The sequence below is a fragment of the Triturus cristatus genome, chromosome 1_2 (assembly GCF_964204655.1).
Source record: "Triturus cristatus chromosome 1_2, aTriCri1.1, whole genome shotgun sequence".
NCBI classification, from domain to species: Eukaryota; Metazoa; Chordata; class Amphibia; order Caudata; family Salamandridae; genus Triturus; species Triturus cristatus.
The window spans coordinates 394,217,208-394,289,296 of NC_140580.1; positions in this window are offsets into that span (position 1 = coordinate 394,217,208).

The window sequence follows — 72,089 nt, forward strand, 5'->3', positions numbered from 1 at the left end:
AAGGACAGGAAGAGGAAGTTGTAGTGTCTGTGGAACTTAATCCCTCTCATAAAAATGTTTTCCAGACAAATAACAGCTTCTCCCTGCTCCAAACCTACAGCTCAATGACAGCCTGAGGAGTTTTTTGTGCAGAAATGCACAAAAAAGCGTTTTCGAGAAGGGTCTATGTTGCTCGCGAGATATTGTTTGCCAGATTGCAAAAGCTGCGTGTTCGGGATCGCGAACTGTACAAAAAGGCTTTCTCGCGTGCGCGAACACGCATATTGCGAGCGCAAAAATGACGAAAACTGTAAGTCCGCGTTGTCGCGCTGTGCAGAGTTACCGAAAGTTCGCGAGCTGAATCCCTTGCCTTACATGCAGGCCAAAATAGCCCAATTTGTTTAGCACACACCCAAAAAATGCTATTGCACCCCAAACACACCTTTTGCAACAAAATCCAAAGCCATCCATGGAGTAAAGGAAAATCACCAGACAACACCAACTGTACATGTAAAATCACGCACCACAGCTTGGAGGCTGACTACCTCTGGGCCTAGTGGAAGACTACTAGGCCACAAGCTTGGAACCGGATGGCAAAAGCAAGCACACTGCTTGGATGGCTTCACAAAATGGCCGCCACACACCCACAACAACCACAAGAAATGGGAGACAGTCAATGGACGCCTATGGCAAAGGCACAATGCATGCCTTCCTAAAATGGCCGTTCGCGAGCTGAATCCCTTGCCTTACATGCAGGCCAAAATAGCCCAATTTGTTTAGCACACACCCAAAAAATGCTATTGCACCCCAAACACACCTTTTGCAACAAAATCCAAAGCCATCCATGGAGTAAAGGAAAATCACCAGACAACACCAACTGTACATGTAAAATCACGCACCACAGCTTGGAGGCTGACTACCTCTGGGCCTAGTGGAAGACTACTAGGCCACAAGCTTGGAACCGGATGGCAAAAGCAAGCACACTGCTTGGATGGCTTCACAAAATGGCCGCCACACACCCACAACAACCACAAGAAATGGGAGACAGTCAATGGACGCCTATGGCAAAGGCACAATGCATGCCTTCCTAAAATGGCCGCCACACACATGCTCAGCCCCCCCACCACAATAACACACAAAAAGTGATTGGAAAGGACAGGAAGAGGAAGTTGTAGTGTCTGTGGAACTTAATCCCTCTCATAAAAATGTTTTCCAGACAAATAACAGCTTCTCCCTGCTCCAAACCTACAGCTCAATGACAGCCTGAGGAGTTTTTTGTGCAGAAATGCACAAAAAAGCGTTTTCGAGAAGGGTCTATGTTGCTCGCGAGATATTGTTTGCCAGATTGCAAAAGCTGCGTGTTCGGGATCGCGAACTGTACAAAAAGGCTTTCTCGCGTGCGCGAACACGCATATTGCGAGCGCAAAAATGACGAAAACTGTAAGTCCGCGTTGTCGCGCTGTGCAGAGTTACCGAAAGTTCGCGAGCTGAATCCCTTGCCTTACATGCAGGCCAAAATAGCCCAATTTGTTTAGCACACACCCAAAAAATGCTATTGCACCCCAAACACACCTTTTGCAACAAAATCCAAAGCCATCCATGGAGTAAAGGAAAATCACCAGACAACACCAACTGTACATGTAAAATCACGCACCACAGCTTGGAGGCTGACTACCTCTTGGCCTAGTGGAAGACTACTAGGCCACAAGCTTGGAACCGGATGGCAAAAGCAAGCACACTGCTTGGATGGCTTCACAAAATGGCCGCCACACACCCACAACAACCACAAGAAATGGGAGACAGTCAATGGACGCCTATGGCAAAGGCACAATGCATGCCTTCCTAAAATGGCCGTTCGCGAGCTGAATCCCTTGCCTTACATGCAGGCCAAAATAGCCCAATTTGTTTAGCACACACCCAAAAAATGCTATTGCACCCCAAACACACCTTTTGCAACAAAATCCAAAGCCATCCATGGAGTAAAGGAAAATCACCAGACAACACCAACTGTACATGTAAAATCACGCACCACAGCTTGGAGGCTGACTACCTCTGGGCCTAGTGGAAGACTACTAGGCCACAAGCTTGGAACCGGATGGCAAAAGCAAGCACACTGCTTGGATGGCTTCACAAAATGGCCGCCACACACCCACAACAACCACAAGAAATGGGAGACAGTCAATGGACGCCTATGGCAAAGGCACAATGCATGCCTTCCTAAAATGGCCGCCACACACATGCTCAGCCCCCCCACCACAATAACACACAAAAAGTGATTGGAAAGGACAGGAAGAGGAAGTTGTAGTGTCTGTGGAACTTAATCCCTCTCATAAAAATGTTTTCCAGACAAATAACAGCTTCTCCCTGCTCCAAACCTACAGCTCAATGACAGCCTGAGGAGTTTTTTGTGCAGAAATGCACAAAAAAGCGTTTTCGAGAAGGGTCTATGTTGCTCGCGAGATATTGTTTGCCAGATTGCAAAAGCTGCGTGTTCGGGATCGCGAACTGTACAAAAAGGCTTTCTCGCGTGCGCGAACACGCATATTGCGAGCGCAAAAATGACGAAAACTGTAAGTCCGCGTTGTCGCGCTGTGCAGAGTTACCGAAAGTTCGCGAGCTGAATCCCTTGCCTTACATGCAGGCCAAAATAGCCCAATTTGTTTAGCACACACCCAAAAAATGCTATTGCACCCCAAACACACCTTTTGCAACAAAATCCAAAGCCATCCATGGAGTAAAGGAAAATCACCAGACAACACCAACTGTACATGTAAAATCACGCACCACAGCTTGGAGGCTGACTACCTCTGGGCCTAGTGGAAGACTACTAGGCCACAAGCTTGGAACCGGATGGCAAAAGCAAGCACACTGCTTGGATGGCTTCACAAAATGGCCGCCACACACCCACAACAACCACAAGAAATGGGAGACAGTCAATGGACGCCTATGGCAAAGGCACAATGCATGCCTTCCTAAAATGGCCGTTCGCGAGCTGAATCCCTTGCCTTACATGCAGGCCAAAATAGCCCAATTTGTTTAGCACACACCCAAAAAATGCTATTGCACCCCAAACACACCTTTTGCAACAAAATCCAAAGCCATCCATGGAGTAAAGGAAAATCACCAGACAACACCAACTGTACATGTAAAATCATGCACCACAGCTTGGAGGCTGACTACCTCTGGGCCTAGTGGAAGACTACTAGGCCACAAGCTTGGAACCGGATGGCAAAAGCAAGCACACTGCTTGGATGGCTTCACAAAATGGCCGCCACACACCCACAACAACCACAAGAAATGGGAGACAGTCAATGGACGCCTATGGCAAAGGCACAATGCATGCCTTCCTAAAATGGCCGCCACACACATGCTCAGCCCCCCCACCACAATAACACACAAAAAGTGATTGGAAAGGACAGGAAGAGGAAGTTGTAGTGTCTGTGGAACTTAATCCCTCTCATAAAAATGTTTTCCAGACAAATAACAGCTTCTCCCTGCTCCAAACCTACAGCTCAATGACAGCCTGAGGAGTTTTTTGTGCAGAAATGCACAAAAAAGCGTTTTCGAGAAGGGTCTATGTTGCTCGCGAGATATTGTTTGCCAGATTGCAAAAGCTGCGTGTTCGGGATCGCGAACTGTACAAAAAGGCTTTCTCGCGTGCGCGAACACGCATATTGCGAGCGCAAAAATGACGAAAACTGTAAGTCCGCGTTGTCGCGCTGTGCAGAGTTACCGAAAGTTCGCGAGCTGAATCCCTTGCCTTACATGCAGGCCAAAATAGCCCAATTTGTTTAGCACACACCCAAAAAATGCTATTGCACCCCAAACACACCTTTTGCAACAAAATCCAAAGCCATCCATGGAGTAAAGGAAAATCACCAGACAACACCAACTGTACATGTAAAATCACGCACCACAGCTTGGAGGCTGACTACCTCTGGGCCTAGTGGAAGACTACTAGGCCACAAGCACACACATCCAACAAAGGTAAATCACACACACACACCAACAGTGAAATACACCACAGCCACGTTTAGCATTTCAATCCTATGCCATCCATGCCCTACATGATGTAGAAATTCTACAGACACCACAAAACATGGACCCATGGGTACCCTACTGGCTGAAATTGCAGAGAAAAACAACTAGGCCCATATTGAAAGTAGTACAGGCCACCCACCACAACAATAATTTTTAAAAACAATAAAAATCCCAGAAAAATGTAGGTACAAACAAGCCCCAATGAAACAAACACACCAATTCTCCAACTTACTTGTCGTAAATTAAATCTCAAATCAAAAATTCCTCAAATAAATCCAAAAAAATGGTATGATGCAGCAGACAGACACAAAAAGTGATCCTTCCAGCTCCAAATCCAAATGAAAGTGAACAACACATGCACAAAGCACGTGGGAGGAGCCTGCTGGACAGGAACAGGAAGTTGTAGTGTCAGGGGCACTTCCTTCCTCTTGAAAAAAAAGTGTTAAAAAAATTAAAGGACTCTTTCTTACACAAAGACTACAGCAAGATCACAATCTGAGGAGTTTTCTGAGCAAAATGATCATTTTAGAGAAGGTTTTATGAAGCTCGCGAGATATTCTTTGCCAGATTGCAGTTTTTCCATGTTCGGGATCGCGATCTTACCAAAACAGCCGCCGGAAGTCAGTTCGCGCGCACCAATGACGTGTTCGGGGTCGCACACTCTCGCGGGCTTGGGCAGCCATAGTACAAATCTCGTGGCGCTCGCAAACAGACAGAAAAGCAAGTTGGCGATCGCAGAATCAAGGTAAGACATTACCGCGCGCGCGAGAATGAATATTGAGCGCGCGAGGAAGCAAATTTACTACGCTACGCGCTAGATTGCGTAGCAATCTGCAACTTCGCGCTCTGCGCGAAGCGCGAAGTTACCAAAACTTCGCAAGCTCCGCGAACGGAGCGTAGTTCAACGCCCAGGCTTAGTAGTAAGTACCACTAATTGTTGGGTTTGTGGTCTTATGCCTCATACGACAGATAAAGGTATGCCATATTTGGTTTTGCCTTTTTCTTTTAATGGGTCTGTGTGGGCTTTTCAGACCATGTTTATCTATGCAAATGAGGTACGCCCCTTACGTTCCCTTAAAGATAACTCGAGCAATAGTGCCTTAATAAGGGGAATAGTAGCTATGATGCGAGATATTGATGCATATAATGCTATCCCTAAGGATGAGGTGCAGGCTTACGTTGGTTGGAACGTGACTGGATATAGTACAAGTTTGACAGAGAAGGAGAGACGAAAAAGGTCTCCCCCTATTTGGATTGTACCCCCCCGAGGCCACTTTTGTTTTCAAGGTAATGGTCGGAATCCGAAAGCTCAGCTAGGTAAGAGTGTGTGTGCTCAAACCTATGTCTATTCATCTCGGACTTCTCCACCGTTTGTGCCAGCTAAAGGCACATATTTTGTTTGTCATGACAGAGCCTACACATGGTTGCCACCTGATTTTTCAGGAACGTGTTATGTGGCGTTTCTACTTCCCCCTACATACACTACTGCTTCAGACTATCATAGAACGAGATATGGTAGAGGTGTCTTCAATAAGGAAGATACCGCAGCACACGAAGTAGGAGATTTCTTCAAGGGCTTCTTGCCCTTTTGGGGTCCTATGATCAATAGTAGGCATATTCGACAGCTTGTCCGCGTTGTTGAAGCTACTATTAATGAGACAGCAGGTGCTCTTAGTAATGTTACAGCTGAGCTTCAAGCGGACCGCCTTATGACATACCAGATAATGCCCCTACAGTGTACCAAGCCATCTCTAGGTTATATAACATCTCTGAGTCTATCCATGTAGACGAAGGAGACTGGTCATTGACGGGATGGTTTTGGGGACTGCTGTCCAAATGGGGATGGAAGATTTTGACATTCCTTGGTATGGTTTTAACCATCCTTTTCTCTTGTTGTCTTTGCATCCAGTGTGGTCCCGCCATTTGTAGTCTTTGTGCTACTATGTGTGTTCGGAGACCTGTCCCGAGAGAAGTAGAGAATAATAAGATGATGCTACAGCAACACCTTGATGACCTGATGAATATCGACATAGACCTAGATTCAGATTAACATGAGTCTTAGGTTATTGCCTACGTAATGGCAAAAGGAGGGTCTGAGGTTCTGTAATTCTCGAGTCTGACTCCATTTTGTTCTGTACCACCATTTTGTGTTGCCCTCACGTAGGCCTGTGAAGGTAGCCTGGTGAATAAAGTGACCTGGTCTTCTTAGTTCATGTATACATTAACTAGGTTTCTTTTTGACTCTGAAATGAACTGTAAGAAACTGACCTCTGCACCTGAAACTGACCCAGCAAAGCCAATTTCCCTGATCGATCTTTGTCTGAGATTGCCAATCAATGTTCAGGACATCGTTAACTTTTAGTTTCCTTGCACATGCCTTATCTTGTTCAGCATCTGTTACCGTTTCTTTTTTTATGTTTCTTCATTGCATGGGTTATGCTTTCAATTATAGGTTTGTCCGGCTTGTGGAGATTGAATTTGGGACATTCCTAATAATTAACTTTTGGGTTGGGATACTGTAAATTGAGTTTTTGTTATGTGACACTTTGTTTGAAAATGGACCTTATTGGCTAGAATTTTGTGCAGTGGGTGTACGTTTATAGTGTGAATATTGGGTATAAAAGGAGACATCTCGCCTTAGTAAAATGAGCAGTATGCCTGAGAATTTACACCGTGATGTATTTCTAGGATCACTGTTACTAGCTGCAGCTAATAAACTTGGTCTCTGATGCCATCCAGAAGTATTCCGTGTCTCTGTATACCAAGACAGGTGAACTCGAAGATCTTAGGCGTGCCCCTGACGCCGCTGGGTTAAACCCCGGTTCTTCAACACTGTGGAGCGACAACTCCCTCTTACAGAGGCTGGGTCCAACGGAGTGATGTTAAGCTTTACCACATCCCAGTTTCGATTGCTGCATCCACATGGTCACTCCTCTCTCGATTGGTCTCATCCTTTAATCCCTGGCCTCACAGAGCAATCTTTGGCCTTACAGATAAACAGCAAGGAGCGCCCAATCAGCATGCCCACCCTGCTCTTCATATATTGACTTAGTCTTATTCAATACCAGTGTGGAGCTCTGCATCAGCGCGGCCACTCGCTCCCGATTTGCTTTTGTATATTTACTAGAGTAGCAACAGGTGTCACTGCATCAGCCCGTTTATTTGTTCCCACCCTAGTCCTATACTCACCATAGTCCAAGTCACCCTTTCCCCTTCCTGGCCCAGGGTGGCTGGCTGTTACAGCACTTTGAGGTGCTTGTGTGGACTGTCGGCCCTCCCCCCTTTTTGATGAACCCCAGCTGCACAGGGCCAGGAACGCAGACCGGGACATCAAGTGTGAGTGTTAAGCGCTGTGGTGTTGTGCTCCGTGGGCTGTGCCATCTTGGTCATTTTACCTGTTTTCTTGAGAGTGTTGTTATACAATGTCAGCCAGTCTCCCCCCCTTGCCTTCTGTGGCACCCTCTTCACTGACAACAGTAAAGCCCCCAGTACCCGGTTCTAGTTCCTCGGTGTCCAGGACATTTTTTGCAGCCTAGGGAGAAAATAGACTGTCCTAGAAGGTGCTTTTGGAGGGCCAGAAGGGGACACCCAAGGGGCTGTCACAGCCTTCACCAGCCCCTAGCCAGCAGCCCCCGCTTGTGGTGGCAATTCTGCCTTTAGCGTCATCCCAGCTTGTAGACCAGGCTATCATGGGGCAGACATCTAAGGCGGATACCTCTGCTGTTTCAATTGACAATCCCAGCAGATGGAATGCTTGGGGGCCCTTCACTAACCTCTCCCTGGGCCCCTTCTGCGAAGATTGTGTCTGCGATAGCAGACTTACAAAAACAGGTCGACGCCATTACTAGTGCACATAGTGGGGCAGTAAAATATCCCAATGCAGGAAAGTACAACACGCGGGACTCATAGGCTACGAAGGATCCTTCCACCCCGGCACCAGGTAAAGGAATTGATGGGTTGTTGGTGAAGGAGTCCTCAGGAACTGTTAAAGGCAGGGGTGGGCAGAACACTTTACTCTCCAAGACGGGTAAGACATCTCATGTTCCTTCAGAGGTTAAGAAGAAAATATAGAGGGGTGATTTTGTTGATATTTTCTCTCTTATTCAGCTAAAAAAAGGGATTGTGGGTCAAAAGAAAGGGATGGGAAGAATGCCTCCTCAAAAAAAAAGAAACTCATGGTTGATTAATAACTGGTTATTTTTACATGGTTGTCATGTTGGAAAAGAAACCTGAGGTTGCAACTGCCATGATATTTTACACAAAGAAGATACTCAAACCTCGCTGTGTATGGGGTATGGCCTGGCTGGATGATGATCTGGACTTCAGGTGGGCAATTGTGGAGGATCCTGACATTGGTTGGGTCCAGACAGAAATCAATGTGTCACTAGAAAGTGTGAACAAACCCACCATTAAGCAGCCTTTTCATCACCGACAGGCTTTGAGCAGCGAGAAAGGGTCTGGTTGGGCATTCAACAGAGAGTTGTGCACTCGCCCTACGATATCTTGTAAATTCAAACATGCGTGTCTGTGGACACCCCTCACACCCTGAGTTTAAGTGCATTAAGAAATCCAAAGAGAAAGAAAAGGATAATTCTATGTCACCAAGCCAGTAACCCCATCACCTACACCGGTACAGATCAGCAAGTTGCTCCCTTGGCTCAATTTAAACCCCAATAAGACAGTAATACAGTTATTGTTTTTTGGATTTTCCACTAGCTTCCAAATTCCGGCTGAAGGACCCCTTCACATTCCACATTGTAAGAATTTACTGTCATCTCACCCTCATCAAGCAGTAATATCAAGGAAGCTAAATAAGGAGAACTCATGCGCAGGTGGGACACGGACTCGGACATACTGCCGTTGATGTCGGTCATGCCGGTCCCCCATACAGTGGGCGAAGAGTGGGGCGCCGCGCACAGGAAGTGACATGTGCAGCTCCCGCCCTTAGTCTACTGCGGATTGGTTGTTGGGGACATGACCCGGAGGCGCAATCAAGCGCTTCCAGGTCAACATGGGCAAATGTGTCCGTAAAGCCAGTTTGAACCGACTCCCCGGCCACTTAGAGAATAAAAGGGGCCGTGGAGCGGTGAACGGCCTCTTTCATCGCCGCTCCACAGCCTTAGCAGCACACAATGGTCTCCAGTGTGGAGACCTTTTACTCAGGTGTTTTTCAGGGTAGGGGAGCTGGTGGCAAACAATAAGGACTGGCAAGGGGGCTTCAATTCAGCTACGTGAGGGTGCAGAGGGAATCCCTATTCATCTCTACTCCCAAGTCTAACACCGATCAGGATGGTAGGGTAATGAAGTTATACTTCAAAGGGCACAGGGGAGTGTTTGCTGCCCAATTACCAATCTGGAGGCGTTCTTGGCACACAGGCCACCGGGTGCAGGGGGTCCATTGCTAATGCACAATGATGGAACCCTGCTCACTATGTATCAATTCAGTAGGGTCATGAGTGTGGCCCTCAAGATGGCCGGTCTGGACTCAGTCAGTTTTGGGACCCTCTCTTTTCGGATAGGAGCTGCCACCGAGGCAACGGCCAGGAGGTTTTCAGGGAGCACGGTGCAGAGGATTGGTAGGTGGTCCTCAGAGTGTTACAAGCGCTATGTGCGTCTGCATATGCTCTAAAATGTTGGCTTCATGTTACTGACGGTGATTTCTCTTTCTCATTTGGCTTGCAGTTTCCACATCCTGTTCTGCAGGGGGAAGCTTGTAGCGGTTCATCGTTTTTCAGCGCCTGTTGCAGCCCAAGTACCCGCCTGGGGGCACAGGGAAGTGGACATGTGGATTATTGGTCACTCACATGTGAGAAGGTTGAGTCCATTTTTCTTTTCAGGGAACTACGCACACAGAACACGTCAGGCCGGTTTCAATATCTCCTTCCACCGCCGGGGAGGTCTGCGCCTTGTCCAGCTAAGGGATATGGTGGTAAGCTTGCTAGACAAGACTTGTGTACACCCTGCAGTGTTTATCTTGCATCTAGGGGGTAATGACCTGGTACACATGGGTAGGAAAGGCGTAATGGAAGCCCTGATTGGGGGTGAGTCAGTGTGGGCTCTGAACTACTCAGTTAAAAGAATCAACAACCGAGTTTACAAGCTATTCCGATCCCCAAAGCTTCAGACTATTGCGCATGGGTGCATCCGGGAGAAACGTTTTTTCCTACAGGATGGCGTACATCTCTCCAAGCTAGGTAGCGAGATATTTCTGGAGAATTTACTTGCCAGGTTAGAAGGAACATGGAGCAAGGCATGACCTTCTACAGGCAGGGGGGCCAGATAGTCGGGCAACTATGCTGGCCTGTGGCGGTAAGGTCATGATTGGTGGGAACCTTTTACGGTCCTTACCAGGCATCACCATTGTCAAATGGGGATGACTGAGGGGGGGACAGATGGCCTTTCATGGAACTCCAGGAGCAGTTACAGCCGGTAGGCTGGAAGGGTGCGGGGGAGGCTTTTGGGCTGACCCCTGCACATGCGCAAGGGCGCAAGAAAACTGGGCATAACAGCACAACCCCTTATGGAGATAATTTTGAGGGCGTAGGGGGTGCCCGGGGTGAGATAACCTTCTGGCAAACTAGGCCTCCTGCATAAGGTCACTCCGGTAGGAGGGTGAGACCTAGCATGATTTTGGACCAGTCATTGACCTTGCCTTAGGCTCAAACAGGGATACGCAGGAAAAAATGTTGTTGATCACTTAGGTTATGACAGGAATGGCTTTGTATTAGAAACATGTTAAGGATAGCCAAATGACATACTGTACATATCAATGTAATGGCCATCACTTTCTGCGTATTTTTTAAAATGGTGTAAATATGAAATTATTGTTTTGTTATTGTTTTGAATAAAATACGGCCGGTGTTTACGACCCTTAATCCAAGCCATGGTGTGTTGTCTCCATTGTTGCCTTGGGGGAAATGGTGGAGGATCGGGTCTGCTCTAGGGGGGCACAAAGGATGAGGCAAAAGGGGGTTGTCTGTCCCTGGGAGGGGGACTCAGCAGTACCTGGCCATATTGGACAGGATTGTTGGACCTTCATTTTAAAGCCCCGTTTGGAGGGTTTCATTTGCTCACACTAGGCATGGTTCCTAGGAAAGAGTCTGTGCAGTTTAGGCTGATACATAACCTCTCAGTTCCAAAAGGCTATTCCCTCAACGATGCTATCAATCCTGATTCCTGCCTGGTGAAAGGGAGGGTTACGGATCTGGTGGCCCTGGTCACCCTTGTGGTGGAAAGGTTAACCCCAGATTGCTTTTTAACAGGGAGGGATCCTCCATCTCATTCTTCTTAGAGCAGCACTGAGGGTGAAGACATCAATGTGGATTCTGAGAAAGAATATTCACACCGGCTTGGGCATGGGTGCATGGTTCATCAGTGTAGGGCATTGGGGTGTAGTCCCTGGTCACACTTATTGTAGCTCCTGAGACACAGCCTGGTGTTGGAGGGGAAGGACCAAGGATGCAGACAAGGTTACAGTGAGTGGGGACCGCCCCTTGAGATGCAGGTGTTTGCACCTGTGTAGTCCTGGGATGAAGGGCTGCCTGGACCTTAGTATTGGAGTGTTGTTCGTGGAGGCCCCAATTTTAAATAACTGTATATATCCTGCTGCTGCATTATGTACTTCTTTACTTAACTGTTACATATCTTTGAATGTTGGCCTGTGGCTATTTTCTCTTGCTGTGCTCTAATATATGACTCACTGACAATATATGATTCTGAATAATTCTTCTCCTGTTTAGATGGTACTGTAATAAACACTGCCCTTCTTTCCAAAGCAATTAGTTGACTTGTCATTGATTCATTTGGGTTTGAGGGGGTTCGGTCGGGTCTGAAGTCTTCGGGTCCTATGTGTTTGTAATGTTAATTGGGCCTAGTTATGCTGGTATGCAGTAATAATGCTTTAGTTCATGATATTCTAACATCATGAGAATGAGTTCCCAAACTTTTAGGGTCGAATACGTTGATGTTCATTTTTTCAGTGCTCTTCCCACTGTTTTAGAGCGTTATGGTTTTTTGGTGTCCGGATCCAACTGCCTGTTTTTATCATAGCCGAGTATTTCAATATACATATTGAGTATGATCTTTTTTCCTGGCCATTTGCTCTGAATATATACTGTTTAAAATATTTGATGGTCAGTAAAATGGAGCATTTATGTGCAGTAATTTATTGGGGGTATTTATAAAGTGCAAACCTGGCACTGGGAGGCAACAGAGGTTGGACATAGCAATAATTTACATATCCCACTTGAGGGAAAAGGACATGTAGGTATGTTTGCAAAGAAAAAGTTAGGACATTATAAGTGCTAAATGTAGATAACTCCACAATATATCAGGAGCAAGTGGGTAAGAGATGTCCCGGAAAAAGGTCAGAAGGTAGTCCAGAGGTGCTTTAGGAGGCTTATCCTTAATAGTGCAAAAGATGCAGATGGTCATATGTGCAAAGGGCGGTCATTCCAAAAACTTGGACCATAAATCGAGAAAGTCTGTAGACATCGTTTCAACAGTGTATTTGTTTTAGAAAAAATAACCGATGTCAGCTATTTGTGCTAAGAATTTTTTTCGCATTTACCAACAGCGAAGTACAGAGACATATTAATTACTCCCTTTATGCTGAAATCGTAGCATAAGACAAATACGCTTTAGCTAGTGTCACAAGACCCATATTCATTGTACATAAAAAGAGAGCATGCTTTTCTGAAACATTTCAAATAATTACCTTGTCGGATTTGACGCATACCTGACTCCAGCCTCACATTTAAGTCACTATTACGCTGCTTAAAATACATGGTTTTGCTGCTAGATTGTTCAGCAGCCAATCATTATGACACACTTCCTTTGAACAAAACAAGGCTTAACTGTTTCTAATGCTGCAGATAAACGCCGGGTTACTTTGACGTACTTGACGGCTCTTAAAAAGACTCAGCTTAATTAGTTTTTGTTGTTGTTCTTGGCATGGGAAGTCTCCTGTGTGTTACCTGCAGACAACGCCTGTGGGAAAAATTGGGAGGACGTTATGAGCGATGTTTTTCTTTGCATTGGGGCAGTTCACTTTATATACGTTGCTAGGGAGTAAGATGTAGTTTCGTGGCTACCTTACCTAGGTAATGTATAGAGCTTCGATGTCCCTTGCCTCAGTTAGGCTCGAGCTATTTTAAATGTCAAAAAAGCACGCCAGCATTTCAGTGTTAACACGTAATGAATCTACGTATGCGTCCCGTCCGCTCGCACTTACGTTATCCTATAGTTGCAATTTATCAACATTGGGGCTTATTTACAAGCCCCTTGCGCCACGTTTGCGTCACTTTTCCCATGTTAAAAATGACGCAAAAGTGGCGCAAGGGCCTTGTAAATAAGCCCCATAGAGTTTTGGCTACAAGGTCAGCACGTAGCTTTTAGCATGGCGGCTGTCACGTCATCCGATTGTGTCCCATTGCATTGGAAGTCTCTCTGCAGAAGCCAGCATTAATCTGGTGCTGCGCGCTCTTTCTCTGAACTAAACTGAAAGCAGGCGCTGCTCGTCTCCCTCAGCTTTGGTGCCCTCCCTTTGTTTTCTCAGCACATCCCCGAGTATGGTGCAAATGAGGCTTGTTTAAGGGACTCCCTTTGATGAGCAAGATCAAACAGAATCGGGATCCCAGGTCTTAAGCGGACCTCAGCACGGATGGCGTTTTTTTCTACAAACGCTCAGTTTGCTTGGCTTTTAGCAGGTCATCACGTACATTGTGCTCAGCAAATTCGTCCCGTTGGATGTCAGGTAATCCGCACTGAAGCGCCTGCTTCTTCACAAATCCATTCACACTACAATGGCCTCTGTTTGGTTTTCTTTGCCGTGCCATTTCAGAAGCAAACACAGGCGGGGGCGTTCTGACGTAATTAAAGGGGGGTGATAATGGGGCAAGATGATTAAAGCGCGAAAATGGACTATCTGTGAAATTCACTAACGCCCTACACATCTGGCGCAGCCTGTGGGAAACCAACTCTCTTAGCTCCCCCTAGTGGAACTTTAATTATGTGCTAACCTGCACGGGGTTTCGTTTGTACCTCTAAGAATGGCAGGTTTCCAACTGCTCTTCCACGCCTTTCAGGAAATGACAAATTTGGGTAAACGTCGGAATTGAGTGAAAGCAATGTATCTGAAATGCCGCCCAAAGCTTAACACGCTTGCAAACGGCTATAATTGGAAAAACTCTACCCGTCAATAAAATATAATCTGCGACGACGTTCGGGACAGGGAATACAGGAACGAACCACCTATTAGCTGTCGAAGGGCACATTTTCTATGAAAACGAAAGCAGAATGGAATTGGGTAAGAAGGGTTGGCCTATCTAAAAATGTTGGTCAAGGAGCGACCATCATTGACTCCCCTGGCTGTAATGTGTTAACTTCATGAATATGCCCTTTGTGGCGCAGTTTCTGTGTTTTAATATTTTATTCAAATTGTGTGAGCCAAAAGATAGTTCAGGTTGAAAAACAGCCAGCGCACATGAGGGCAATCACCAGGAAGAAGGAGAAGAATATACAATAGGTCCTTTTCACAAAAACCTGAGCTGTATGCAATGCGTAGGTGTGGAATTTAAGTAAGGCTTACTTACACTTCTATTCACAAAGGAGAAAAGGCATGTGTATGCCTGCACTTCTAAAATTGTGGAACGTCCGCTACGACGGCAAAATTGCATACAATAATATTGGTAGTAAGAAAGTGGGAGTTCCCAATGGGTGTTTCCATAACGAGAAACCATTACAAAAATGTGGGCGTGTCTAAGGATTTCAAAAGAGAGGGCAGAAAGTGGCAGATCAAAGAGCTGCACTCAGTAAATTAGCCCATTTGAGTGCTGAATCACAAAACTTGGTCTAACTCCCAGATCTCACGTGGCTCAGGTTGGTAGGTAGACGAGACAGCAGCAGAAACAGGTATTAGATGCACCTCAGAGCGGCTGTAAAGATGGGAGTGTAGATAACTTTACATAACATCAGAAGGTAGAATGCACACCTAACATTTCGTGTCCATTATACTATACTCAAGGCAATTTAGAAGCATGCCATCCTGGAACGCGCTCCGTCCATGCGCGTTAAGCGCGCCAACGGGAGCCTCGTCAGGAACCCCAACCCAGGATGCTCAGCCAACGCTGTATGTGAATCATCCATTGAAGTTCAGACCTTTTCTTTCATATTTCAACTTTGTTTATTCCAGAGGTAATCACAAGTAATGCAACATTTCTGTTCTTCCATTACATCTTATCATAAGTTCCACGAGTCCCATTCCGGCCTTACTCTCAGACACGGAGAGGTACATGTAGATAATTTTGTCAGTGTGTATTTCAACGCAGTAATGTCCTAGAAGGAACACATTTCTCAGTGCAAAGGAATTCGATTGTCTTTTAGTGTGCAGGCAAATCTGTGTCAATGTACCTGCAGAGACAATCACTGCCCACCGCTTATGCTTGTCGTGCTCCACACAAATGTCGCACAAGTGAAAGATAGAAGAGCAGCAAAAACTCCTCTGAAGATTTTTCCAAAATATCAGAACCAGATCTTCCTGATACGACCATATTTCTCAGGAGATGATAGGCTATTCAAGTCGAGGGTCAGACTTCTTTGCATGGTAGATGATATAGCTTCCATTCACTATGAAAAGCGCGAAATATAATGAAGCGCGCACTTAGGACGCGGCCCCCCGGGAACCCGGTCACGCCCCCCCCCCTCCCCCTTGGTGGTCATCGAGGGAGTGAACGAGTCGGCAGCGGGAACTACTTCGTGACGTCACTTCCGGCCGGAGCCGGCAACACCGAAGAGGAGGAGTGGGCGTGGGCCTATTTAGGGCAACCTGCCCTGGTCCTCGCCCTCTCTTCCTTACTGCGCCGACCCCGATAGGCAGGGGTCTCCTTGAATCTCCCACCCACCCGTCCCTAAAGGTAGAGATTGGGGAGGTGTTGGATGTGGAATAGAGAGGGGCGGTAACAAGGCCACATAAATTGCCTTTACAATGTTAAGGGGAGTCCTCCTGCATACTCCTTAGGCCAGCACTGAGGGGGAGAGACGGTAAGCTCACCCCAGAGAGAATGGAGACACCGGCTGGGGGCAAGGGCGCCAGTTTACAAAATAGGGCATGGGGCATCCGCCCCTGGTTATTCCCTACGAGCCCCGATGGACAGCCTGGTGGTGGAGGGGTGGGCCCCTTAAGGTGGCGGACATGGACCAGATAGCAGGGGCTCACCCCTCAAGGACGCAGGTGGGTTGCGCCTTGCGTGGTTCTCAGTTGGTTGGGGGACGCGAGCCAGAAGGTCCCTTAGGGCTGGTGCAATAGACAATGTTCTTTGTGTAAAGAAATTGAGTTCTGTCCGACTTGCGGATGGATCATGAAGTTATGGGCAAGGCAAATGTAAATATTGCTTAGCGATTGAATTTGATAAATCCATATCTAATCAAATTGCATGAATTATATATTGTCATGTTTGTGTGATATGTAATAAACATGGCCTTTTTTACCCACAGCTCTGGTCGTCAAGTATTGATTTGTGGGTTGAATGGGGGCGGGGCCGGGAGACATCCTGGGGGGTACGAGTCCTATGCACAGGGGCATGGGAGACACTGAGAGGGCTAGCTCAGAATTCCAAGCCCACTCCAAAGCCACTGCCCATTTCAAGGTTCTTGCTGAACTGGGCTTGCTGACAACCAGCATCACAACGTGCATCTTGCTTGATAGCCATTTTCCATGCCTTCTCTAAGATCTTCGATGCCGTCTTACCATTGTCCTTGTAGGACGGGCAGATTGGTGCAACATTTCTATTCTGTGGCAATTTCCTCTTGTGTTTGGTGCTCACATGATTCACAAAAGTCATGTTGCAGGCACCAAGATCCATAGAGCATCTGTTTTGCCATCATCACCGTTGGGATGGGAATAAGCTCTGCATTGTAAACGGGTGCAAACCTCTGCCTTGGATGACCCAAGTGCATGTAAAACTGGTATCTTGTATTGCCATAGCTGACATGCTAGGGTAGCTTATGCTATATAGCCTTTTCCTGTCCATGGTAATTTCAAGATCCAGAACTTGTTCTGTAACCTGCAGGGGTGCACCCAGTGTGCCCTTCATGATGAAATGGGATACTGTCCATGTCCTTACTTGCTGACATGCTGTGGTGCTTGCATCATACTGATTTTTGTGGCTTGATTTACTGAACAGAAATTTTTCTGGTTCAAGTAGACAGAGGTGCTAACCGCCCCCATTCATGTAAACTCTGCTGGTTTGTAGTACCCAAACGCTTGCGTCCATCCCATGTGCATGTGAGAGTAGTATGGGTGTAACATCAGGTTCTACTGCTTCTGTTCTATGTAACTATCGCAGAGCTACTGGTTTGTATGATTCTTGTTGAACTGAACTTTTTCAGAGGGCTTAGTCTCCCTGTCGCCATCCTTTACATTTATAATATGGTCCTGAGGGTGGTGTATTTAAATTTGATCACTAACTTGTGAGTTGGTTGCCAATTATTGGTCCTCATTGGGTGGCCAATGGTTCCACACCCTAGATCTCACCCCTCACTACGAGCAAGAAGGTCTATTGTAGGTCCAATGCCTCTGTGGGTAAATGTAGAATCTGAGTAGTGCGACTAAGTTTAAGTTTAAAAAAAATAGTATTTGGGCCTAGGACAAACTTTCACTGCAACAGAACATGGTCGCAAGCCAAATGGTTATGTCTAGTGAGTTGAAGAGATAGGATGCCATAAAATAGCTTTCACTGCCCAGTCCAAAAAGTAAACAATTCTATGGTTAGGCTGAAGGATTGATGGAGTACTGACGGAGTCGAGGTCAAGGCAACTTGTAGCCGCAAAGGAGTGAGCGCATTAATAGGGATGCACATTGCGATTGCTTTGGCTTAGATTGCAGTGTTTTAAATGTCTGTGAGATGCTATGTGAAGTTGAAAAAGTTGTGCACCATATCGCTTAATGCCTAGATGTTGAAGTTGTTAACTGGTCCGTTTGTGGCCTAGGATCCTGAGATAAACAGAATATGCTAGTGTAGAACACACTGAGTGTAGTTGTCTGCTGTTTTGTGGTATTGGTCGTGAGACGTCGTCAACAACATCTTATGGATAGAGACTTTCCTTTTGTATGTTAGTGGTAAATGGTTGGTATAGTTAATCTCAAGTACACAAGGGAATAACTATATCAATAAGAGTGAGATTCCGCTGACAAGGGTCTCATTTGAAGTGAATGAGAAAAAGAGGCATAGAAATAAAATAAAAATGTGTATTACCTTTTGACTGAGACATCTTTTCCCTTAGTAGAGCAGACAGACTTAGTTGTTGAAATTGCTTGCATATTGTCGTGTATTTGCTTAGAAGAACACGCTTGAAAAAATGTTAAGGAGAGTGAACTGCTGCATGGAGCAAGATTTCGATCACAGATTGTCGTGCTGTGATTGGTCGGTTGGTGGGAAGGCTCGCTGAGAACTACGTCATAAAGAGTCGAGCTCTTATTGGTTGTGATTGTTGAAGTAGGGTATTGTGGGAGAATTTAATTTCCTGTTTTTTACGGAAACCATTTGTGAATACAAAATAGAATTAAAAAATGAAATTTTTCAAAGCTTTACGAAAACTAATACAGGGAGATGTGCCCATAACTTTTAGAGTAGGAGATGCCATACCATCTGATGATACACCAGGATATATTGCAATGATGGATAAAGGATTATATCCATGTATTTGTCTCAAACAATGACACTCAATTACGGAAAAGGACAAGCTTTTACAGTTTCCTTTTTATGGGACATTTAATTTGAGGATTATTGAGAATTTAAGGAGAAAGTTATAGGAAATGAAATCACCTCCTTGACCTGCTCAATTTGAAGCATTAAATATCTGGGAAAACATAGCTCATCAGAAAGAGAAAGAAAAGAATCAGAGGAGATGTAGGAAAGCAATAAATCTGTACTCGGAAGCTAGAGGGGATGCACAACAGAAAGCCTGGGAGCTGATGTTATCACGGGAACAAGAATGTATCCTTTGATTACAGTAGATGGAGAAGCTGGGGGAAAATGAAAAGAAAAAAGGAAGCGCATAGAGACAGAAAAAAGTGATGCTGAAATAGAAGGTGAAAGTAGCGATATAGATGATGATTTCCTGAATGATTCATTGATGAATCTTCCACCACCATACAATAAATCACAGAGTGAGGGGTTGACAAATAGAAATCCACTTGAAGTTTCAAATTTTCCAATGGAACCTGAAAAATCTAAGGAGACTATACTTATTTCGACTATAAGGGGGGAGACAGGTTTAACAGCTCCTTTGAACCCATTTGATTTGAACACACCATATTCTTCGACTGTTCCCGTTACTATTGGACCTCTTTAAAATCTGGGTCTCAAGGAAATATTGGCCATACTTTGACTGCACCTACTGGAATGAATACTGTATGTGCTAACCCAATAGATTTGACAACAAGATCATTGCTTCAGATGCCTATAGTTCAGCTACGCGTAACTCAGCAAAATGACATAAAAACTCAACGGAGTTCCGCAAGTGGTGGAGTGCAGTGCGAACTGCCGTTCACGCTGGTCTTCCTACAGCTCGGCTAGAAATTCTACCCGAGCTGCAGCTCGCACTTGCAAACTTCCCGTTGGCAGCACGAGCGGGGAAAACACTCCGCTGCACTATGCAGAGCGGAGTTTTCTGCACTCCGCGTGCTCCACGGAGCGCAGAGTGCAGAAAACTCCATGAACTGAGCGGAGTTCACCGCCCAGGCCTACTATGGTTCAGACTCGAAGCAATACTAAAGGTAGTAAGAGTACAGGTTCCACTTTATATCAGAGACAATTTGACCCCACTAGCAGAATGATTCATAGTTTGCCATCTTTTTAAGTCCCCATAACAGGTGAGCCTCCTGAAATAAGTTACATTACTTCTGGAATTAATGTGCCCATGGAAAATCCAGTTTCTGGTACATCTTTTATGAAACCTGAAACAAGTAAAGATATGACTAATGGAAATTTGCATTTAAATACTCCAGGAGAACAATCGGGATTTACTCCACAAGAATTCGATGATTGGCCTAAAGGGTTCAGTACCCCAAATAACAATAAAAGTCCTGAAACTGTTCAAGTCGTGGAGAGGGAAAGAATATTAGATGAGGTCAAACTAAAGGTAGAGTTAGAAGAAATGATTTTGGGAACTCTTAGTCCATCTCAATTAGTTATCTACCAAGAGTAGGAACTATTATTTCTTTGGCAAGATATTACCAGCAAGATAGTCAAACTCATGAAAAACGAATTGAATTGGCTCAGAAATATGAAAATGATATTCAGAAATCAAAGGTTCTGCATAAAACATATAGATTAGATTTTAGCAACAGAGATTTTGATAACACGAGGTGAAGAGTCTCACAAGAGTATACGGAAAGCCCCTCAATTTTTAATCAGATTCTCAAAAAGATTCTTGAGTCTCAGAAAATGCCAAATCATTTTTTGCTAGTGCAGTATATTGATGACGTATTTGTGGTGTCAAATACCAAAGAAGTTTGCAAGACTGATACTATTGCACTTTTGAATCATGTAGCTGAAAATGGACATAAAGGGCCTGATTTCGATGTCGGTGGGACTGCCACCAACAGGGTGTCGGTGGCGGTTCACCGACATACAGACCTTTGGTCTGACCACCACATTATGATGCAGATGGTTGGACTGAAACCATCAGGGGGGAATGATCACCGCCTCTGACAGAATCTACGATCCCGTTGGGGCAGCGGTCAGAATCGTATCCCTTGAATGGCGGTGGTGCTGAGGCAGGCACTGCCGTCGGGATTACAATGTCCCTTTCTGACAGCCTTTTCATGGTGGTCCGACCACCATGAAAAGGCTGTCTCAAACATACTTTTGGGGCCTCAAATAGGGGCCCCATTCCTCGTGGGCCATTGCAAAGTGGCCCTGTGCCCCATACACATCCATGCACTGTGTGCCATTTACAATGGTGCATGGCACACGGTGCACTGATGTACACATAGGGGCAGATTTATATCAGACTTGCGCCACTTTTATGCCGCCATTGCGTCACTTTTGTGACGCAGCGGCGGCGTAAACCCTGCGCCATGTTGTGCCCCATTTACATCGTGACGCATCTATGGAGATGTGTCACGGTGTAAAGCCCTGCGCCACATGAAACCTTTGTCAGGTTTCATGTGGGCGTTTCTACTCGGGGGGGGGCGTTCCGTCGCAGTAACGCCCCTGAAAAGTGACTCAGTGAAATCTATAAGATTTCACTGAGGCACTTTCCCAACGCTGATGCGTCAAAACCCTGCGCCTGCTTGAAGCAGGCGTAAGGCTTGACGCACCATGTTAGGGATAGGAAAGGTTGGAACAGTGCTGGAGTTGCGTCGCGCTTACGACGCAACTTCAGCACTGCGCCAACCTTACGCCGGCAGATGCGTCACGTATCAGCTTGTCCTTGCGCCACGATGCACCACATTGTAAATGCGGCGCATCTGCGGTGTTGCAAGGGCAAACTTGCGTGACACATCTTCCCTGGCACATCCATGCTGATTTGCAGGGATGCGCCAGGGAACATAAATCTGCCACATAGTGCTTTTTTACACTGCAATTTTTGTTGCGGGCCTTTTCCTGGGACGCAGCACAAGCTGCAGTGTTAAAAAGCACTTTCCGACCACCAGCACGACTGTCTTGTCGTAATTGGGCGGTCAGACCGCCGCCTGCTTGTCGGGCGGTCTCCTGACTGCTGTGATAGCGAGCGGCGGTCCAACTGCCCGCTATCAAAATAAGGCCCAAAGTGTCTACAATTAAGTTACAATTTTGCCAAACTAAAGTCCTGTACTTGAACATCCCATTGAAAAAGGAGCAAGAAAAGTGTCACTAGAAAGAATCTCTGCAATTCTTAACATGAGTCCAACTACTTAAAAAGTAGTCCACATATTCTTAGGAATGGTGGGCTACTGTTGACAATGGATTCCAAACTTTTCCTTAACAGCAAAACCTCTCCCGAGGCTGACACACAAAGGCATGAGGTTTGAAGTTTAGTTTATTTGCATAAGTTAATTAAAACCATTGCATGCCAATAAAATCATAAGACCAAGCTGAGAGAAATACTTACATCTACAATTACATGTAAAAGCCAAGTACTCTGGGATCTGTTTAAAAGTTTAGATTGAAACAATACATTTGGTTCTAACATTAACATTGATTATAGGTGGTATTGCAACGATTCATCACTGTGAACACATACCCCATTGGAGACCCATCGGCATTCAGTTACTTGTCTCTGCCCCTTTACCCGCAAGCACTTGGCCATTTGTCCTTTTCACTGTTAACATGCGTGTGCTTTATGCAGTTTGGGCTTTGTACCATCCTAAGGTCTGTAGCAAGGTGTATAGGTGTTTAAAGGAGCTGCAGATTGTTATTTTCTTAGAACGCATAGCAGTAGGAAATGTACTAGTGCCATAATAAAGTCTTTGAGGGCGAACGTAAATGAAATGCAATTGAGGGATCCCCTTGCAGATGTTCTTAACTCGGGAATGGGTACCAGTTTTATGAAGTTGCTCTAGGCTCCTGTTGCAAGCTCCCTTTTATAATACTGAATGAACTAAGGAGATCAATGCTGTCGATGAGTTTTTTTGATCTCTCTGTATCTTTGTGATAAAGTCCTATATCAGTTTCTGGGTTTTGTAGGGGCGTTCAGAGGGTCCAGGACAAGGCTGAAGCGCAACCCTGATTCTTTGTACAAATCCCCCACAACAGGCCAAGGTGGAGGCATCTGTGTATGAAAAGCATATAGCCGAAACCTCTAAGCAAGTGCGTGCTCAATTTCTCAGTAATAGTTCCCTGAGTAATGTTCTCCTTTCACAGGCTATGGTAGGGCAACAGCACAGGAGGTGCAACCATGATTCGTATTTGTAGTTGCATAATCTGCAAGCTCCTCCATTTTCCTAGTTAGCCACGCTCGGTTGAAGTCCGGAATTTGTAAAGCCAGCAATCACATGCAGATGATCTTTCTTTGAGTTTTGCAGTTAAGGGAGGCAGAAATATTAGGCTGAGGCTTCGCTACCAGATACGAAGAGTTTAATGAGGCAAAGATAGAGGTTGATTTTAATGAGGCCTGATCTTTCTGAAATGAAGCCTGTTGCACTTGTCTGTTTATAATCTTTTTCCAAGTTGTGTAGGAGATGGAAGACAGTACTAATGTTGATGGATTTATCTCTCTGGTCGCTAGAGCTCTCTTAAGCTAAATGTTCCATGGGGAGCCCTTTTGATCAAAAGTATGTCCAAGGCAGGCCTTTAAAGAATTTTCCGGAGCCTTTAAGATACAGATGTAATATTTAAGACAATCAGCCACAATGTTAAGAGCTTGTTGTACCAGTCCAAATTCCAATCTGAGTCTTGCCCTAAAATAGGTATTTCGGTAACAGGAAGATTTTTTTGTAGCCCACACACTGAGCTTGCTCCAGAATTTCAGAGCAGGCTCTGGGAAAATCTTGGTGCCTATATCTGAGCGCTGGGAGGAGAGCTGCTTGAATTACTTTCTTTATTCCTTCTGCAGACTGGCATTTTAGGTTGTTATTAAGCCTTATTAAGCCATAAGTGATTGCAGTGGATTTCTTTTTCAGAGCATCTTTATGAGCAGATGATTCAGTGGAATCTGTGAACCACACCCCCAGATAATTATATTTGGTGGCCGACGTGATGGTGGTGGGGCCCATAGTGCATGAGATTTATTTTTTATTTTTATGACGACCAACTACAAGTATTTTCGTCTTGTCTGGGTTGATGATAAGAGAATTTGTGACACTGTATTCCTGTAGTCCAATCAATGCTTGTTAGATCCCCACTTTGGTGTGCTCCATATTGACTATATCGTCCATGTATTGGAGGGTGTGAAGGGGTCTGTGGCTTAGATGGGGTGGAGCAAGGCAACTGGTGGCCAGGGCTTTTACCAGGTCAGCTGTGAGTAGATTGAAAAGTAGGGGTGCCAGCACGCAGCCTTGTTTCAGTCCCCCAGTGGGCCGTATTTTAGCTGATAATTATGTCATGCCTGTTTTCACTCGGACTCAGGTTTCAGAGTAGAGGGAAATTATGGCATTTAAAAGTGGAGATGGACTACCCCAGTTTGCTAGTTTCTTCCACAGGGTCTGCCTATTAACTTTGTCAAATGCCGCAGTGAAGTCAATAAAACATCAGAAAAGTGGTGGTCGCTTGTTCTGTATGGATAGATAGCAGAGGGCGGATAATGCTTTGATGTTGTCATTGGTGGCCGCACCCCCGCGAAAGCCTGTTTGAAAGAAGGGGCATAGCTCTTTTTCTTCTGCCCAGCTTTTCAGATTTTTCAGTACGTTTAGGACATATGCCTTTGCCTCTAGATCAAGCAGAGCTATTAGGCAATAATTACTTGGCTTTCGGGGCTCGCCCTTTTTCAAACTCAGGCATAGTGTTGAGCCTCTCAAGCTTCGGATATTTGGCCCATTGAAAAGGGTGAGTTGAAGAGCGGTGTTAAAAGAGCAGCCCAATCTTCTGGGACACATTTAAAAATTCCAGCTGGGAGACCAGTGGGCCTTGGGCTCCGTCGCCTTTCATGCCCTTTGTTAGTTTTACGAATTGAGAAGATTAGGTTAGTTCTTGTTGTTCTTCTGATTGTTGCCGTCTGAGCTCCCTTTCATTTGTGTTGTTGCATACAAAAAACAGCCCAGTGACATGTTTCTCTGAATCCGTTGCTGGGACTGCGTTTTCCCTTGAAGTCCGAGGAGATTAGAGATCTTTCCTTAAGCATCTCAAATATTTGTATCCATTCCTCCTCTTGAAGTGCGAGTTTGAGGTCCCAGATAGCTTTTTTGTGAGCTTTCCTTGAAACTTTTAGTGCCTTTAGGTTTCTGCTCGTTGGATTCAGTTTATACAGACGGGTAGTCCTCCTTAACTTCTTCTGTGCAGGGTTAATGTGCCATTTCAGCAAATGTCTTTGTGGATGGATTTGTGATGGCTGTGTGTGATTTGAGCGCCCCGTGCCCCAAGACAAACTCTAACAGGTCTTTAGTCATAGTGTCCCATTGTGTTAGGAGTTGTTTCCCTGGTTGATTCTTGTGCCTGCTCTTTCCATTGTCGAGCCATTTCACCACCTGAGGCAACTAAAAGGGTCACCATTTGATTCTTCTGACTAATCTCATTGTTTCGGCTTCGGTTGTAATGCCTAACCCTTGGTCTTTGTCTGCTATCTGATGGTTTGAGTCCAGGATTTATGACTAGGGGATTATGGTCATTCTCTTCTCGATTTGTTATTTAAAAGTTCTGTAGATGGTTTGCCAGGGGGATAGACATGAAAATGTAGTCAATTATTGAGATTTTTTTTAATGTGGGGCAGGTCGTGTTCCTGAGGCGTGTCAGAATCTGGTCTGTAGATTTTAAGCAGAATGACGAAAGTAGCTGATTAAATTGTTGTCGTTCCTTCCTGATTTGTTCAACTGTGAGATGTCTGCCTAGGAGCTTGAAGTCTCCTACCACCACCACTTTTTGAGAGGAGTGGCATTCGAGAATTTCTTTTAGGCGGGAGCACAAGGAATCCATGACTTGTGCTCTCGAGGATTTTCGAGGGTTAAAGTAGCAATTAATAAGGAGGAAACGAACAATCTTCTGACAGAGTCTTAAGCCTTTTATAGATACAACTTGCAGACCCTCGTGGGTTTGGGTAAGTGCAGACACTGACATTTTTAGTGAGTGCTTTATGAGAATCGAGAGACTGCCTGAAGGCGGCCTAAAGAGGCTTGTCCGTGTAGCTGATTGAAATTACTGTGGGATTTAGTGCCCACGTTTCCTATAGGCATAAGATGTCATTGCTTAGCAGAAATTCCCGTCCAGGATTCGATCGTAGAGTTGAATCCGGACCTGCCACATTCCATAAGGTGATCGAGAGCTGTTTTTTTGTTGCCTGTTGACCAATTTGGTGGCTGAGAGAAAATGAAATACAGTGTTGCATTGTGCTAGGTAGAGGGGTGACGATTACGGCTCTGATGCATTGGCAGCAGGTTCATACCCATGTGGTTCTGTGCTGGTGGTTGACATCTAACGTTTATTTCCTTGTTTCCGCAATGATTTACCAGGGGGCTAGAGGCTGTTGTGGAACTCAATAGCCAGTCCTGAGTTGTACCCCATGCACCCTTTAGCATGCTTCCTCAAGGGGCTGTGTTCTCCAAAAGTAGCACATGTGGGTATTTTGGGGGGAGTATGATTTGAAGCTCAATGCCCCAAAACTCAAATGTGAGGGCTTCTCTCAGGATGACATCTCTAATTTCTATTGAACCCCAGCTGGTAATTGTGGACTCTACTTTCCCTTTGCTAGGGGTCTTTTCAGAGATGGTATATGTTGAAATAATCATAGCAAGTTCCCTCTGTTTAGAGTGTCCATAGGACCATTCATGATGAAGTGGGGAATAAATGCTAGGCCCACATCGAGATTATCCTCCCCCTTTTGTCCGGTGCCATTAGTAAAGGACTGTGTTGGTGCCCGTCTGGGGGACCACAGTGGTATGTTCTCTGTTTGATTGGGCTGGTCCCCTTGTATTAGAGGGAGGACAAGGGTCTCAGGTTCCTGTTGTGCTCAGGCATGGAATACTGCTACCCTGTTCTTCCAGCTTAGTTGTGGTAGTCTCTTCGTTGTCTGAGGAGGGCCGAGTTATGCTCTTTACATAAAGGGTAGTGGTCGATGGACAGCATCTATTTGCCGGTTCTAGATTTTTTGTGGCTGAAGGCGATAGTGCTCCCTTTACAACCCCCAACTCCGAGGTCTGTTGCATTATTGACTGGAGTGGTGCCCTTGTGCCTTCTATTGCAGTGCTATTTTCAGTGGACCTACTCCCTTGTTTAAAACCTCTGATAAAATTTGGGAAGAATTTTACTGTCTTTCCTTGTTGTCTGGGTAGGCATATTGTGGTATGTGGTCCTGTTGTCGCCAAGTGCCTTTTTTTTTAATCGCTGCTTTTTGAGAGTTTTTTTAGTTTCTTTTTGGCTCTTCGTGAAAGAGTGACAGTTTCTGTTGGGAGAGGATTGAAACCGTGCTCAGTGAAGCATTTATCTGACAGAGAATTTGTGACGGGTGTTATGTTATTGTCAGAGAGGCCTAAATCTGAATTCTTTCCAGAAGTTGCTGAGTTTGGTGGGAAGTCTGCTGTCGGAGTGGGCTCGCTGGATGAATTTACTTGGTGGTCTGTTTGTGTATTCCTGAGTGTTGAGTTTTTTGCATTGTCTAGCAGTGCCTATAAAATTTCTGGCAGCGAGGTTAGCGTGTCAATTAGTTGAGTGCAGGAGCAGAATTGGCCTACTTCTATCTAACCTAGTTTGAGGTCAAGCAGTGTTAGCCTAGTTCCTAGGTCCACTAGGCTTGTGGCAATTGACTGTATTAGAACAATCTGGAGCTCTTTTTTGGAGATTACCAAAGAAGAGCTTTGGGGGCATATTATCAAGGAGGGCGTTAAAATTATTGCCGGTTTAGCGGCAGAAAACTACCGCTAAAGCGGCGATAATGGGCTTGATAATATGCCCTGGAGAATTCCAATAGAAGCCCATGTTGACACCAGAACATGGGCTTCTATTGGAATTCTCAAGAGCATATTATTAAGCCCATTATCGCCACTTTAGCGGCAGTTTTCTGCCGCTAAACTGGCGATAATTTTTAACGCCATCCTTGATAATATGCCCTTTGGTTTTGTATCTTGTTTAAAGGCTGAGCAGGCCAGGTTGACTGGGATTACGGAACTAGCTGGCGCACTGTCGCTTTCGTAGGATTGATGTGGGGAGTCGAGGTTAGTGCATGAAGGCCTCCTGAGTATTGGGGTTTGGGCCAGAGATACTTCCATTCGTGCATCTATCTGAGCTTCTAATGATGATAGGAACTGATCTGACAGGGCCCAATGCTCGTAGACCGATGTACTGCACCTCTTGAGCCCCTTGGGTGCTGGTGGTGTGTCCACAGTGGTTAACAGGCTTGCTTGAGCCCCTATTCCCTGGATTAAGTTGCCTATGTGGATTTGTGCAGATGTCATGAGGCAATTTTTCTGCGGGAAGCCCCCCTCTGTTTACCATCTTGGAGGAGCATAGGGTGGGAATGTGCTCAGCTCAGTTTGCCCCCGCATGTTCTGGAGACTCTGGGCTCGTCCAGGCCGGCCTATTTAAGGACAAGGAGCACCTTGTGTTTACGTTTCAACTCTTTGTGCGATGGGGGCTGGGGCTTGCTTGTGTGATTTTTTTAAAGTAACATTGGATCCGAGCACGAGTAGGAGGGCGAGGATGAAGAGGATGAGGAAGCTCGTCGCAAGATCTTTCCTTTGGCGGGTTATCCTCCCTGAGTTTTCCGTGGTCGTTAACGGTGAGAAGTTGACTTGGGACGGTACTTTCAAGCTGCTTACTCTTGCACCCTCCGCTCGTGCTTTCAAGTTCTAGGCTCACAAGGGGCAGAACTCCCTGTAGGCCCTCCTGGGGCGAGTTGGAGCTCTTGTTAAGTTGGTCTACTTGCCTCTTCCTAGCCAGGTTTCTTTTTTTAACCATACTGGTATCCCAGACCGTGACACTGGCTACAGCAAATCCAGCAGCTCCTCAGTTCCTCAGATCCTTTGATCTTTTGTTTGAGGTCTATAGTGACGGCAGCGGCACGAGATAAAGAAGTGGGGGGACAAGCTCTTGTGTCGCAGCCCCCAGTCCAGGCCAGGCTGCTTCTGCTGAGCTCCCGCTTTCCAGCCCCTGGCTGTGCTGGGCTGCTCAAAGCGCCCCGCACTTGTCAGCCAACCTCCTACCTCCTGACTACCTCGCTGCTGGGCTGGTCCAACGCTGTTCCTGGAGCTGATATAGGTCACAGGCTGGTGTGTTATCAATGCTCTGCCTTACCTTCATGATCGCAGCGACCACTGGTAGATCCTGTGTGGCAGAAGTACGGAGTCAATGGGTCGATGGGCAAAGGGCACGTCTCACTTGTGAACCGGACTTCCAGAGCTGGGAGCTTTGGCAGCTCTCAAGGTTCCTGCAGAAAATTAGGGCCCCTGGGGAACTGGTGGACTTGAAGGCAAGTGGGGCCTACCAGGTGAACCATAGGCCGTACCCAGAATTAACCGGGCCACCTCCGCGGTCTGCCTGTGGTGCTCACTTCACAGCTCCCGTCAAATGGCAGCAACACTTGCCCATGCTGTTCTGCTTGCGGTCTCACTACACCTGTGCCATCTACACAGTAGTGGGGGGGAGGGTCGACAGCGGGGGCCCTGGGGATTCAAGGCCCAGATACCAGATACCGGCGCCTGCAGACACAGGTCCTTTCCCGGCACCCTCTCCTCTACGCTTTGGTTCACCCGGCCTCACGCATACGCAGTACGCAAAGGCATGTCTGATCCGGTACATTGGGATGACAATTGCATGAGTGCTTTCCCTGAGCTGCAGGAATGACTTTGTAGGGCACCAGTACCGGGATTCCCCGATTATAACAAGTGCTTTGTGTTATTTTGCAGTGAAAGGGAAGGCTGCGCTCTTTCAGTGTTGACACAAATGCTTGGAAGTATTTGCAGAACTATCGCCTATTTTTCTGCGACTCTTGACCGTGTTGCTGCAGATTTGCCTGGATGTTTGAAATCGGTTGCATCTACATGTGTGAGTCCGGAACACTTACTGTGTTTCTACCCCATTTAGTCAAAGTACGGTTAACTCATACTCAGGCACAGTACCTCACCAACAGTAGACTTGCAAAATACGAGCAAATTCTTTTGGGTGCAGAGAATGTAATCCTTTAAAGGTATACTATTTTAAATCCATCCAATCTGTTGTCACTGCCTGGAAATGAAACTGTAAATTATGAAGTTGAATATGATTGCTTTGATGTGACTGAATTCTGTACGAAGCCGAGACCTGAAATTCAAGACATACCTTTGCCTGAAACTGATCATGTGTTGTTTGTTGATAGATCTTGTTTGCAAGATTATGAAGGACACCTGATAGCTGCTTATGCTGTTTGTACAGTTGCAGGTGTTGTTGAAGTGTCATGGTTGCAAGGAGTGTATTCAGCTCAAGTTGCTGAACTGGTTGCCTTGACACAGGCTTTCAGCATTTCAGAACAACTCAGGGTGACAAACTTCTCTGATGGTCAGTATAGCTTTGTAGTCGTACATGATTTTGGGCAATAGAGGTCACAGCTTGGGATCATGACTTCCTCTGGATCACCTATAACGAAATGGAGAAAGTTTTAGGAACCTTTTGCAGTCTCTACAGTCGCCTGACAAATTACAGTAGTCAAGTGCGTAGCTCATACGTAAGGCACTGACTAAGTAACAGTTGGCAATAAATATGCTGACAAGTTGGCCAAATATTGTGCATTAAATTAACATACCTTTAATGGGGATTTGGTCAATAAAACATCAGACGTCACAAATTGCAAACTGTTATTGACCACTATTGCTACATGGGATGAAGTGAAAAGATTGCAGGAAGAATTTAAAGAACCTGAACAGCAGAGTTGGGTGCAAGCTGGATGCACCAAGGGGAGGACGAAGTTTGCATTTACACTGATGGCAGACCTGCATTACCTATTATTAGACATAATCATGGTCCTGTGAATATAGGAAGAGAATCAATGATGCTCCTTTTTCGACAGACATGGTTTCATCCTAGATTCAGATTGATTGCTGAAAATCTTTGCCATTGTTGTGTAGTATGTCAACAACAAAATGCTGGAAGAAAAATACAAGTTACAATGAGTCGTGTAGGGAAATCAGCAGGTCCCTTTAACCAGATGCGAATCAACTTTATTGAAATGCCCATTTGCTACGGTTTGCGACATGTTTTGGTGATTGTTTACATTTTCTTAAAATGAGTGGAAGCTTATCCAACCCATAGAAATGAAAATCTCACAGTAGCTAAATTGCTGTTGAGAGAGTTGATTCCAACGTTTAGCTTTCCGACTTCTCTTGACTCAAACCGAGGAACTCATTTTAATGATGAGGTCCTGAAAATGTTACATACAGTATTACACGCTGTATAGAAGCTCCATTGCAGTTATCGTCCAGAGGCTTCTGGATAGGTGGAGCAGATTAACTGCATATTGACATCCAGAGCATTTTTTGCACATTCGGAAGCGTTGCATCCTCCCAATACTAAAAGATAACGTTTTTTTACAAGCAAAACCAGCACTCATGTATTTACAGTAGCTGTGTAACGTCTGGGAGATTTTTAGCATAGCAAGTTTTCTTACTGCAGCAGTTAGAAAAAGGAGGAAAAATTGAGAGCGATTTTTATGATCTAGCTTATATTAATTGATTTTAATGAATCAAGTTTTTTTTTTATAATGTTACACTCTAGATTGTCTCTCCCTGATCGCTCAATCTTTATAATTAGTGTAATATTTTTTCTGCTAATCAACACTATAGAACATGGAGGAAAATATTGAGATCGATTTTTATGATCTAGTTTATATTAATTAATTTTAATGAATTAAGGTCTTCCACAATGTTATATTTTAGATTGTCTGTCCCTGATTATTCAATGCTTATAATTTGTGTAATATTTTTGCTGCTAATTAATGGTTTATAAATTTAAAATTTGTGTATGGAATGCTTTTATGGTTTTAATTAACCGAATAAAGTACTTTTGACTGACTGACTGACTGACATCCAGATTAGGGAAGGTGTGTGCTTCATCATCTTTGATGTGGCCCGATGCATTGCCTCTTGTGTTGAGTCAGAGAAGTACACAAGACAGGAGGGCAGGATTGTCGCCTCATTAATTCATCCTGGGGAGAGTGATGAGACAGCTGTTCCTGCAAACGCTCAAATGAATATCACAGATGAATTGATATTGGGCTACTGCAAAAGTTTAGCTCATGTGGTACGTTCTGTGTCTCACCAGGTTGGAGAGACTTCCTTTGCAACTCAACAGGAGTAGCGCCATGACCTTCGTCCGGGTGACTGGGTAATGGTGGAGAAGCACGTACGGAATCAATGCTTGGAACCCCATTAGCGTGGGCCTTACTAGGTTATCCTTGTCACAACGTCTGCTGTGAAGTGTAGAGGTCTTTCTTCCAAATTGGGTACATGCCACCCACACTCACAGAGTCCCATGTCACACTGATGATATAACAGCACCTGTTCCTGATGTGCGGGTGTTACATTGAGATAAAGGGAACAGGTTAGTTAAGCTGTTGGAGATCAGCAAGCAGCTGGAGCAGCACTTGTTTGACCTGAGGGGAATCAGAGAGAGTCAGCTATTATCGGTACCATAGAGTCTTAGCCAGTAGAGTTGACTACGAGAGATACAGATCCTAGCAAAGAGCCTAGTGCAGTAAGAAAGCAAGTTGTACCCAAAGACCGTTGGCCCAGAAGAACTGAAATACTGAAACATTTTCTAACTGAAGGGCGAGTACCACAAACTATCTTTGATAGCTCAGAACCGTCTGATCAGAGTGACAGTGAGGAGAACGAAAGGAATGAGAGCACCCAGCCAAAAATACTCATCTCCTGAATGGACTTATCTGGCAGCAAATGATTGGGAGAAGGAATTCCATACCTTTTGCTTTAACAAAAGGAGTCCACTTGAACCACCCAGAAGCAAACTTTTGTTGTGGAATTGAATTTTGCTCTTGGTGTACCACCTGAAGGACTGACACAATTTATCCTGAAGATAATCATTAACAAAGATGATCTGCATATTTTTCCATCCTGAACAGACACATACTATCAATCAATCAGGGGTTTATATAGCACAACTACTCACCCATGAGGGTCTCAAGGCGCTGGGGGGTCTGCTGATCCGTCTGGGCGCAGGGGTTCCATTAAAGAGCCAGGTCTTGAGATCCTTCCTGAATTGAGTCAGCGACGGGGATTGCTTGAAGTGGAGAGGCAAGGTGTTCCAGGTTTTGGCATTGAGGTGGGAGAAGGGTCTTCGTCCAGTTTTGATCCCATTGAACTGTGCTTTGGTGTTTTTGTGCCAAATGTTTGAACTTCTCCAACCACTTGCTGCAATTTGTTTTACATTTTTTTATTAAACTGTCTGAATCTTGAAAAATCATGGAGGCTAACACTGTAATCTCTCTTAGATGCAACCATATATATGTAGGAGTATTTTTCTATTATTGCTTTAATATTAGTTGCATTGATTATTATTCTAAACTTGCCACAATATATACCCATAGATGCCAAAGCTAATAGCACTGATTCTATAGCTTTGAGTGAAAAAACTTAAAAACTTGATTTTTCCAAAACTGATCATTCACTTATTGACACAATAGATGTTAGTGATTGCTACACATATATGCAATTCCCTACATCAGTTGCTGAAGGTGTTATCTATCATGGTTTACCACTAACATATGGAATCTCTTGTAGTGTACTAACCAGTTTATTTCATGGTACTGATCTTTTCAAGTATTATTACTAAAATGATAATCTGATCTTTTCTGAACTACCTGTGCTAAAATGCTGAAATCCACATCTAGAAGCTTAATTTGTTAAGACTATGAGCTATCTATTTAGACCAACTCAATATTTGGGCATGGTTTATGCACATAGAAAAAGCCTAACATGTAAAATAGGGAGAGCTGAAAAATTCATATACTTAGTTGAGAGTAGACAAAATAATTCAACAAAAAATCAAATGCACCTTTAAAACTAACCCTTTGGCATCCATCAGAAGAAGAACATAAAATAGTGGAAGAAATGGCTACCTTATCTTTAGACTGTTAACATAAAGGAAAGCTTTGTGTGTATATAGAAAAATGTCAACTATTAAAACAAAATTTGTAGGTATTTGTGAATGTGAACATACATGTGATGTTTATAAAAACTGTGGAAGATATTTAGAAGGAGTCGATCCTATCTTTCTTGTGTGTATTATATTTTTGAAGGAAATGTCTTTTATAACTTACCAGGAGGAGGGTATGGAAGTTGTTGCATGGGAATTGTTTATCCAACACTTTTTCCTGTGAAACAAATTGATGGAGAACTAGAAGAACAAAACAAGAGAATGTAGAGAAGTGTGAGTGCAAGTAAAATAGCGGGTGATATTTTTGGAGCTTTAGTACCTTCTGTAGGAGTAGCATTAAAAAATTAGAAAACCTTCTACCATAGCTGATATATTAGCCACCAGTACAGCTACAGGATTTTCTGTTGTAGATGTTGAAATGATCTCTATAAGATCAATGGTGATGCAAAATCGACTTTCCCTAGACATCCTTCTTGTGAAGGAGGGTGGAGTTTGTCGGTTGTTAAAGGTTCAACAATATTGCACCTCTATGCCAGATAAAAGCAGAGATTTAGAAAACTACATAAAAAACGTTACTGACTTAAAGATCTGAAAGGGTTAAAATATGATAGTGCCTGGGAAATTATAGGAAAAGGATTGTCGAATGTTACCAACTGGATGTGTAACTTAGATAATGGACTAGTGATGTCTATATTGAGACTTTTAGTGCAATCTCTTTCTTTGTGCATAATGCTAATGTTATTGTCGATCAAAATTTGTAGGTATAAAAAGAATCAACAAGGAGTGAAAAGAACAAGATCTGAAGTTGAATTAGAAGACGAACAAAGTAAGTATTTTGATGAAATGAAAGTTCTGAACAAGTCTAGTAAAAAAAGGCTCAAGACAACAAAACCATAATCTGTGACTATCTTATGTGTTGATATTATGATGGCTTGATAAGCCATTAAAGGAGGTGTTGATCCAGCGTAAAAGCAGTTAATCTTTACATGATATAAAAAACGATTTTGATAATGAAACACTAATGTACACTTTGCACACATCTAGAAAAATAACATCAAAACTGAGAAAAAACGCAAGTACCAGAACCGTAAAAGCGTTCTTGGATTTGTGGAAATCGAAGAATTTTAGATGCAATGAGTGTGACATGCACATTAATTGATTACTTTATTATTTTAACAAGGTCGTACTGAAACAATTGTTAATGAAAATGTTTCCCCTAACAGAACTTAACAAAGAATTATTATTGTAAATGAGTCTCACACGCAATTGTGCAAATATTCCTGTTGAAACTTAGCATCTTTGACTTCTCTATTATAATACACCATAGCAAATGAAAAAATGTTGCAATCTGTTCATGAAATGTTACATAAACAAAACTTTCCACATAAATGCTTCATACTCTCAGAGTCTTCATTTTCCCAAAACGACAATTTTATATTGTCTTTTGAGAATAATTTACATGTATGTACTTTCAAAAGGGGGGCGCTAGGGGGCGCCAGACCAACATGGCCGCACACCCGTGAGGCTCTCGCCAGCCGGGCGATTAAAACATCCTTAAGCCCATCCTAAAGCGCGGAAACCCACTTCCCAGTGGGAATTACGGCGCAGGGCGAGTGTGGGCACACTCAATGAAATATTGGAGCCGAACTGTCCCAACGCTCCGGAGTTAGGAGCGTTTTTCCTGCACGCGGGCGGAGCTACGGAACATCCCTGGAGTAAGTGGCGGCGTGTGTGAGCATGCGAGACCGGGGACTTGCCGAAGCCGGAAGGCCGCAAGGCTCAGGTGGCCGCAGCGCAGGCCACGAGGTGGAGGCGGGGAGCCCTGGTGCAGCGGGGAGGACACTGTGCGACCTACATAGGCTGTGAGGTGAGGTGGCGGCAAGCGGGGGAGGACAATTCGAACTCGGACCTCGACGGCCCTCAGAGGCGGTGGAGAGGGTCTTGCGCTGCCATCAAGAAGCGCGGCATACGCGGGAGTGGAGGGGCGGTGCTGCCTGTCGGCACTGGTTGGGCTGCATCCACTGAGCCCCTTCCTTCCTCAGTACCTGTGCCAGCGTGGAATCGGCTGTCGAGATATTTGCTCATAAAGTACCCCATTGATTGCGGGGGAAGGAGACTTAACTGAGAGGAGGCCTCAGGCGTGATGTGTTATTCCTATAGCTCGCTGGGGGTCACCCTGTCGATCATCGGGGCCATCTTAATAATCTACATCGCAGCTAGGCATTTCTGAGAGGTGGGGCGAGAAACTAGACGGGCCACTTACTATTTTCCGCTGTGGTGCAATTATTGGTTCTGCTAAGCGGTAGAGTAGTTTGGGCGCTCCGGATATGATCTCCTGTCCTGTGCTGGAGCCTGACCTGCCTACATCGCCAACATGGGGAAAACTGACGCCAGACAATCTAAGCTCCCCTTTGAGTCCCACAAGAAAAAGCCCCGAGCCCCACCGGCGGAGGATGGTGACTCTGATGGAGGTGATGGCGCGGAGGTGGACTGGAGGGCACTCCTGCTCAATATGCAAACAAGTCTCACTTCTATAGACTCTAAGATAGACAACATGTCCAAACGCCTTGACTCTGTGGTACATCGACTTGATCAGCAGGAGGAGAGAGTGAAGGAAGCGGAGCAGAGGGTTTCTGGGCTGGAGGACGGGGCTGCGGCCAATGCCACCAAGGTATCACGAATGGAGAGACTTTTAAAGGTGATCGCCGATAAGAACGAAGATTTAGAAGTGCGTTCGCGCCGGAACAATGTGCGCCTTTATTGGCCTTGCCGAGTCCACCAATGTGGGCAAAATGGAAAACTTAATTGAGAAGCTATTGGTTGACCTTTTCGGCCTGGAGGCCTTCACCCAGCAACAGGTGGTAGAGCGGGCCCATCGCTCTCTCGGCCCCAGGCCCATACCCGGTGCCCCCCCTAGACCTGTCATCATCCGATTCTTGAACTATAGGGACCAGGACACTCTACTTCGCCTCGCCCATGAAAAACAACCGGTTCAGTTTGAAAACGCCATGCTTTCCTTCTACCCGGACTTCACACAGTCAGTACAGGATGCGCGACGCAAGTTTGCGGCAGTTAAAAAAAGGCTCCTCCAGAGTGGCATCCAATACCCTATGATATATCCGGCTAAGTTACGTATAGTCCACCAGGGCAAGCAGCACCTATTCCAAGATCCAGCCCAAGTGGAACACCTTCTAAAAGACAATAAGCGGCCCCAGGGCACTACTCGGTCCCTCTCGGGGCGGGCTCATTCCTGCTCGCCTACCTCTGCACTGGACTGATGGGAGGATTCATTATTATTTTTGTATTTCCATGTATGGCGTTATTCCTAGCTTCACTCTATGATATGCCTTTTTATTATTGGCAGAGATTGCTCTACACATTGGTTTCAGTTGCTAGCCTAAAAGCTGTAAAGCTCCAGAAATTTAAGGGTTTCCATTGTGCTTTAGCAACTATCCGCCCTGGCACTTCCTTCCTCTTCCCGTGTTTGCCGCTAGTTGCCGAGACGAGCGTGCAGCGGGTGTAATATCTGGGGAGATGGAAGGTGGGTCTGGACCCCTTTTGTCCCCCACTATGGGTGTATCCCGCTAGGGTGATGATTTGGTTTTTTGGGTTTGTGCGGGGAGGGAAACATGCCCGGCATGATTGGGATGTCGGTGTGGGTGGGGGGGGGATGTTCTCAGGGAATTGTATATGTTTTGGTTGAGAATGGAACGTACTGTGATACAAAGCACAACGCTGAATTATTCCCTAACATGTTCAGGGCAAAGGTGGCAATAGGACTGGTGCTTGACGGTGTTCACACTGAACAGACGCATTCTTGTTGGGGACATGAGTCATGACAGCAACATTGATGCTAACTCGGGGGGACTGATCTCCACTATCGCTTGGAACGTTAGGGGACTGGGCGACCCCAGGAAGCGCAGACAGATAGTGAATGCATTAGATAGACTGAATGTGCATATAGTATTTTTGCAGGAGACCCACATGGACCCACAGCACAGGGGTAGCTTCGCTTCTAGATGGGCGGCACATTCTGTCTTCGCACCATACTCTTCTTATGCTAGAGGTACTGCTATCCTGATAAAAAGAAATATCCCATACACTCCTCTGGGAGATGCTGTCGACCGGGAGGGACGGTACTGTTTAACGTGGGGCAGGATTGGTAATGAAACAATCACAGTGGCCTGCTCTTATGGTCCCAACTGTGATGACCCTAGCAGTTTCATTGCCCTCTGGAATAAGATATGAGACATAGGGCCGACACACATGATATGTGGAGGGGACTTTAACGCAGTTATTAACCCAGTCGTAGATAGATCAAACCCCTCTGCACATCCCTACACTAACACGTACAGATATTTGCGGGACCTATGCGACAACCAAGACGTCATAGACGCTTGGCGGCACTTACACCCGAAGCTGACGGAAGGCACACATTGGAATACTGCACACGCTTCCTGGGCTATATTAGACTACATCTTAATCTCTCGAGGGCTAGCCCTGTCTTTGGCTGCGGGACAGCATGTGGGTCGTACGTTCTCCGATCATTCCCCAGTAATGGCTAAGTTCCGGTTACTAGACATAGTGGGGAAACCACTTGCATAGAGACTACAACCCAACATTTTACTTGACAAACTCTTCTGAACTGAGTTGGGACAAGAAATTGAGGAATTCCTCTTACACAATAGAGGGTCGGTAGAGTCTATAGCAACTATGTGGGAGGCGCTGAAAGTCACAGTGCGGGCTATTTGTATTTCTAAGAGCTCGGGAGTACTGTGAGCGCTGCGTAACACATTACATAAACTGGGGCACACACTGCACATGCTGGAAACCCGATCGGACTTCGCTACTAACGTAGATGCACAACTCCAATTCAGAATAGCGTTGACTGACTATAAATCCACTGCCGATAGGGAGGTTCACTTCCGAAGTAAATATTTCAAGGCTAGGGCATACGAAGAGGGAGAACGCCCGGGTACGTTTCTGGCGGGAGTTGTGAGGCCCCCTCGGCGGTCTAATTTTGTCTTGGAGCTGGAGGGTGACGGAGGGAAACCTCTGCGCGACACACATTCGATCATGGCCGCCTTCACTACACACTATGCCTCACTCTATACCACTACCAGCGTAGGCACCCTGGAAATGGATGATTACCTAAGGGAGCTCACTTTGGGATGGCTGCCGGACTATCAACAAGAGTTCTTGGCAGCGCCCATTGGATTGGTCGAAATCAGGGATGCAATAGGGCAGATGGCATCCGGGAAGGCGCCGGGGTTGGACGGTTTGCCCATAGATTTTTACAAGGCTTATGTGGACATATTGGCACCAGTGCTTCGGGAGGTCTTCCTGGAGGCACATGAGTCCGGGACACTCCCGCCGTCGATGCAGGAGGCCTTAATCACCTCTCTGCTTAAACCTGGGAAACCGCCTCAGTCCTGCGACTCCTATCGCCCCCTTTCCCTGATCAACTGCGATACTAAGATCTTGACTAAGGTACTGGCTAATCGCCTGAAGTTATTGATAGAGGGACTGGTGTTATCCGATCAAGCGGGATTTATTCCCGGCAGAGCTACCTCACATAACCTGCGTACCCTATTCTCGATATTGCAAAATGTCGACCCTGGCTTACCAATGGTGGCAGTCTTTTTAGACGCCACCAAAGCCTTTGACTCATTGGAATGGGACTACCTCCTTTGTATACTATGCAACATGGGATTACCCATAGGATTTTTGAAGTGGATCACAATCCTTTATCATAAACTCGTGGCCAGGGTAAGTGTTAACGGCCGGATATCCGAGGCCTTTATGATATCACGGGGCACACACCAGGGGTGCCCCCTGTCTCCCCTTTTATTTGCTCTGGCCATGGAACCTCTGGCAGCCAGACTCCGGCAACACCATCGGGACAAAGCTCTGCGCTGCTTCCAGAGACAGGTTCTGATATCCCTTTACGCGGATGACATTATGCTTTACGTCAGAGATCCATCCGTCAATCTTAACCCTATCTTGAGGGAATTTATCATATTTGCTGTACTATCAGGTATTAACATTAACTGGGGAAAATCTACTATACTCCCTCTTACCACGGCGGCGCAACCCTTCCCCCTCGATTATCCTTTGCAGTGGTGCGACAGTGAAGTCAGATATCTGTGAATAATGATCTCTCGGGACCGAGAGGAACTAATGCGGTTGAACTATGGCCGTGCTATGGACCATATCCAGACGTGTGTGATAAGATGGATCACGCTCCCTCTCTCCATGGCGGGCCGAGCGTCCCTCATTAAGATGGTCATTCTCCCAAAGCTCCTTTATCTATTTCTAAACATCCCTTACCACCCGGGCAAGTCCTTTTTCAAACTCTTGCGTTCGGAACTCATCCGGCTGGTCTGGGGATGTAAGCGACCTCGGTTGAGCTGGGATACTCTGATCCGCCCATTTGCTCAGGGAGGTTTTGATTTACCGGAATTTGAACTATATTATCACAGCGCACAGGCCCATTTCGTCTATTATTGGATTCATCCCCCCCTTTTATGCCCCAGGTGGCGGTCGAACATTGGCTGGCGGCTCCTGTCCCACTTGAAGGGGCATTATTTAGTACACCTGAGACACAGGCTGCATATCAAACCCCTATCTCCAGCTCCATTCTAGCCTGGCGACATATTGCGCAAAAAGTCCAGACATCACTAGTTTATTCCCCATTGCTCCCACTAGCGTACCACCCTTCACTACCTCTGCTGCAGGAACAATTGTTTAAAAATGTTATGACCAAACTTAAAATTAAGACATGGGGGGATCTTTATCAGGGGGGCCGTTTTCGTTCAATGGCGCATATGTTTGGGGACCTGACACTTACACCCATGGACACATTTCTGTATATCCGTCTACGCAGTGGGATTCAGGCGGTGACTGAGGCATTCCCTGATGAACCACCCACATTGGATCCACTGCACCAGCTGCTCAAAGCTGACTCTCCTGCACACGCGGTCTCTAAACTGTATCACTCACTGCACACCTCACTTGTTCCAGGGCCTTGCAGGGCGCGCACTAGATGGGAGGAGGAGCTGGGCACATTCATAGAAGACGAGCTTTGGGGTTTTTGCTGCCAACAGATGGAGCAGATCTCAGCCAGCAGTAGATTCAGGATTATTCACTATAAATTCCTGCACAGACTTTATTGCACTCCCGCTCAACTGTGCAGATTTGGCCTCCGAGAGGATGACCTCTGTGGGCGCTGTCGTGCGCCAGCAGCGGACTTTTTACATCTGGCTTGGGGATGCCATGACATTGCTAGATATTGGCAGCAGGTGTACTCGAGCCTTTCTGAGATGATTGACACCCCGCTGAGTCCATCTCCAACACAGGCACTATTGGGTTACACCAAAACAATAAAGAGGCCGTACCGTAGATTCATAACTGTTGCTCTTCTATTAGTGGCCTGTCGGTGGGGGAGGGGCAGAGCCCCAAAATTTAAAGAATGGTTACAGGACATGGTACACAGTCAGGACACGTTGCTCAGGTACGCGGAGCTTCTACCTACTGCTTCTAAACCTGTGGATATTTGGGCTCCCCTTAAGAGTTATCTTCTGTCACATCCCACTGTAAATAATGACGTCACTGTCGATGCTAATACAGGATCCGCAACGTAATACTAGTGGATATCATTGGGGGTGGAATTGCGTACTCCTGCAGTTATAGGGTTTGGGTTGGGTGTGTGTGTTGTGATATAGTACCCATCTGAGTACGTTTGTGGTATCGTGAATTCTATGGGTATAATTTGTGCTGCCGCTGCCAATGGGGACGCCCGATATCGCCTAGCAAAACCAGGCTCGGACAGGTTGGGCTGCCCTAGTTTTTGTCATGACTTACCCCCCCACTAACCTATGAATATAGAGCTGTAACTCTTTTTGTGATCGGTTTGGGATAGTATGATGATTTTGAAACACTGTCAATTCTTTGTATGCTATGTGATATTATTGCACCTTGATAAAGTTGTGCATGTTTATCGGAAAACGTATAAATAAAGTTTTAAATAAAAATGTATGTACTTTCAAAATGTAGTAGGAGGCCATATTTAGAGTTGAACATTTCTTTGCAATAATCGTTGACAAAGGCTGTAATTCTTCCATTACATGATATGCTTATTTAATTTCATTATGCTTGCTCTTAATTGTGAGCTCATCTACTAAATACAAAATGACATTAAAATGCATTTAATTGCCTTTTCCTTAGGCTATTACTGTTTCATAGCTTGTTGAGAAGGACTCTTGCTACGTTTCTCACTGATGTATCTTTTACACGGTTCACATGAACATTTCTAAAAGAAACAGATACTATTTTCTCTACTCCTTTGTGTGAAATCATGGGAACCTAACCTTTCATTTCAGTCTATTACGAGCAACAAAAATAAGTTATGTGTCGACTAACCTGTGTGGACAGAATGGACACTCGTTTCATTTGACAGATGTGGGAAAATACCTTGTGAGCGAAAGAATGACCACATGTCAATCAGGCCACAGTGGAGTGACAGCAAATGTCACAATTGGACTATTGTAACTATAAAAAGTAAGTTCTGTGTCGACTAACCTGTGTGGACAGAAGGGACACTTGTTTCATATGACAGATGTGGAAAAATATTTGTAACTTACAAATTTGTACCTTGTGAGCGGAAAAATGATCACATGTCACTCAGGGCACTGTGGAGTGACTGCAAATGTCACAATTGGACTATTGGAACTATAAAAAGAAAGTGACTTCCCTAGGAGGAGACAAGCTCTGGCTTCTTTTTCCTTCACTCATTAATGTTCGATTGCAGAGCCCCTAGCTTTTTCCTTTTGCTGATGAACTTGCCTGCTGGATGATTTGGAGCTGTCTGGAGAGAGACCAAACTTGTTCTTTGCTGATTATAGCTCTATTCCCTTTGCCCATGCCCATGGACTTTCCTTTAGTGGACTTTAATCAGACCCTTTATCCATGCTAAAAGAACACTTTTGAACCACCCTCCTGCCTTTGCTGGTCATAGGCAACCCTAAACAAAATCATCCTCCTTATGAATTCTTTTATTCAGCAATAGATTTATTCTAATTAAATGTGTGGTTTTATAGTACGTGTTGTCATGCTCATGACAGAACTTTTTAAAATGTTACTTATTTGCATTGATTTTGGATCATTAATACAATAACCAAATAATCTACATTTGTCTGAGTCTTTTATTAATTGTCTCAAATGTTCTTTCCATAGATACTGTGCTTTCAAAGATTTGATTTGATTATAGAGCTAATCATAGATTGTTTTCAGAACATCGGGTTCTACTGCTTGTATTCTGGGTGGGTGGCCAATGGTTAAACAGCCTAGATCTCACCCCTCACTATGACCAACAAAGTCCAACAGAAAACCAATGACTCTGTGGGTAAATCTAGAATCTGATTAGTGTGACTGTTAGACCTGGCACCATTGGCGTGGGCCTCCGTTCCATTTTGTGCCGTTACCTACTGTGTTTTTGCTATGTTTTTGCTGGTCTAGATGCTTTGGGCGCTTTGCAATTGCCATTCAGTGCCAAAGTGCAAGTGCGCCCTATTGTAAATTGCTGTAATGGATTAGTGACTCCATGATTGAATATTTGATGTACTTGTCAGATCCTAGTACAGTGCACCATGTGTGCCCAGAGCCTGTGAATCAAATGCTGCTGGTGGGCTTGCAGCACTGGTTGTGCCACCCACAGAAGCAGCTGGTAAAATGTGGCTCAGGCCTGCCATTGCAGAGCCTGTGTGCAGTCTGGGACTGCCATGTCTACTTGGCAAGTGCACCCACTTGCCAGTCCCTAAACCTTCCCTTTTTTTACATATCGGTCACCCCTAATGTAGGCCCAAGCGCAGGGTGCATTGTATGTGAAAGGGAGGACATGCCCTCATGTGATGGCATGTCCTGAATTACAGCCAATTTCGTTTTTCACTATAGCAAGGCTACCTGCTCCCATAGCCCAGAATGGGCAGTTTTATTATAACATCTTATAATCCTAACTGACCCAGGGAACAAGGTAAAAAAACGAGTTTAGTATGCCTGAACTCACAATGTTAAAATACATCTTTTAGTGTGGGTGATTTTTACATTCTGTGTTTGAAAATTCCACTTTTAGAAAGTAGGTATTTTCTTGCCTAACCATCCAGCATGCCTCTGCTAGGTTTGTTTGTTCCATGTCTGGTTTGTGAGTGACAGGGGGCTGGAGAGGGCCTTGGCTCCAGCAGTCTGATGGGCCAAGGCTGGGCTGAATAGGACCTGCATTGAATAGAGAGTAGGGGGAGGAGACTTCCTTTCAGCTACCTGGGGCAGGTCTGCTTTCAACAATGCTGTCTCCACCTCCTGCCAGGAAGCTACACCAGGGAGGACTGAACTGGTTTTGGCTGGGCACAGACACCCTCTGCCTTCAGAGGACAAAGGATTTTGCAGTATAAATATTGGGGCCCATACCCCAGAACTTTAGAGCACTTCCAGGAATCGAGACAAACCCTTTGCCAAGGAGAGAAACCAATGAAGCTTGAAGGAGGAGACTGCCCCTGTGCTGTTTGTTGTTTGGGGTTGGCCTGCAGTGGTTACTTATTGCCAAGGAAAGGAGAAAAGGAACTTTGTGTGTACTTTAACTAACTTGAGGAAGAACTCCAAGGGCTTGAAGTTGAGCTTGCCCCCTGTCCTGAAGTCTCAGGGACAGAAAGACTTCACCACCAACTCCCCTCTGAATTTGCTTGCTGGGAATTCTACCTGCAGTGAGGTGCCTGCTGTTGTTCTGGGCCCTCTGGAGACTGCGTGTCACTGGGAGCTGGAAGCGCGACGCAAAAGTGAAGAAGCATACCGCCGCCGCAGCAGTTGCCGTCGCATCGCCGAAGAAGCGTGTCTCCAATGCAGCTGTTCGCCGTCGCATCGCCGAAGAAGCGTGTTGCATCACCGGAGAATCGTGTCGCAGGCCCTGTTGCAGCTCCAAAGTTCATCAATTTCGCCACACGGCCGCCGGGCATGCACGCATCGCATCCACATTGTCGCATCTCACCAAAGACGCCATTTTGTCGCATCGCACCAGATCGTCGCTTCGCATCGAGGCGCCATCTTGTCGCATCGCACCGGATCACAGTAAGAAACAGACACTTCACCTCCTCTCCGGTAAGGAACAGACACATCGCCTCCCCTGCGCTACAGTAAGGAACAGGTGAACCGCCTCCCCCGAAGCAAGGCACTGACGCTTCGCCTTCCCTGCGACCCTTTTGTTAATGTTGCGTTACGCATCCAAGGTACTTTGAGAGTAAAGTGTTTACCATCTACATTGAACTAAGCTATTTCTACCATCTGAAAGTCATATTTTTATTACTGTATTGTGGATTTTTGCTGTTTGGTCTTGTGTTAAGTCTAGATAAAGATTACTTATTTTTCTAAACTGGTGTGGTGTCCATTTGTAGTGTGTTCACTGTATTACTGTATGTGTTCACAAATGTTTTACACACTGCCTCTGAGATAAGCCTGCCTGCTCGTGCCAAGCTACCAAGGGGGTGAGCAGGGGTTATTTTAGGAGTGTAGCCCCCTTACCCTGACTAGAAGCAAGGGCCCCTACTTGGTCAAAGGTACCTACCTCTGCCAACTAGAGACCCCCATTTCTAACATTGGTGGTCAGCGGTGAGGATTTGGACTTGCATTTGTGACTCATATACAGTGATTGGTGTATACTACTAGTGAGTGCAGACCATAACGCGACCACATACATTTTTGGTAGAATTGTTTTCCTTCGGACTACTATTTTTGCTAAAAACTGCCAATCCTTGTGACTATGATCAAAGCAGCATCCAACGCATCTATGGATCTACAATTTGAAGAAGAGAGGGTTGATACCTACACTGTGCCACAGCTTAAAACCTTCTGTAAAAGATTTAAAGGCATCACCAAGAAGGAAGAATTCCAAAAGGTGCTGAGGGCCTGGTTGGAATCTAGAAATGCTCCTGGACATCCTGAAGAGCCTAGGGATGAGGCAGAGAATACAGATGAGCAGTTAGAGGGGCCCTTTGGCCTGACCGTGGGGAAAGCACCTTTCAGGGCAGGCAGCAGTGTTTCTTCAAAGGGCCTGTCCCCAGAAGAGCTGGAGGACAGGGAGAAGGATAGAATGCACAGGATGGAGGTAGCCAAGCTCAAACTGGGTGGTCAGATGGAATTAGAAAGCAAGAAGTTAGCCTTGGAAGAAAAGAGAATGCATTTAGAGCATTATTGAATGTCGAGGGAGTTGGAATTGAAAGCCAAGAGTTTAGAAATTACTCCCTCTGGTGGCAGCACACCATCCGTGCCTGTAGAAACAAGATATTTTTTCCCCAAAGATGTAATTAAGGAGTTCCACAAGCATGAAGATATTGGGCAATGGTTTAAGGCCTATGAGGTAGCTATGATCTCTTACCGGGTTCCTGAGAAGGATTGGGGAGCGGGGTTGTGGGGCCGGTTTCTCAGTGATGTGCGGGACACCTTGTTAGACTTGCCCTCTGAGGACCAGAATTCCTATGTCCACATGAATGAAGCCTTAATGACCAAGTATAGGTTGACCCCAGCGCTGTATGGACAAAGGTTTAGAAATTGTAAGAAACCGGAGTCAAGTACTTGGGTGGAATATGTGTCTTGTTTTTGCAGAGCATTGGATGGTTGGGTGAAGGGTAGCAAAGTGAATGATTTTGAAGCACTCTATGATTTGATTGCATGGGAGCACTTGTCTAGTAATCGTTTTCCAGAGCTACGCCAGCACCTGATTGATAGTAAGCTGACTATCCCTAGGAAGCTTGCTGAGGAGGCGGACCACTGGGTTAGTACCCGGGTCCACAAGGGTCATGTGGGAGACTTCGCCAAAGGTGGGCAGGGTCCCCAGCAAAAGAGTGGGGGGACAAGGGTAAACAGAAGGAGTTCCAGAAAGGGCCCCAAAGTAATCCCTAAGGGAACCAAGGGAAGGGTTCCCAGCCTCCCCCTGAGAAGAAGTCAGGGGCCCGACAGATAAGCCTGTTCAAAAGGGGACCAGGACATGTTATAATTGTGGTCAGGTGGGCCACTGTTACTGGGATCCTAAGTGTCCCATGACAGGAAAGACCGCACCCACTGGTGCATCGCCCCGGCAGATGGCTAGTGTAGCCCTGGGAGAGGAGATGGTGCCCAAGGTGGGTGGGGTCCCGCAGAGATGTCCCTAGTCTCTTTAGGAAACAGTGAGGTGGTCCCCAGGACCCAACTGCCTGAATACACTAAGAATACACTAAGAAATACAGGCAGTGGGTGACCATCAATGACCAAAGGGTGGAGGCTCTGAGAGACACCAGAGCCAGTGTGACAGCTGTCAGTTGTCGGCTGGTGTCTCAAGAGAAGGTGATCCCCAATGCATTTTACCCTGTTGTTGCCACTGACAACACAGAGAGTCACTGCAAGATGGCCCAGGTTCCCTTTGAGGTGGGGAGGGGGGGTCTCAGGTACCTTTCAAGTAGTTGTGAGGCCAGCCATGCCTGTTGACTGTCTGCTAGCCAATGATTTGGAAAGCTCCCCTTGGTCTAAGGTGGAGCGAAGAGCTCATTTGGAGATGTTGGGTTTGCCAGAGTGGGCGTGTGTGACCACTCGATCCATGGCAGCCAGTAAGGGTACTCGAGAGGACCTGGAACCTGAAAGAATAGCCCAGGTGCCCGCAGCAGGGGGCGCGGAAAGCCAGCACCCAAAGTTCCCATGGTCCAGGAGGAGGCAGGCCTTGAGGGGAATGCCCTGTAACCTATAGGGGAGCAAGTAGCTGAACTGGGGGACCTGCCTGAGCTGACCCATTGGCAGCAGGAAGGAGGACCCTCCAGGGAAGAGTTCTGTGAGGAGCAGAAGAAGTGCCCTTCTCTTGTGGGTTTGCAGCAACAGGCCACAAACCAGGCAGCAGGTGATCAGTCTGGATCACATTGGATCCACTAGGAGAATGGTCTCCTGTTTAGCGAGCCTAAGGTTGCTGAGCCTGGGTCAGCGCGTGTGCTGGTGGTACTCCAGTGCTTCAGAGCCTTCCAACAGGGGCTGGCTCATGATGTGCCTTTAGCAGGACATTTAGGAAAAGACAAGACCTTTGAAAGGCTTGTCACCCACTTTTATTGGCCCCAAATGTGTAAGAGTTTAGATACTCATTGCAGGACCTGTCAGACTTGCCAGGCAAGTGGCAAGAGTGGGAGGAAGCAAAAGGCTCCTCTCCAGCCGTTCCCTGTGGTCAGGACCCCCTTTGAAAGGGTGGGCATTGACATTGTGGGGCCTCTGGATCCCAAGACAGCCATGGGCAACAGGTTCATCCAGGTCTTGGTGGACCATGCCACCCGGTATCTGGAAGCCATCCCTTTCTGGACTATGACGGCACCCGTGGTGGGACGTGCATTGATGGGGATTTTCTCCCGTGTGGGGTTCCCCAGAGAGGTGGTGTCAGACCGTGATACCAACTTCATATCTAAGTATATGAAGTCCCTATGGCAGGAGTGTGGTGTAACCTATAAGTTCACCACTCCTTACCACCCCCAAGGTAATGGGCTGGTTGAGAGATCCAACCGGCCCCTTAAAGGCATGATTATAGATCTTGAGGAACCTATGAGGCATAAGTGAGACATCCTCTTGCCATGCCTTTTGTTTGCTTACAGAGAGGTGCCACAGAAGTCCTTAGGGTTCAGTCCCTTTGAACTGCTGTATGGTCACCCTGTAAGAGGACCTCTGAGTTTGGTAAAAGAAGGCTGGGAGAAAGCTCCCAGTAAACCTCACCAGGATGTATATAGCTACATGCTGGCCTTCAGAAACCAAACTAGGCATTTCAGACAACTTGCTCAGATGAATCTGGAAGCCACCCAGGAGGAGATGAAACGGTGGTATGATCAGAATGCCACTCTGATCGAGTTGCAGCCTGGACAGAAAGTTTGGGTCATGGCCCCCGTGGAGCCTTGTGTGCTCCAGGATAAGTGGACCAGACCAATTGAGGTGGTGGAGCGCAAGAGTGATGTCACCTACTTGGTGGACTTGCTGTCTCCTAGGAACCCTTTGTGGGTCCTGCATGTAAACCGCCTGAAGTTCCACTTGGAGATGTCCGAAGTGGGCATGCTCCTAGCGACAGATGATGGAATGGAGGAGGAGACTGAGCCTCTTCCTGACCTCCTGTCTGCAAAAGAGCAAGATGGGTCAGTGGATGGTGTAAACCTCTCTTCCGCCCTGACCCCTGAGCAGCAAGATGACTGTCGCCAACTGTTGGGACAGTTTCCTGATCTGGTCTCCCTGACTCCCAATGTCACTGATTGGTGCGTCCATGATGTAGACACTGGGGACAGTCCTCCTGTAAGGCACAAAACTTAGAGTGACTGACAGGGTGAGAGCTTGCATCAAGGAGGAGGTCTCCAAGATGTTTGCATTAGGGGTGATTGAGTCCTCAAACAGTCCTTGGGTCAGCCCAGTGGTCTTGGTCCCAAAGGCTGCCGCACCGGGTGCCACGCCACAACTCTAGCACTGTGTGGATTACCGAGGGCTCAATTCAGTCACCTTGACTGACACGCACCCCATACCCAGAGCTGATGAGCTCATTGATCGGTTGGGGGCTACATGATACCTCAATACGTTTGATTTAACATCTGGGTACTGGTAGATCACCTTAACTGATGGGGCAGAAGAGAGGTCAGCATTCTCCACACCAGATTGGCACTACCAATTCCGGGTTATGCCCTTTGGGAGGAAGAATGCCCCTGCCACCTTTCAGAGGTTGGTCAACCAGGTGTTGGCTGGATTGGAAGATTTCAGTGGCGCCTACCTGGATGACATAGCAGTGTTCAGCGCCAGTTGGGAAGAACATCTGTGCCACCTCTGGGAAGTGTTGATGGCGCTGCGGAGGGCAGGCCTCACGATCAAGGCGAGTAAGTGCCAAATCGGGGTTGCGTGGTGTACTTGGGACACCAGGTTGGGAGCGGCCAGGTGGCGCCCCTACAGCCCAAGATTGAAAAGATCCTGGCTTGGGAACCCCCCAAGACCCAGACAGAGGTGCGAGCCTTTTTAGGACTCACAGGGTACTACAGGAGGTTTGTCAAGGGATATGGCAGCATTGTTACACCCTTGACAGCTGACTTCCAGGAAGAAGCCCAAGAAAGTGAACTGGACTGACACCTGTCAGGAAGCTTTTGATGCCCTGAAGACTGCCATGTGCACGGCACCCGTGCTTCAGGCGCCCAACTTCTCTAAAGAATTAATTGTGCAGACAGACGCTTCAGAGCATGGTGTAGGGGCTGTACTTTCACAAATAAATGAGGAGGGCCTTGACCAACCCGTAGCCTTCATCAGTAGGAGGTTACTTCCACGGGAACAGAGGTGGAGTGCAATTGAGTGTGAGATATTTGCTGTAGTCTGGGCACTGAAGAAGTTGAGATCATACTTGTTTGGGACTCACTTCCAGGTTCAGACAGACCACAGGCCCCTCAGATGGTTGATGCAGATGAGGGGTGAGAATCCAAAGTTGTTGAGGTGGTCTATTTCCCTATGGGGGATGGACTTCACGGTGGAACACCACCCTGGTACAGAACACGCCAATGCCGATGGTCTGTCCAGATTTTTCCACCTTAGTGAAGAGAACTCCCAAGAGGGTGGGTAGTTCTCCCCACGTTTCAGCTGGCTGGGACATGTATTAGACCTGGCACCATTGGCGTGGGTCTCCCTTCCATTTTGTGCTGTTGCCTCCGGAGTTTTTGCTATGTTTTTGCTGGTCTAGATGCTTTGGGCACTTTGTCACTGCTATACAGTGCCAAAGTGCAAGTGCTCCCTACTGTAAATTGTTGTAATGGATTAGTGACTCCATGATTGGCTATTTGATTTACTTGTCAGATCCTAGTACAGTGCACCATGTGTGCCCAGGGCCTGTACATCAAATGCTTCTGGTGGGCTTGCAGCACTGGTTGTGCCACCCACAGAAGCAGCTGGTAAAATGTGGCTCAGGCCTGCCATTGCGGCACCTGTGTGCAGTCTGGGACTGCCATGTCGACTTGGCAAGTGCACCCACTTGTCAGTTCATAAACCTTCCCTTTTCTACATATCAGTCACCCCTAATGTAGGCCCATGGGCAGGGTGCGTTGTATGTGAAAGGGAGGCCATGCCCTGATGTGATGGCATGTCCTGATAGTGAATTAAAAACGAGTTTAGTATGCCTGAACTCAGAATGTTAAAATACATCTTTTAGTGTGGGTGATTTTTACATTCTGTTTTTGAAAATTCCACTTTTAGAAAGTAGGTATTTTCTTGCCTAACCATCCAGCATGCCTCTGCTAGGTTTGTGTATTCCATGTCTGGTTTGTGAGTGACAGGGGGCTGGAGAGGGCCTTGGCTCTCGCAGTCTGATGGGTCAGGGCTGGGCTGAATAGGATCTGCATTGAATAGAGAGTAGGGGGAGGAGATTTCCTTTCACTTGCCTGAGCCGTCATAGAATAGAGAGTAGGGGGAGGAGACTTCTTTCAGCTACCTGGGCAAGGTCTGCTTTCAACAATCCTGTCTCCACCTCCTGCCAGGAAGCTGCACCAGGGAGGACAGAGCTGGTTTTGGCTGGGCACAGACACTCTCTTATAAACACTGCTAGGTCTGACCTCCAAGAGCAGTCAGTCACAAACTTTTAAGACTCCTGGGAGTTATTATAACCTTTGAAAACCTTCCCAGTCCAGTTCCGTTCAACAATCCGAAAACTGATTAGTCCTTGCTACTCAAATTTAAAAAAAGAGACTCATCAATACCCACATCAAATACACATACCACCGTGGTTTAAAACCTTCACATCAATGTGTATGCCAAACTCAAAATATGAGCAAATGAAAAAAAAAAAAAAAATTCTTTTTAAAAAAGGCTCAAAAGCACCTCACGTACGCAAACCCACAGAGCTGCTGGATGGTACTCACCAGTATGCCCACGTTATCATCATCGGTTGCTTTCGTAGCTTCAACAAAGAATAAAGAAAAGAAGGTGTATATTAGAATTCCACTGAGGTGGAAAGTCAAACAACATTAAAAAAAGTGTGTGATAGATGAAGGTTTTAAACCACGGTGGTATGGTATTTGATGCGGTTATTGACAAATCTCTTTTTGAAATTTAAGAAGCAAGGACTAATAAGTTTTCGGAATGTTGAACGGAACTGGACTGTAAAGGTTTTTCAAAAGTTATAATAACTCCCAGGAGTCTTAAAAGTTTCTGACTGACTGCTCTTGGAGGTCAGACCTAGCAGTGTTTATAATTGATGGAGTGGGGGGCGGCCTGACTTCTTGATCTCCCTGTTGCTCCCATTGTGGACACAGGCACTCTCTGCCTTCAGAGGACAAAGGATTTTGCGGTATAAATATTGGGGGCCAGACACCAGATCTGTAGATCACTTCCGGGAATCAAGACGAACCCTTAGCCAAGGAGAGAAACCAAGGAAGCTGAAGGAAGAGACTGCCCCTGTTCTGTTTGCTGTTTGGGGTTGGCCTGCAGTGGTTACTTATTGCCAAGGAAAGGAGAAAAGGAACTTTGTGTGTACTTTAACTATCTTGAGGAAGATCTCCAAGGGCTTGAAGTTGAGCTTGCCTCCTGTTCTGAATTCTCAGGGACACAAAGACTTCACCACCAGCTCCCCCCTGCATTTCCTTGCTGGGAATTCTACCTGCAGTGAGGTGCCTGCTATCGTTCTGGACCCTCTGGAGACTGCATGTCGATGGGATCTAGAAGCGCGATGCAACAAGGAAGAAGCGTGTCGCCGCTGGAGCAGTTGCCGTCACATCGCCAAAGAAGTGTGTCGCCGCCGCCGCAGCTGTTCGCCTTCGCATCGCCGAGGAAGCGTGTCGCATCACCGGAGAAGTGTGCCACCACTGCAGAGGTCGCCATCGCATCACTGGAGAAGCGTGTCGCCGAGCCTGTCACATCTCCAAAGTTAATCAATCTCGCCACATGGCCGTCGGGTGTGCACGCATCGCATCCACGTTGTCGCAATGCATCAAAGATGCCATTTTGTCGAATTGCACCGGATCATCGCATCACATCGAGGTGCCATCTTGTCGCATCGCACCGGATCACTGTAAGAAACAGATGCTTCGCATCCTCTCCGGTAAGGAACAGACGCATCACCTCCCCTGCAGTAAGGAACAGGTGCGTCGCCTCCCCCGAAGCAAGGAACTGACGCATCACCTTCCCTGCGACCCTTTTGTTTATGTTGCATTCCGCATCCAAGGTACTTTGAGAGTAAAGTGTCACATTTACCATCTACATTGAACTAAGCTATTTCTACCATCTGAATGACATATTTGTATTACTGTATTGTGGATTTTTGCCGTTTGGTCTTGTGTTAAGTCTAGATAAAAATTACTTATTTTTCTAAACTGGTGTGGTGTCCATTTGTAGTGTTTTCACTGTATTACTGTATGTGTTCACAAATGCTTTACACACTGCCTCTGAGATAAGCCTGCCTGCTCGTGCCAAGCTACCAAGGGGGTGAGGTGAGCAGGGGTTATGTTAGGAGTGTAGCCTCATTACCCTGACTAAAAGCAAGGGCCCCTACTTGGTCAAACTTGGTCTGCCAACTAGAGACCCCCATTTCTAACAGTGACTAAGTTTAAGTTTTGAAAAAATTGTATTTGGGCCTAGAACAAACGTCAGCTGCAACAGGTGTTAGCCTGCCTCCATGCAATGGTTGCTGGGACCAGTGAGATCTATTTTGGATTGCTCCTGGTTTGACATGGTACAAGATGGCAATGGGAAAGAGCTTTCTCAGACAGCTGTCTGCATTCGTGGAGCTTAAGGGTGGAGCCCCAGACTCTGAAGTATGGAAGACAGAGGCACCACTACTGTGGGAAAGGTTATGGGGCCATTGTAACAGGATTGAACATTACTCCTTCCTGTACCCTACCATTTGGTGGATGGTAGGGAAAATGATGAGTCAACAGATTTTGTTTTGAGTCTAAAGAAGTTTCAATGGAGAGCCTGCCCTTTTATCTTTCCCTGAGGGCTTCTTCAGAGAGGCTGATGACAGCCAATTACAGGGTCTTCACATTTCATTGGGCTCATGTTTAAGGATATTCCTGCTTTGAGCCAGCATCATCACTACCTGCTATGAGAGGCAAAACCTTTCACAAAGGCTGTGTCTGCAATGCAGTCCAAAAAATGACATTAAAAACGGAACCACACCAAACTAGATCCTGGGCTTCAGACAGTTGCTCAAAGTTTGGATAACCAGTATAGTGCTGGGAACCAAATCATCACAACTTTATCCTGTTTCAGGTTATTTTGACCAAGAAAGAGTGTGCTCCACAAAGTTGTAGAAGAGCTTCTGTATTCAGGGCTGGTGTCAGCCTGACAGCCTATTTTCAGGGGAGAGCTGAGGGTCTGCGTGGCACCTAGAAGCTTGCTTTCTGCCCAGAGAAGGAACAAGAGTGCCTGTCCCTGCAGGATTAGAGACTGTGTAAATGGTGAATACCAGCCTTATTCGCGGTTTGTGGAGCACCCAGAAAAGTTGACTTGTGATCAGGAGTGTGACTGGTGCTGACCAAAGCTGTGAGGGGTCACTCAGACTTCCTGTGCAGTTCATATAGTGAAATGTGTTAAGCACCAATACACCCCAGAGTGATAGCGTGCTGTCCATCATCCCCACAATGACACAAGTAACCTCACTAAATTGTTAGCAATGTTATGTTGATGGGGACATTAGCACTTCCTTAGCTGAGCATTCCTTCCTTCAGTGGCACAAAGGGGGCAACTGTGGATGAAGGCAACTGCTTCCAAGGTTTTCAATCTGAGAGGTGGGGCTGCCACTGCAACCCAAGCCCGCTTATTGAGATGCCACTAATACGACCGCAAAGCGCAGACCACAACAACTGCAGCAATGGATAGTGTTCAAATGGACGTGTAACCATGAGGCCCTGATGGGAGACTGAGAGACTGTCTTGCTTTAATGAGACAGAGCTGCACATTGAAAAAGAGAATGATTGCCAATATGAATTTTTTTTGCATGAACTGAACTGACCCACGGGTCCCCAAATTTAGCGATTTCTCACATAAGCCAATTAGTGAACTTGCCCCTTTGCTGATGCTTGCCCTTGAGATTTCCTTTACTACTAGGTCTCTCTAGTACTGTGGGGAATGCAGTCACTGTGCTAGAACAGTGTACTGGACTTGCACTACAACACCGTGGTTGGTTTGAAAACTATGGGAATTGGTTAGAGCCCTTTAGTATGTTGTTGAAACCTGTAGCTGATCTCCCATGATTGTGTCTAGAATTTTGTTTTGCCGTGCTATTATAGCTCTTCTTTTATCTAAGACAAGCATTGGACTGAACAGTATATTATTGTGTCTGATGTTTGATTGTTTAGTTATGAGTCTCTGTCTCCCCACCACCTCCTGGGAAGTCTTTAATTGCTCACCCTCACTACCCTGAGATTCAAATGCAGAAATGGTTAATTTGGCCAAGGTTACAGCAGTATTGTAGGAAAGACCACAGGACACAAGAGGCAATTGACCCCTAACCCTGATGGTTGTGACCCAGTAGCTCCTGCCTGTCCTGTGGCCCCCTGAACAAGGACTGACACTTATCACCAATGTGCAGGTCATCTGCAATGCCAGGTGTGATTATGGGTATCAATTTCCAGGTTGCAACAAATGACAGCTATAGTTTTCAACATATTGCAGAACAGCTGAAGGCCAGAGATTATGGTGATATGCAAGCATTTTGCTTTAGCTCAAAATCAGACACACTTACTGTCTGGACTAGTTGTCACCAATACACAGCATGATCATCAAGGCAGAGATTAATTTTAGTTCATGTGGAGTAAACCGAAATAAGGCTGGAGAAATGTATCTATACCCATACCATCTCCATCTAATCTGTCATGACCACTCCCTTGGCTGATTGAATGACAGAGTAGGCATCTGTTGGAAATTTGTTTTTTTCTGCACGGTCTCCCTGTTTTTTCCATTTCTGCTAAATCCGAATCATGATGGCTTTCCAGACCTACCATTGGAGCAGGGCGTAACACAGGCCCCCGCAGCCCCCGCGGTGCGGGGGGGGGGCCCAAGCTCCAAGGGGCCCCCTCAGCACAGCACTCTTGCAGGAGAGCTCTTGATTGAGCCTGGAGGGGGCCCCTTCACATTCCTTGCAGGGAGGCCCCCTCAATTTTTGTTATGCCAGTGCATTGGAGCCAGGTTTTGCAGTTTCAAACTGCAAATTCAACCTGTCAACATAACCCCATTTGACAAGCCTAAACCTTCCTTTTAAATATTTATAAGTCACCCATTAATAGGTTGTATTGCCACTTGGTGACTGGGCATGGTATTTAAATGTAAAGCATGTAAAAGTGTATTGTAAAACATGTCCTTTCAGTAAAAATGCCCTTAATGCTATTTTTACTGTAGCTGGGTTGGCTGGTCCATAGTAAAAGTGGGATACAGTAGAACCTTTACTCTGCATAGCAAACAGCTATAAATTAAATGTTTTTACTTTTTTAAATATTTACTACAAACCTAATTCACAAGTGAAGTCGGATTTGTAATAAATATTTTGAAAAGGCGAATTTAAAAAAAGTCTCCTTTACCCTGAAAGTCAAATCTGTCTTTGTCTCTCTCCCTTCTGCCAGGCAATAATTAGCATTTTAATGGGTGTGAATCAGGTGTGTACTTGCCCCCACGACCGGGACAAAAGGTCTTGGGTCTGGACAGTTATTGTTGTGCCCTTGACAGAATGGCCTGTGGGCTGGACGCAAGTACTTGATTAACTTCAAAGAGATCTGCCCTGTCGAAAGCAGAAGTAGCTAATTCCCAGACTTGCACCCTTATATTGCCCCCCAAGCCAGACAGATCACAGGTGGCCTCTTGTTGACATCACAGTGATGGATCCAGCTGGAGTGTCAAGACCTGCTTGACAGGTCTGCTGGGGTATTTCATATGACATTCACGGCACTCTTCAAATCAGGGAAAGAGAATGTCAAAACAATTTTCGGGTATCAACTGACTGGTTTCTGAAAGCTTAGTTTTGTTCTACCAGACTTCTGTCCCTGAGTTTGTTCGGTGTTCAGTGACTATCTAAAACTGGATTTTAGTGTTAGATGTAGGAGAACACTAGGATTGACATAGTCACTCCCCTTACAAACACACTCAGCCCTCAGAGCCCATGTTTAGTATGGCTCAAGACTTCTGCCAGCTTGAAAATGCACAAAGTGGGTAGGGTTATTGCCTGGTACCTTACACCATTTGTTAGGGTTTCACCAGTGGTCATTCCCATCCATAGGCTTGTGCCAGCCATTAATGTGGCACCTCCAGGCACCCACTTCAGACCACTCCTGGACCAGTGGAAGATCAGAAGAGAATTGAACCTGCTGTCTTAGACCTGAGAAGAGCCTAGAAGACGGGACCTGCTCTCTCTCCCTCTTGTACCTTGGGCAAAGAAGTGGACTCCAAGGGTCATAAGGCTGACCTCCTGTTAAAGCCACAGGAACACAACAAACTAAAAGAGGCCTTTTCATGCAACTGCCAAGCTGACCAGTGGCAAATGGACCTGCCTGGATCTTCCTGTTGCCCTCTGACTGCCACCCTGAGAGCCTATAAGTTCCTCCTCCGAGGTCCTCGGGGCGTTTGAAGTGTTCACTCCTGTGGTGGATAGGGAATTAAAGGACTATAATCAGAAGATACATTTTTTTACCAGGACAAGCCTGGTTAGTGTATTTGATCCACACTCCATGGCAGTCATGAAATTGCCCCAGGTCCTGTTCTACCATGACCATTGAATATCATTGGAACGTTGTACTTCTTGGAGCTCCTTCTCCTTTAAATAAAAAAAAAAGATTCTCTCTGGTTCCCCTTGTCATTTCGATGTCATTTTGCCTATTAAATCTCACTCTATTTTTCTAAAACTGTTTTAATCCTGCATAAATACTTTACACATTGCCTCTAAGTTAAGCCTGTCTGTACTGTCCAAAGCAACCAGGAGGATTAACACAGGTTCATTTAGTGACTTTAGTAGTCCACCCTAATAAGGTCTGTGATTATTACTTGGCATGAGTACTTACCCCCCTCAACTAATAACTGAATTTCTAACAGCGTCATACTTCATCTAAGAGAAGTTTTGGGCAAGGGTTCTCCAAAAGTGTTCTCAGCTCCATGACAGACCTGGAGAGCTTCTGGCCAATGTGGTTACCCTATCAATGAGTGTCAATCACTGGATGTCAATTTTTGCAAGGCTACAGAGGTGTACAAGCTTTGGGATGATCTAAATAATGGTCTCGCAGCCAGTCCTGGGCATGGATGCATTTACACAGAGAGACAGTTCAAGCTCATACTGAAACTATGCTAAGAAAAGTCTTCTCAGTTGCTTACTTAGCATTTGTGCTCTGATCAGTGCTCTGACACATCTATTTCCAGTTTCATACATCTGTAGACATTCACATACCAGGGAAATGAGACATGCAATCTCTTCTGATTCATTCCGGTCAGCTCAACACGCCTCATCCACTTAGCTGCACCAAAGTGATTAGCTCTCATACCAATATACCTCACTCTAAAAAAGTCTACGTCTTTTCACAAAAGGTAGTACAATCGGAATATACATCTGATGTTAGCGTTATAGTTTAGCTAACAGGGTGAATGGTATTCCATGTTGAAACAAAGCTTGTACTTGTTAGCTCAAGTTGTGCTACAGTTTGACACATTGATGATGCACACATCGGTGTCTTATAAATCACAGACGCACAGGAATCTATAGACCTGTGAGAATTAGACAGTCTTTCCATACACGCGCAGTATGGTTCGATGTTTGGTCATTGGAATTGTCAATTACATGCTAGCCCACTTGTTACAGCCAACTTGTAACTGTTTAATGTCGAAAGATGCATTCATCAGCCGCACATTCGTAAAATAAAAAAGTCTCCAGCCCTCTGTGTGCCTCCAGAAAAGTGAGGTCATGGTGCCCATGGTACACGTGTCTTCATCGGCCTGTCTCAGGAGACATGAAAATTAAAATTCCACATAGGTACAAAGCCACAAACGCATGCTCACATCCATGTCTTGGTTAAGTGTGTTATAAGTAAGTCACTGCACTGTTTCCCATATGTAGACGTCTGTACTGAAGATTTGAGTAGTGTCAAAGTGTGACTGCACCTGCTCCATAAACACTATGGAAATGGTGGACGTTCTTTTGCCTAAAGGGGTTGGTTGAGAATCAGTTACCACTCCTGGACATACAGTAGCAGCCATTATCAAGTATCACAGCAAAGAAGCATCAAGTTGCCAACTAAGGCACAGCAGCTAAGCTACAAGAACATTGTCACATCACCCAATGTTACCAGACCCATGGCAAAGAGGTACCAGGAAATGGGGGCAACTGAACCAGGTCTTGGAGACTTTCTTCATATGTTTTCCACTCTGTCCCATGGCTTCACAGATCTTCCCGCAAACGTTTATGGTGCTGCCCAAGTTCGCAGACCACTGGGAGTTTCATGGACCCTAGGAATTTGATTCTAAGCAACGCTCTACCGCTCACTGAGTACTTCTCAATGATCATCAATCCAAACCAGAAGTACTCATCTGGTCTTCTGCATCAGCTTGCACCAGCGCTCATGAGCAGATTCACCCAAGGACCAAGTCCTTCCTGTGAGCCACAGACACCAATAGGAAGAGATCCCGTGCATCTTCCAGGCACAGAGACTAGCGCTCAGTAATACTTCCTGTAAAGCACATCTGGAGTGCACGCTACGCAACATGATACAATACTCACTGGTGCATTTAACTTACAAAATAAAAAAGGAAATCTTTTGGATATAACATTTATAGAGTGTTTCTTTTTCATGACTATTTGGATTTGTGTGCATAGAACAAACTTGCTTTGATTTCTACCCTAAGAACGAAGAAGATCCTACGGGTGTAGAGATTTCAAAGAGAAGTTCATTGTGCATGATTATTTGGATTTGTATTCACATAAACAATCTTCCATGAAGAAAGAGGTTAAATCTCATGATTGTGGGGCATCATTACTGTATCTGAGTGAAGGAAGTCCTGGAAGGACACAGTTCATATGGGAGGAAATGTATTGATGATTTTATTTTTCCCTTTCTAGATAAACCAGAATCTTGAGTAATGCGTACCACAAATCTATAGAGAGAGCTGGTAGTTAAGGTACAAAGCAAAAGACTTGTAGGTCTGTGCTTAGTTTGTGAATGAATGAGTGGCAGTCCCCAGAGCTCCACTCATAACCCCGCGGCTTGCACTATTAAATGTCAGCTCACCGGTTACCAATGCTGCACAGTCTTCAAACCACCTCATGCCTCTTTAATCCACTACCAGACACTTCCTGCTCTTTTATCTCTCTCTCTTGCAGAGTCTTGCTTTTTGATTGTGAGACGGGTTTGGTATTTTTCTCTTCCTCCTCCTTTTCCCTTTGTCTGCTTTCCCTCTGTTGTGAACCGGAAAGGTTTGATGAAATTATCTTTAAAATGTAAATGTCATTTTTGCTCTATCATGTATTAAGAATGTTGGGGTGGTACCAAATGTTGCCATAGTAGGATATTGTTACAATTACAAAGACCTATTCTGACCTGTGAAATTGGGAAGCATCAGAAAGAGATTTGACGCTTCTACACCCAAATTGTTTTACCAGACCTCATCCATGGTTGCAACTGCTAAAGCTTTTCTGTTGTCTCTTTAAATGATAGACTACGGGACACTTCTCTTCCTGTCTGGGCCTCATTGGGGGCCAAGACCACAAGCCCCTGGCTCCTTCACCCACCAGGAGGCGAAAGCAGTTACAAGCTGTGCTGAGTGAGCACATTTAAGGCACCACTGGTTACTGTGGCACTGGAAGTGTGCGGGAAGCGCCCGGACTAAGACGAGAGGCCAGACTAAGACTAAGAGGCCAGTCTGCGGCTGAATGATGCTGGGTCATCCCTCTTGGCACCTCCATTTTCATCTCTCCTCACTAGGAATTTTAAGAAACGGAACCCATGTGAAAGAGGAAAGCCGCAGCTTTGACCAGGTCTGGTAAGGATCGACCTCTAACATCTTCAATTACTAGCTTTGTAACTAATGCAATGGGTGCAATTAACTGAGATTGAGTCTGTTGAAGAAAGGTTGGGGGTCAATCAATCAATCAGGAGTTTCTTAAGCACAACTACTCATCCGTAAGGGTTTCAAGGCGCTAGGGGAGGGGATGCAGGATCCATTCCATCAAGATCAAGGAGGGGGTATGTCGAAGAGCCAGGTTTTGAGGTTTCTTGCGAAGATGGGGAGTGATGTTGTCTGTCTGAGGTGGAGCGGAAGGGTGTTCCAGGCGTTGGCTGCGAGGAAGGAGAAGGAGAGGCCTCCCGATCTGGTCTTTCTGGTGTGGGGGACCATGGCGTAGGAAAGCTGGGCTGATCGTAGGGTCCTTTAGGGTGCGTGGAATTTGAGTTGGCTGTTCCGGTATGCTGGTCCGGTGCCATGGAGGGCCTTGTGTGTGTGGGTGAGTATGCTGAAGGTGATTCTCGCCTCGACGGGAAGCCAGTGGAGTGTGCGCAAGTGCTGGGAGATGTGGCATTGTTTTGACAGGTTGAGGATCAGTCTTGCGGTGGTGTTCTGGATATTCTGTAGCTTGCGGGTTAGGTTTTTGTTTATTCTGGTGTAGCGTACGTTGCCATAGTCGAGTCTGCTGGTGACCAGGGCATGAGTGACGGTCTTTCTGTGTTCGAGGGGGATCCATTTGAAGGTCTTACGAAGGAGGCGGAGGGTGTGGAAGCAGGAAGGTGAGACGAAGTTGATCTGGCGGTCCATTTTGAGCACAAATTCCAGGATGATTCCCATGTTGTGTGCGTGGTCCGTGGGGGTTGGCGGGTTTCCGAGGGTGGGGGGCCACCAGGTGTCGCTCCAGGCTTCGGGGTTTGGGCCCATGATAAGTACTTCTGTTTTGTTGGTGTTTAGTTGTAGGCAGCTGTTTTTCATCCATTTGGCGACGGTTTCCATGCCTTCTCGAAAGTTGTGTCTGGTGGTGTTGGGTTCGTTGGATAGGGAGAGGATGAGTTGGGTGTCGTCTGCATATGATACAATGTTGAGTCCGTAGGTTCTGACGATGGGGCGAACGAAGTCATGTAGATGTTTAAGAGCTTCGGGCTGAGGGAGGAGTCCTGTGGGACTCCGCAGGTGGTAGGTGTAGGGTCTGAGAGGAAAGGTGGGAGTGTGACCCGCTGCGTTCTGCCGGAGAGTAAGGAGCGGATCCAGTCGAGGGCCTAGTCCTGGATTCCTGCGTTGTGGAGTCTGCGTATTAGGGTGTGGTGAGAGACTGTGGTGAAAGCCGCTGAGAGGTCGAGGAGGATGAGGGCTACTGCTTCTCCTTTGTCCAGTAGGGTGCCCATGTCGTCGTGTTGCAGCAAGGAGGGCGGTTTCTGTACTGTGTTTTTTTCTGAAGACGGATTGGGAGGGGTCGAGAATGTTGTGCTCTTCGATGAATGTGGCAAGAGGGCTGTTTATTCCTTTCTTGATGACTTTCACTGGGGATGGGAGCAGGGAGATAGGTCTTTAGATTTTGAGGTTGGTGGGGTCCGCCGAGGGTTTCTTCAGGAGGGGGTTGACCTTGGCGTGTTTCCAGTTGTCGGGGAATGAGGTGGTCGCCAGGGAGCGGGCGATGGTGTTGGCAGCTCTGTTGAAGATGTGGTGGGGACAGGGGTCCATGGGGACCCCTGAGTGGATTGACTTCATTGTCTTCAGTGTGTCTTCGGTGGTGAGGGATGTCCAGTTGTCAATCGCTGGTTTCCGGGTGTCGGGGTGGTTGGTGAGGGTTCAGTGTGTTGGTTGTCTTCATAGAAGTTGTCGTAGATTCTCTTGATTTTGTGGTGGAAAAAGGTGCTGAGTTTGTCTTGTGAGGGAGGGATGTCAGTAGACTCGCTGGTGGGTTGGGCGAACTCCTTGATGATGTCGAAGAGTTCCTTGCTGTTGTGCGCGTGGGTGGAGATTCTGTCTTCGTTCGCTTTTTTCCTCGTTTCTCTGATGAGTTGGTGGTGGGCATTGGTGGCGGCTCTGAAGTTGTTGTGGGCTTCTATGGATTTGGTATTCCTCCAGGCTTTTTCGAGTGCATCTGGACTCTCGAGATTTGGTGGTAAACCATCTGGCTTTTTTGGCGCAGGTATTGTTGTTTTTCTTGAGGGGGGGCTATGATGTTGGCGCTGTCCGAGATCCATCTATGCAGGATTCGGGCTGCAGTGTTGGGGTCATCTTTTTCCATGATGGTTGGGGTGGAGTTGTTGAGTGAGAAGGTGAGCTGGTCGTCAGTGATTTTGGTCCAGTTTCTTTGTGGGAGCAGGTGCTGGTGGTCTGTGGATGGTGGGTGTTCTGAAGGTGAAGTGGACGCAACGATGGTCGGTCTGTGACTGAAGGTGATGGAGTTTCCTGTAGTGAAGAGGGGATCGAGGGTGTGTCCTGCTGAGTGCGTGGGCTCGGTCACAATCTGGTGCAGTCCAATGTTGTGGAGGTTGTCCAGGAGGGATGCGGTGTTTGGGGTCCAGTTGGTTGTCGAGGTGGAAGTTGAGATTTCCCAGAAGGGTGTAGTTGGTGGATCCGATGGCCTGCAGGGAGATGATGTCCGTGATGGAGTTGGTGAAGGGTCTGTGGGTACAGGGGGTCGGTGGATGAGGGTTCCTCGGAGGGTGGCGTTGGGACTGGCCAGTATCTTGAAGTGAAGGTGTTCCATCAGGTCTGTGTGCTCGTCGGGGAGTGTGCTCAGGTGGAGGGTGCATTTGTGAACGATGGCGATTCCTCCTTCCGGGCGGGTGGGGCGGTCCTTCCTGGAAATCTTGTATCCTGGGGGATGGCGATGGCGATGGCGATGTCCGGTCCCGATGTGATGTTGGTCCAGGTTTCGGTGAAGAATGCTACGTCCGGGGTGGTGCTGTTGAGGAGGTCCCAGATTTCTGTGGCGTGTTTGTGAAGTGATCGGAAGTTGATGAAGATGCATTGCAGGGTCTTCGGTTCGGTTGTGTTCTTGTGGGCGGGTTGTGCTGGATCCGTGTTCCTGGCGGTGCTGCAGGTGTGCCTGCAGCGGTGACAGCTGAAGGGTCCGTGGGTGTCGGCTGGTGATGCTAGCTTGCAGTTGTTGTTGCGGCCTGGGTTGAGTGCTTAGAGTGCTTCTGGGTTGTAGCTTTGGCGGGGCGGAGGTCCAGGGTTCCTGGCACTGGTCGCGGTCGGGTGCAGACTGGCTTGTTTGTGGCGTGCATTCAGTGCGGCCTGCGCGGAGGCCGCCATTAAGTAAGGGTCGGGGAGGGCTGGACAGCTGGGGGGCGGGAGCGGGGAGGGGAGCATGGATTGATCGCGATGGTCATGCTGCTGGGGGAGGGGCCGCGGGGACAGCAGCGGTGGGGTAAAAATGGGCGGTAAAGGAGGAGAGTGGGAAAAAGGGGAAAAAGAGAAGACAAGCAGAGCACAGGAAAGTGCAGAAAGCAGCAAAAAGCAGAAAAGAGGGTGAAAAAACAAGTGAAAAAACAAGTGAAAATGAGCGGAAAGCGGGAGACAGAGGTCCACTGGACCACCAGGGATGAGACACAGGTGAACCTGTGGGTGAAGGAGGGCATCGAACACTCACACTAGAGTGTGCAGGGGCTGGGGGAGGTCTCACTCAATGGTGGAGCTGTGAGGGAGGGAGAGCAATTTCACTGACAAAGAGTCAGTGGTCTCTTTGTCAGTGGTCAACCAATAGGCACTGTCACAGGCTCTGGTCTTTGCCCCTGACTCTATCCCTGACTGCACAGTAAATGAGCACATACAGCGTGAACTGGTGGGCGAGATATGTAACCTTTGTATTTTTTACGGCAATTTATCAATCGTATCTGACATTAGACTATCTAATAGCAACAAAGTTGTAGGTTCAACACTGCTTCAAAAGAAAAAAGACACCCCTTGCACCACGAGTACTCGTGTAAGAAGACCACCCACTAGACTCAAGATAACTTCTTTTGTCAGGGATCTCCAAAAAGGAGCTGTCCTACTTCTAGCATCCAGAATTGAACAAACTGAAAGTACCACTTTGGACAATTATACCAAGGCTATTGAGGGGGCGCTGAAGACACCCACTGACCCTATACTATCAACATTTATGGGTATAGAATCAACACACAAGGAGTTCTTAGAAATAGGGTCACATAAGATACTACTGATTGGTGGAGGGAAGAAGGGACTGCAAGGCAGAGATGGTTATAATAGGCCAGCGGAAGAACATTCCGATTAAATAACTGTCAAACCCTCCACAGTGATTACTACACCAGAATCCCCCTGTGCGACCACAGTATTTAGTTGTCCAACATCCGCACCTTGAAACACTGGCAAATATCACACCCAGGGCAAACCCCAACCCCCTTCAAGCTAGAAACTATCATGCCTCAAAATGGTATTTTTAATTCAGTGCAGACTGGTAATCGGGTGCATCCAAGGGCACTGCAACTGCACCCGGAAGCTACCCCGCTGGTGATTGTGCTTAAAAACGTTCCCACCTTATTTCCAAATCAAATAGAAGATGTTTCACAATCAAATATACAGTTATAGACTAGATAGGAAAGGCACTCGGTAACAGCAGTAGTGGCAATTTGTAGAAAGACATATGGGTGGGTAACAGTTCGAAAAAAGGAGGTAGGCTTGTTATTAGTTTAAGTGACTCACGGCTGGTTGGTTTCTTACTTTATAGGTTAAACTGCACTGGTATATTGCACAGTAATATCAAGGCAACCTCTTTGGGGTACTTTTATAAGGCTAGTAATTGTGTGTCCTCTAGCAGCATTGCATCACCGGACCCAGAGAGTATCCCGCCCACAATGTATTTATTTGCCAAGTTTTAAATAGCACTGGCTAGACACAGAGGTATCATAGTGCTTTACATGAGATGAGGATCAGCGAGTAACAAGTTACAAAATTACATCAGCTGCAGGAGCAAGTATAACATAGGAGAAAAACAGTGATTAAACAATAACATGAGTTAGTTAGCGCAAAGCATAGCCAAGACACACGTCCAATGGGGCCAGGAAGGTGGAGGGGGAAAGGTTAAAAGGAGACCTAAGGGGGGGATCAACTAGGGGAGAAGGTCAGTAAGGAGAACAAAGGAGTAGTCCAGCAGCAATGAGGATCGGAAGAGCACCGCAAAGGTGGAGGACCCAGGTCACAGGAATCAATAGCATTATCCCTAAATGGTGGGATATACCAAAATCAATACAAACACCAAAAGGTAACTTATTCTACGGAGCCACACAGGGCTAGAAGAGGGAAGGCAGCCACGAACACGGAGGGAGGAGGCGGTTGGGGGTTGGAGAAACAAAGCAGAGAGGCGAGGAAAAACAATGTCTAATGTCTGGCTGGGTAGGTGACGGCCGCGGGGGTGAAACCAAAGCCAATCTCCTCTATAGCTGCCTAAATAGCTCCACCGGGCATCGGCCATATTGCTCCGGCTCCGCGGTGAGTATAACATATATGGTGTCCGCCCAGGGGGCATCGTCACTTCCTCAGCCACTCTTTTCTAATTGTGGTCATATTTGATAGTTTTATTTCAGACTTTTCCAATGCTTAAGTCTATTGTGTGTATGTCTGATCTGGAGATCTCGTTAAGGTTCATTGCCTTGGGATTGGTGGTCCTGTTACAAATAGTTGCTAGTCGCCATCTTAAGGACAGGCAGACCAGTATTGGTGATTAAGTCATTGGGCGCCTTTTTGTAGGCCATTTTGAAATCAGGCTGTTCACAAGTAAAACTTATTGAATTATGAAAAGTAAGAAAATATGCCACTTACTTCGAGGTATTTCTATTTTCTTGTTAATATTTCTGTAGTGGACGTACAGTGACGTACAGTGACTTGCTACAGGCTCCCTCCGGTGTCTGTCTTGCAGATCGCGGTATACGTTTCAAAGTACTACGTGCTCTCAGATGTGCTCCCCCATTATGTGAAGCCTCTGCTCACATAAAGGGGGGTGTTTCTCCCTCAGTGGGATGATGCGCAGTTAGTGCCGGTAACAATATATTCCCCGGCCAAGGCTCCAGTCTCCAGAGGGGTCGGGTCGCGGTAGGACAGCAGACTTAATTCGCGGGCCCCTCCAACTCCGGCCGCATTCGTACTTCGCTGATGGTGCAGACAAGTGGGTTTCCCGTCAAGGAGTTCTCTTCCCCAGGGGAGTCAGCTGGCAGGACCCTGCTTCAGGGGGAGGGCAGGGGGGGGGAGGCTGCTATCAGATGTTAAAGCGGCAACCGTCGACATTGCGATTTACTTCTCTCGTCCTCCAGGTGTTTTCTCATAAATCCCCGGGCACCATCTTGGTTTATTTCCATGCGGGGATGTCGCGGGTCAGAGCTCGGCGAGGCGGGATCGCAGAGAGGCGGTTTTGCATGCTGAATGATCTGCAAGTGCTCCGATTGCAGAATTGTCACATTTGACAGGATTAGGATGCGACAAACTGCCGCTCTGGATGCCGGTGTGTGGGTTCATCACGGAGCTTCAGCTAAGAGCGGCCATCATGTCTGCGGCTCCGCCTACAATTGTGACCTAGAAACTATTTGCACCCCAAAACCTAGGAGCAGGTTGATTTACTTGCAAATAATAAGAGACCAGTAGGTTCGTGAAATACTGCATGCTGCCCTTCTGGCTCCACGACCATCCAGCATTAAGAGGTACCCCTTCAGCGAAATAGGAATTTCTTAACTATTGTTCCAAGGTTAGTCCATCCATGGACATAGAAAATGTAGTGCCTTCCTAGCCTTTTCTTTCAGATCGAACTGTTATAGAAGATTGCTCTTCACAAGTTCCGTTCAAGTCAACTATTGTAGGCAGGGCTTTAAGTGTGATGAAAAAACTGGGGGTCTCCCAAAGGAACATGGCCGATGCAGTTAAGGGTGTGGCTTAAAAACACACAATCTAAAAATCTGTGCTTAGCATTGTGCGCTGCCCGACTGGTATTTTGCTGCTTCTGTCATTGCATCCAGATATATACTACACCAAGTAAGATTACATCAACCACAAGCCAGAACTACTGGCTTTGCCAATGGTTGTTAGTTGCATAAGATAAATAAGCAACAACTATGGCTTCCTTGTATGGAATATTGAACATGCTTCCGTTCTGAAATGATGAGACTGTGAAAGAACTATATAACGAGTTTTTTTTAAGTTACTTCAAAGGCAGTGAAGAGTGGTACTGCTGCAGAGGTAAGATTGTTTTTTTAACCCAAGAGTGAGGGGAAAAATGGAGAGTCCGCTAGGTATCCGTCTTGGCACCTGCATTTTAGAACTGCCGGTGCGGAGCACCAGCAGGACCAGGCCCTCTAATAGCCCTGTTTTTAGGCTGCCTAGAATTTTAACTTAATATCCTGGAATGTGGCTGGGCGTGCTAGTAAGTTGAATAACTCCTTTTGAGGTATTCTGATAAATGGGGGTCTGAATGTGTACCTGCAAGAGACCTAGTCTTGTGAGAAGGGACACATAAATAGATTTGTATATTTGGCCGCCCTGGCAGCTTTTTCTTGCATAGAGTTTCATGAGGGTGGCCTACTAACCCTGATCTCTGTGACCTTAGTGGGTAGGATCTCTAAAACCTACTGCAGCTCCCCGTATTTTCAGATGATTTGTATCACTTTTCCAGAAAGTCAGACAATCACTGTTGTCAATTTCTATCATAATGATTTTAATCGTTATATACAGAAACAACTAACTCACTCGATAAGGTATTAAATAAAGTACTTGATAAGCTAAATGAAGATCCTGTGGTAATATGGGCAGGTGATTTTTACAGTAGGCTGCACTCTTTCGTAGAATATAGTCTATAGGGCATGATAACATGGATTATCTGCACTTTGAAAATAACCCATATGGGGAATTATTTAATAAGATCATGAGCAGGCAGGATTTAGTCCTCAAATTAGACTTAGTCCTGGTATCGGATCAGAAGTTAATTACTTTTACAAGGAAGGACTGTGGAAGTATGACCGACTAAATCATTATCCCTGAATCCCTGGGTCAAAAGGTTTTAATTTTCACAATTTTACAGATTTTTTTAAGTGATCACAATCCTCTGGTACTTACATTGTCCCTAGGCTGCATACAATTACAACACACTTGCTCCATATTACCTTTAGAGGCTCAACAAACTGAGCAAGTATTGATCTAAAACTTGTGTTGACAAAGTTGGTGGTCAGGAACAGGGATGATCTGATGGTCTGGTTCAGGGACGGTGCTGAATCAGCCCACTTGCTGATGTCCTATGATGGAAGTTTTAGAACTATGTCCGAGTTGTTAACTTCTTCAGCATCTCGTAGGGAACCCAACCCTTAAAAATGGTTTGATGGAGCTTGCTAATCTGCTCATAGGAATTTAACTGGGACTCATAAGAAATCCCTGCGACTGGTGGAGGCGTTTAAGGAGAGAAAAAATGTCATCAGGCAGGAAGCTTGGGTGCAGTTACGAGAGGACAGTAGTAGGAATGACACAGTCCTTTTTGGAAAATTGTAAATTACCTACCTTTTGGAGACAGTCATAAAACCACTTTACCAACTCACCAGTGGGTGGAGCACTTCTCCAAGGTGTCTGATAGTCCCATGATAAATATGATGGGAGGTAGACTCATGGGTGAAACAGCTCTGCACAAAAGAGACCTTCCAGTAATCACCCTGAAGGGGGTAATTACTGCAACTGAGTAAAGCCCAAGAATCAAGGCTGCACACCCTGACGGGGTCCTCATTGATCTTTATAAAGACAATAACGAGGTACAGGCACCCCTTTTAGTTAATGTATTTAAGAGTGCTATGCATGTAGGCCCACTCAAGTCCTGGTCAAATTCAAGCATTGTCCCCAACTTCAAGTAGGTTGTTAGAACTGACTCCAGATGTTAGCACCCTATTTCCCTGATTAACTCTACAACCAAGGTGTTGGGAAGGCTTGCTTGATTGGTTGAAGGTATGGGCCACAGAAAAGGAAATATTATCTGATGCCCAGTATGGCTTTAGACAGGGTCTGGGGACCGTAGACTAATGCTTAAACCTTCATCTCTTAATTCACAAATAAACAGGGGTGAAGAACGGCTGTTTATATCTGGCTTTCATGGACCAGAACTCTGTTAGATTGTGTGTGTACAGAATGCTAGAAATGGAATTGGAGCCTCAAATAGTGCACTTTTTAGTCCAACTCCACACCAACATTATTGGGTGTATCAGATGGATCAGTGACTAAATATCGAGGGACACAATATCGAGTGTCCACAATATCGAAGCAAAAATATTGAGGGACATAATATCGAGTCCCTATCTACAAACAGGTAAGTACTAAAATATCAAGTTCAAAATATAATTGTTCAAAATATAGGTAAATAAAATATCGATTTTTTTAAATGTATTAAAACTAATATAAAAGTAATAAAATAATAAACACAATTAAGTAAAACATAGTTAAAATAATGTACAAAAGCTTAAAATGTCAAAATAATAAATGTAATGTAAAAACAAATGTTTAATTGTGTTTTTAACATATATATATTAACTTAATATTATTAAAAAATAATTAATATTCTTAATTATAAAATATTTAAAACATTAAAAATATAATAACATATATATAAATAAACATATATACATTTAAAAATAAATAATATACAATAATTTAAATAATGATATTAATATTTTTTTATGCAAATTAAAATTTTGCACTACATTAAATGGAACAATAATAAAAATGTTGCATAGCATAGTAAATAAAAATAGTATTCACACTACAACAATTGCAAATGTATGGAATATGTTGGATAGTGGGTGGGTACAAATTACTATTCCCACTCCAATGAGTGGAACAGTAGGGAAAATGTTGGATAGCGGGTGGTTAAAAATTACTATTCCCACACCTACGAGTGCAACAGTAGGGAAAGTGTATGATAGCGGGAGAATAAAAATTACTATTCCCACTCCAGTGAGTGGAACAGTAGGGAAAGTGTTGGATAATGGGAGAATAAAAATTACTATTCCCACTCCAGTGAGTGAAACAGTAGGGAAAGTGTTGGATAGCAGGAGGGTAAAAATTACTATTCCCACTGCAGTGAGTGGAACAGTAGGGAAAGTGTTGGATAGCGGGAGGGTACAAATTACTATTCCCACTCCAGAGAATGAAACAGTAGAAAAGTGTTGGATAGCGGAAGGGTAAAAATTACTATTCCTACTCCAGTGAGTGGAACAGTAGGGAAAGTGTTGCATAGCGGGAGGGTAAAAATTACTATTCCCACTTCAGTGAGTGGAACAGTAGGGAAAGTGTTGGATAGCGGGAATGTAAAAATTACTATTCCCACTCCAATGAGTGCAACATTAGGGAAAGTATTGGATAGCGTAGGGGAATAATTTAGTAGACCCACTCCTACAATTTAATTAAAACTAATTAACAAAGAATTCATGATTTAAATTTAGTTTAACTATCACTATTTTCCTCTATAAGCGTCACCTCCAATAGTGTAAAATATTAATAAATTACCATAATTAATTAACATTTAATTAATTAGCTAAACACAATTAACAATAAAATTAATAACAATCATATCTAAATTAATTAACACAATTAACAGTATAAAATAACTTTGATTAGATATTATATAAGTATTAATACAACATTATTTAAAATTAATTTAATACACACCATACTCCCCTATAAACACTCAACACACTCCCTAAAAAAATGTAAATTAACATATTAATTATTAATAATTAATATGTAATTAATTACGAATTAATTAAAAAAACAATTTACATAATTTGCAATTAATTAAATACTTGTATGATTACATTTTTAAATATTTAATAATAAATTAATAAACTTAATTACCAATATTAATTATCAAATATACATTTTTAATTACTAAATTATATATTTTTTAAATTAAAATTAAATTACTTCCCACCCTATTCCCCTATAAACCCACAACCAGCTACAGAATTAATATATGCAAAAATTAATTAACAATATTAAAGATTAAACAATAAATTATTAATTAATAAATATTAATTTTGATAAATTAAATTACTTCCCACCCTATTCCCCTATAAACCCACAACCCACTACGGAACTAATATACGCAAAGATGAATTAACATAAAATTATTTATCTTAAAAAAATTGCAACATACATTAAAAAATATATACTTTTAACACATATACTAACATATAATACAATTTTTTGTTGTTGTTGATATAATGACATTCAATATAATGACATTCAATATTACTTACCTATATGTCGATATTATTTTCAACTATATTATGTCTAGTCTATATTCTATCCTCTCGATATTTTGGAGTCAATATTGTTTCCTTCCGATATAAAAAATTCGATACTTAGTCTCATTACCGTATCAGATATGGGCCCAATGGTGAGTGCACATCCCCTATTAAGAGC